The sequence below is a fragment of the Oncorhynchus mykiss genome, chromosome 10 (assembly GCF_013265735.2).
Source record: "Oncorhynchus mykiss isolate Arlee chromosome 10, USDA_OmykA_1.1, whole genome shotgun sequence".
In the NCBI taxonomy this organism is placed as follows: Eukaryota; Metazoa; Chordata; class Actinopteri; order Salmoniformes; family Salmonidae; genus Oncorhynchus; species Oncorhynchus mykiss.
Genome location: NC_048574.1, coordinates 3,842,388 through 3,913,676, shown reverse-complemented (window position 1 = coordinate 3,913,676; position 71,289 = coordinate 3,842,388). Strand labels below are relative to the sequence as shown.

Below are 71,289 nucleotides of genomic sequence, written 5' to 3'. Positions count from 1 at the left end.
ACAGGTGTGCTCGTCAGGAAGTGCAGGACCCAGTTGCAGAGGGTAGTGTCCAGACCCAGGGCTCTGAACTTGGTGACGAGCTTGGAGGGGAAACAATAGTGTTGAATGCTGAACTGTAGTCAATGAACAGCATTCTCACATAGGTGTTCCTCTTGTCCAGATGTGTTGCGGCCGTGTGAATAGCGATGGAAACGGCATCTTCCGTGGATCGGTTGGAACGGTAGGCTAGCGAGTGGGTCCAGTGTGCCTGGCATGCTGGCCTTGATGTGGGCCATGACCAGCCTCTCGAAGCACTTCATGATGACCGGGACAAGTGCGACAGGGCGATAATCATTTTGGCATGTTACCTTGATTTTTTTTTTTGGGGGGGGGGGGGGCACTGGGACGATGGTGATCTCCTCGAAGCACCCCCCAGCTGGTCAGCGCACATTCTGAGGACGCGGCCAGGGATGCCATCTGGGCCAGCGTTTTTGTTTTTTTGTTGAGTAATCACTCTTCTGAGAGTTTTCCTCCAGTTAGTCTCAGAGAGCGACAGCACCTGGACGTCCGGAGCGGCAACCGTCTTTCTGGATGGCTCGGTATCGTCTGCCTCGAAGCGAGCATAGTAGGCATAGCTCATCTGAGAGGAAGGCAACACGCGGCTGGATTTGTTGTCTGTAGTCCTTGCGTAGGACAGGTCTTGAGTTGTCAAAGATCTATTCAAGTTTGAGTTTGTATAGTTTTTTTTTTAATGGATTTGCGTAGCTCATAACCTGCCTTTTTTTGATAATTTGAGAAGAAATGATGGATCGATATTGAATTTTAAAAAGCCTGTTATATTAACTGATGTGCCCTTTTAATATATATATATATATATATATATATATATATATATATATATATATATATAATATAGAGCTCATGGACAATTCAATAAATATAAATAAAGACTTGCTAAAGTGCCAAAATTCAGCGGTTTTGAACCCTGTGTCACTTCTAGGAAGATTTTTTTTTTATCCCACTTAGCCACAACATTTCTCCATGTTTTCACCATCATTTGTAAAGTCCTAGTTATATTGTTGTTTTGACAATAATCTGAAGATTATTATTTATTTTATGTGATTAGTGATTCGTTTACGTCTGTCCCTTAAGGTGAACCAAACTCTCGTTTTAAATATGATGAAACTATTCCTTTTTCATAGTTTTTTTCTTCCAAAAGAAACATTAAACATCTAATAGTACAATCAGTGAGAGTAGTTAACCCCGGTGTCCTGGCTAAATTCCCAAGCTGTCCCTCAAACCATCATGGTCACCTAATCATCCCCAGTTTACAGTTGGCTCATTCATTCCCCCTCCTCTCCCCTGTAACTATTCCCCAGGTCGTTGCTGTAAATGAGAACGTGTTCTCAGTCAACTTACCTGGTAAAATAAACGGATAAATAAAGAAATAAACCAGCAGGTAAGTTGGTTCTACTCTTTTTTCGTGTGTTTTTTTTTTGCCATTTTCTGGTATTTTGTGGTGGAAAACTGAGTGGGTCGAGCTTGAACACGCCAAACCCATTAGACAGTCTAGAAAGGTTTGAACAAGAACACATTTTCTTTGTGAAGCTTCCATTCCCTCCTTGTTGCACACCACACCGCTTCCATTCCCTCCTTGTTGCACACCACACCGCTTCCATTCCCTCCTTGTTGCACACCACACCGCTTCCATTCCCTCCTTGTTGCACACCACACCGCTTCCATTCCCTCCTTGTTGCACACCACACCGCTTCCATTCCCTCCTTGTTGCACACCACACCGCTTCCATTCCCTCCTTGTTGCACACCACACCGCTTCCATTCCCTCTGTCACAAGGGGATTTATGGCTGATTTAAGATACAACTGTGACTTTATTTGGCACTTAATAGACGCTATAGTCATTTTTTTTTATACGGTGGGGCAAAAAAAGTATTTAGTCAGCCACCAATTGTGCAAGTTCTCCCACTTAAAAAGATGAGAGGCCTGTAATTTTCATCATAGGTACACTGATAACAAGTTCAAACAGGTGCCATTAATACAGGTAACGAGTGGAGGACAGAGGAGCCTCTTAAAGAAGAAGTTACAGGTCTGTGAGAGCCAGAAATCTTGCTTATTTGTAGGTGACCTTATTTTCCACCATAATTTGCAAATAAATTAATTAAAAATCCTACAATGTGATTTTCTGGATTTTTTTTTCTCATTTTGTCTGTCATAGTTGGATATTACCTATGATGAAAATTACAGGCATCTCTCATCTTTTTAAGTGGGAGAACTTGCACAATTGGTAGCTGACTAAATACTTCTTTGCCCCACTGTATACGGGGGAAAAAAATCCATCATTCATATCTCTACTCCTGTTTCCATTGATCATCCTTGAGATGTTTCTACAACTTGATTGTAGTCCACCTGTGGTAAATTACATTGTTTGGACATGATTTGGAAAGGCACATGTCTGTCTATATAAAAAGGTCCCACAGTTGACAGTGCATGTCGGAGCAAATACCGAGCCATGAGGTTGAAGGAAGGACAACCATCAACATTTTCTGCAGCTTTGAAGGTCCCCAAGAACACAAACTTCCAGAAGGACAAACATCTCTGCAGCACTCCACCAATCAGGCATTTTATGGTCGAGTGGTCAGACGGAAGCCACTCCTCGGTAAAAGGCACAACAGCCCGCTTGGAGTTTGCCAAGAGGTACCTAAAGGACTCCAACCATGACAAACAAGATTCTCTGGTCTGATGAAACCAACTCTTTGGCCTGAATCAAATCAAATCAAATGTATTTATATAGCCCTTCATACATCAGCTGATATCTCAAAGTGCTTTACAGAAACCCAGCCTAAAACCCCAAACAGCAAGCAATGCAGGTGTAGTCTAGTCTCCCAGTCCCTGCCGCTGAAACACATCCCCACAGCATGATGCTGCCACCACCATGCTCCACTGTAGGGAAGGTGCCAGGTTTCCTCCAGAAGTGACGTTTGGCAATCAGGCCAAATAGTTCAATCAGACCAGAGAAGCTTGTTTCTCATGGTCTGAGAGTCTTTTTGTGCCTTTTGGCAAACCCAAAGCGGGCTGTCATGTGCCTTATACTGAATAGTGGCTTCCGTCTAGCCAACATCCGTAACGAGCGGTTCCAGATTTCCAACATCCGTAATGAGCGGTTCCAGATTTACAACATCCTTAAATAGCGGTTCCAGACTTACAACATCCGTAACGAGCGGTTCCAGACTTACAACATCCGTAACGAGAGGTTCCAGATTTACAACATCCGCAACTAGCGGTTCCAGATTTACAACATCCGTAACTAGCGGTTCCAGATTTACAACATCCGTAACTAGCGGTTCCAGATTTACAACATCCGTAACTAGCGGTTCCAGATTTACAACATCCGTAACGAGCGGTTCCAGATTTACAACATCCGTAACGAGCGGTTCCAGATTTACAACATCCGTAACGAGAGGTTCCAGATTTACAACATCCGTAATGAGAGGTTCCAGATTTACAACATCCGTAATGAGAGGTTCCAGATTTACAACATCCGTAATGAGAGGTTCCAGATTTACAACATCCGTAACGAGCGGTTCCAGATTTACAACATCCGTAACTAGCGGTTCCAGATTTACAACATCCGTAACGAGCGGTTCCAGATTTACAACATCCGTAATGAGAGGTTCCAGATTTACAACATCCGTAACTAGCGGTTCCAGATTTACAACATCCGTAACGAGAGGTTCCAGATTTCCAACATCCATAACGAGAGGTTCCAGACTTACAACATCCGCAACTAGCGGTTCCAGATTTACAACATCCGTAACTAGCGGTTCCAGATTTACAACATCCGTAACTAGCGGTTCCAGATTTACAACATCCGTAACGAGCGGTTCCAGATTTACAACATCCGTAACGAGCGGTTCCAGATTTACAACATCCGTAACGAGAGGTTCCAGATTTACAACATCCGTAACGAGCGGTTCCAGATTTACAACATCCGTAACGAGCGGTTCCAGATTTACAACATCCGTAACTAGCGGTTCCAGATTTACAACATCCGTAACTAGCGGTTCCAGATTTACAACATCCGTAACGAGAGGTTCCAGATTTACAACATCCGTAACTAGCGGTTCCAGATTTACAACATCCGTAATGAGAGGTTCCAGATTTACAACATCCGTAACGAGAGGTTCCAGATTTACAACATCTGTAACGAGAGGTTCCAGATTTACAACATCCGTAACTAGCGGTTCCAGATTTACAACATCCGTAACTAGCGGTTCCAGATTTACAACATCCGTAACTAGCGGTTCCAGATTTACAACATCCGTAACGAGAGGTTCCAGATTTACAACATCCGTAACGAGAGGTTACAGATTTACAACATCCGTAATGAGAGGTTCCAGATTTACAACATCCGTAACGATCGGTTCCAGATTTACAACATCCGTAACGATCGGTTCCAGATTTACAACATCCGTAATGAGAGGTTCCAGATTTACAACATCCGTAACTAGCGGTTCCAGATTTACAACATCCGTAACTAGCGGTTCCAGATTTACAACATCCGTAACTAGCGGTTCCAGATTTACAACATCCGTAACTAGAGGTTCCAGATTTACAACATCCGTAACGAGCGGTTCCAGATTTACAACATCCGTAACTAGCGGTTCCAGATTTACAACATCCGTAACTAGCGGTTCCAGATTTACAACATCCGTAACTAGCGGTTCCAGATTTACAACATCCGTAACGAGCGGTTTCCGTATTAGCAGGGAGGGGTACACGCATCGCCCTCATGCCACAATGTTTGCAAACACAGAAAGGGGCTTATAGGGAATGAAACGCCATACCTGACCCACCATGTGACCTGATGTCAAAAAAATCTCTGGTCATGTGATCGGTTTATACATCTTCTTTGAGGAAAGCTAGAAGGATTCGTATTATTTCCACAATCATCTACTGTCATTGTCTTGCAGAGTTGTTGAATAAGCAGTATGTACGCACGCACACACACAGAGACACACACACACACACACGTATTCACGCTGAACACACACACACGTATTCACGCTGAACACACACACACACACACGTATTCACGCTGAACCCACACTACACTCTGACAGGACTCAGAAGTACCAAAATGACTTTATTACAGTCGATTCTTTGTCCAGTAGCCCTCTTCCAACAAAAACATTAATGACAAAACATTACATTTGTCCCTTAAAACTTTAGTTTCTCAACTTCTTTTATACATTTTTAAATCACTTTATTTTTCTGTAATTTATAGGGTTTTTATTTTATGCAATCTTGCAGACATCTTTTTTTTTTTGCACAATCTATACAGTTTAACACAGGTTACATGGGAATGGGTACTGTAACTCAACCTGGGAAATGAAAACAAATCAAGAGGAATACTGATCAAACAGACTGTACAGAGATGTAATCCTGCCACACCAAGGATGAACCAAATCAGAGTGAATCTCCGATTTAAATCTGACCATTCAAAGTAGATCTCCTCATAATATGGCCAATCGAAATGAGATCAATCAATGTTAGATAAAACCAACCATTTCTCTCAATAAGATAAATAAAAACACCAACAGAAAATAAAAACTATTAAAAAGGAGAAGGTGAAGATGGAAGAGGAGTACAGCACATCCTCCTCAGTTTGGGGGGAGACCTGAAGGTTATTTTCAGAAAGGATGAGTGTGAAAGAGAGAAGACTGAGAATAGTTCACAGGTCAGTGGAGAATCTGAACTGGTGGAGACGACGGAACCCCAGGGGCTCCGACGGAACTCAATGGGCTCCAACGGAACACAATGGACTCCAACGGAACTCAATGGACTCCAACGGAACTCAATGGACTCCAACAGAACTCAATGGACTCCAACGGAACTCAATGGGCTCCGGCGGAACTCAATGGTCTCCGACGGAATTCAATGGGCTCCAAAAGAACTCAATGGGCTCCAACAGAACTCAATGGACTCCAACGGAACTCAATGGGCTCCAACGGAACTCAATAGGATCGATCCAACGGAACTCAATAGAACTGCTCCAGAACCACACCTTTTGTGTGTGTACAAGGTATGTGGTTGATGTTTTCGTATTCATTGTCTTGTTAAATACCATCGTTAGAGACCGTGTCAGTTATCACAGTGGTTTGTGACTTCACAATACAAGCAGTTCATTTGTCTTGACTTTGAATTGCTTTTCTTTGTTTTAAATAATGTTTTTATTCTAAATGTACAATATTAACACATTTTATCCAATACATCCCAGATGAAATCGACGTTAAATCGACTATATATATATATATATATACTTTATATATCATTATTTTGCCACACCTCCCCCACCTTATATATATATATCTATACGCTCTTCACTTCACATATCCACCTTTATATATATATATATACACTTTATTTTAGACATCAATATTCTCCAATATGCTCCTTCACGGGGGGTAGATGGGTCTGTCTGAGGAGGGAATCGGAGGGTGGTCCGGAAGTGGTAGGGGGGCGGTAACGACGGGGGTGAGCTTGAGCTGGGGTGGGGGGGTTACAGGAGCATTGCAGGGGCGACAGCAGCTTCGCCAACCACACCCCCCCCCAAAAAGGACATTCAGCAGTCATAAACCAATACCTACACGGTAATGTAACCATACCACATTATATTTACACAGTTCTATACCTCTCTCTCTCTCTCTCTCCTTTCAACACTCTGTAAACCCTTCACCTGAGGATGCTCTTCCTGTTCCCGGAAACACAATATCATCACTTTACACCCCAGCTTCCTTAAATCACTCTTTAACTTGGCCTGATCCTCCTTTACCAGTTTTAATACACCCAGCTTCTCGTTTCACTCTGTTCATCAGCAACAGCAGACCCATAGGTGGTGGGTGGAAGGGGGGGGGGGGGGGGGGGGCAGGGGCAGGGGACTTGTTGAGGGGTGGAGATGAAAGGAAAAGGAGAGCGAGAGCAAGGAAAGGTAAGTGGGTGAGAGAGATGGTGAAAAGGTAAGAGAGAGAGAGATGGTGAAAAGGTAAGAGAGAGAGAGAGATGGTGAAAAGGTAAGAGAGAGAGAGATGGTGAAAAGGTAAGAGAGAGATGGTGAAAAGTTAAGAGAGAGAGATGGTGAAAAGTTAAGAGTGGGAGAGAGAGAGAGAGGGTGAAAAGGTAAGAGAGAGAGAGATGGTGAAAAGTTAAGAGAGAGAGAGAGAGATGGTGAAAAGTTAAGAATGGGAGAGAGAGAGATGGTGAAAAGTTAAGAGAGAGAGAGAGAGATGGTGAAAAGTTAAGAGAGAGAGAGATGGTGAAAAGTTAAGAATGGGAGAGAGAGAGAGAGAGAGAGAGAGAGAGAGGGTGATTTGGGATCATTTGAGATCCATGATCATAAAGTGTATGTTGTTGATGTGGACATTAAAGAAGTGTGTACAGTAACTGCTAGTCTCTCTGTAAAGTCACATGATCGTGGCAAAGTGCTGTTGCTATGGGATCAAAATGCCCACCCAGACCAGAGACAGACAGGGAAGTGGACCTATGAGAGCAGAGCATCGCACAGACTGACCATCCTATTGGCTATAACTGACACACAGGAGGCTGTGGAAACTGACAGTGAACCCTGAGAAGCCTGTCAGCCTTTTTGGCTGACACCTACAGAGGGCCATGATTTAAACCAAATGTTTAGTGCTGGGTTGGAACAAAAGCCTGCACTGGCCAACATGGATATGATAGAGAAGAGCCTCTTCTCTTTGGCATCTCTAGATGAGTGTGTTTCTATCACCACCACTCAGTTTAGTTCAAGCATAAACTCAATAACACACTTCATCACAGTCTTGTCTGCATCTCAAATTGCACCCTATTAATTCCCCCATTTAGTGCACTACTTTTGACCAAGGGCTCTAATCAAAACTAGTGCACTACTTTTAGTGCACTGCTTTTAGTGCACTACTTTTGACCAAAGGCTCTGATCAAAACTAGTGCACTACTTTTAGTGCACCACTTTTGACCAAGGGCTCTGATCAAAACTAGTGCACTACTTTTAGTGCACTGCTTTTAGTGCACTACTTTTGACCAAAGGCTCTGATCAAAACTAGTGCACTACTTTTGACCAAGGGCTCTGATCAAAACTAGTGCACTACTTTTGACCAAGGGCTCTGATCAAAACTAGTGCACTACTTTTGACCAAGGGCTCTGATCAAAACTAGTGCACTCGTAAAACTACTCTCTATTAAACACGTATTCTGATATCATGTTTGTTCTGTGTCTCCTCTTCCTCGACTGACTTGACAACCCGTCTCCAACGGTCCTCTTCCTATGTCTTTCTGTGTCTCATTCAAAACAAAACCCGTTTCAGGAAAACAAAAATAAAAAATGTGTTTGATCTCACTGTTGGCCACTGTAATAGATATTCAGCCTCGAAACAAATAGTAACCAGGAAGTATCTGTGGTGGTTTATCAATGGTCACTCTCCTGCCGCCATTGTCACAAGGAGTTTATTAGCATCGTGACGTGTGTGACGGCATTTACACTCCCATCAATGACAACTTCCTGATTTACTGCATTTAGACCATCTCAATGGAAATGGATTGGTCGAAACGTAAAGTGCTTTAGACAGGCGTGTTTAAAGTGACTACGAGTGTGTAGGTCTACGGCAAACAACATGACATGAGGAGACTGGCGTGGTTTGACATCATTAGACTATGGCACATCTACATTATAATATGGCTGGGTTACTGTATTCTAACACGGATGGGTTACTGTATTCTAATATGGCTGGGTTACTGTATTCTAATACGGATGGGTTACTGTATTCTAACACGGCTGAGTTACTGTATTCTAATATGGCTGGGTTACTGTATTCTAATATGGCTGGGTTACTGTATTCTAATACGGCTGGGTTACTGTATTCTAACACGGCTGGGTTACTGTATTCTAATATGGCTGGGTTACTGTATTCTAATATGGCTGGGTTACTGTATTCTAACACGGCTGGGTTACTGTATTCTAATATGGCTGGGTTACTGTATTCTAATATGGCTGGGTTACTGTATTCTAATATAGCTGGGTTACTGTATTCCAACACGGCTGGGTTACTGTATTCCAACACGTCTGGGTTACTGTATTCTAACACGGCTGGGTTACTGTATTCTAACACGGCTGGGTTACTGTATTCCAGAACGGCTGGGTTACTGTATTCCAACACGGCTGGGTTACTGTCTTCCACTGTCTCCTGTCCTGTCAGTCTATACTATCAGTATTGAAGAGAAGATGACAGTGTTGATGAGAAACAGGGAGGAAGAGAGAGAGAAATAGAATGGGGAGGAAGGGATATCGGTTTCCCCTTTGACCCCCAACCTAGGGTGCTGTTTTCAATGTGCATGCTAGCCGTGTGCGTGCCCACGTTTGTAAGTTTGTGGAAGACCAGCATCCCTGTGTGATTATGGTTTGGTCAGGTGCATTTTAATTTTTATTGAACCTTTATTTAACTAGGCAAGTCAGTTAAGAACAAATTATTATTTACAATGACGGCCTACCGGGGAACAGTGGGTTAACTGCCTGTTCAGGGGGAGAACGACAGATTTGTACCATGTCAGCTCTGGGATTCGATCAATCAACCTTTATGGATACTAGTCCAACACTCTAACCACTAGGCTACCTAACCCCCCTACACTCTAACCACTAGGCTACCTAACCCCCCTACACTCTAATCACTAGGCTACCTACCGTCCCTACACTCTAACCACTAGGCTACCTAACCCCCCTACACTCTAATCACTAGGCTACCTGCCCCCCCTACACTCTAACCACTAGACTACCTACCGCCCCTACACTCTAATCACCAGGCTACCTGCCCCCCCTACACTCTAACCACTAGGCTACCTAACCCCCCTACACTCTAACCACTAGGCTACCTGCCCCCCCCTATACTTTAACCACTAGACTACCTAACCACCCTACACTCTAACCACTAGGCTACCTGCCGCCCCTACACTCTAACCACTAGGCTACCTAACCCCGCTACACTCTAACCACTAGGCTACCTAACCCCCCTACACTCTAACCACTAGGCTACCTAACCCCCCTACACTCTAACCACTAGGCTACCTGCCCCCCCCTACACTCTAACCACTAGGCTACCTGCCCCCCCCTACACTCTAACCACTAGGCTACCTGCCGCCCCTACACTCTAACCACTAGGCTACCTGCCGCCCCTACACTCTAACCACTAGACTACCTGCCGCCCCTACACTCTAACCACTAGGCTACCTGCCGCCCCTACACTCTAACCACTAGACTACCTGCCGCCCCTACACTCTAACCACTAGGCTACCTGCCCCCCCTACACTCTAACCACTAGGCTACCTGCCGCCCCTACACTCTAACCACTAGGCTACCTGCCGCCTCTACACTCTAACCACTAGACTACCTGCCACCCCTACACTCTAACCACTAGACTACCTACCGCCCCTACACTCTAACCACTAGGCTACCTGCCGCCCCTACACTCTAACCACTAGGCTACCTGCCGCCCCTACACTCTAACCACTAGACTACCTACCGCCCCTACACTCTAACCACTAGGCTACCTGCCGCCCCTACACTCTAACCACTAGGCTACCTGCCGCCCCTACACTCTAACCACTAGGCTACCTGCCGCCCCTACACTCTAACCACTAGGCTACCTGCCGCCCCTACACTCTAACCACTAGGCTACCTGCCGCCCCTACACTCTAACCACTAGGCTACCTGCCGCCCCAAATCACAAGTGTGTTTAGTTCAGTGTGTGTTAAGATGGTTGGTACACCAGCTGTGTGTGTTTCAAGGCTAACGACAAGTGTGTTCATCGTGTGTGTGTGTGTCTTCAGTGTGTGACTTCAGTGTGTGTGTGTGTCTCCAGTGTGTGTGTCTTCAGTCTGCGTGTGTGTCTTCAGTGTGTGTGACTTCAGTCTGTGTGTGTGTGTCTAGGTGTATGACAGGTGTGAGCCGTTGGAGATATGGGAGGTGATGCTGGCGCTCCTGCTCATGCCCTGTTCGCTCCGCCCACCTCCCGACGTCGACGCCCTCCTCATAACCTGGGGGCTGTTCCTGACCCCCCCCACTCCCACCCCACTCCCCCTCTGACTCCCCCCTCCAGAGGGCTGATGCAGGCTCCAGGGAGGGGGTCCCCCAGCCAGCACAGGGTGACCCCACGGCTGCTGGGTGCTGGACCCCCCCTGGTGATGGCTTTGTTGAGACGCTCCAGACCCCCCCGGGCTGCCGTGTGTGTCCGAGCCCTGCACGTTGGACAGCACCATGTTGCTGAAGCCTAGTCTCATGGACTCTGAGTCGAAGGCCTCCATCTCCCTGGCCTGGCGCTCCAACAGAGACCTGATACGCTCCACACGCTCGTTCTGCAGAGACAGCATCTCCTCCTCAATCTGGAGGGAGACACACACCGAGAGAGATGGGGGGGGGGGGGGGGGGGGGGGGGGACGACAGTCAGATACACACACGAACACACACACACTGCGATGCCAACACCCCGCCTCCCCCCCCATTCCCTACCTTGTGTTCCAGTAGAGCCCTGCGGAGCGACACCCTCTGCTCCAGATCCTTCCTCTCTCTGTCGTGCTGGGCGTCTGTCTGCATCTTGATCTTACTCTGGTAGGCGTTCAGCAGCTCCAACTCCTGATGCAGCTGCTGCCTCAGCACCTGACACTCACCCTCTTGGGCTTCGTCCAAACGCAGCTGCAGAGAGAGGGAGGGGTGGGGAGGGAGGGAGGCAGGGGTGGGGAGGGAGGGAGGGCGGGATGGGGAGGGAGGGAGGCAGGGGTTGGGTGGGAGGGGTGGGGAGGGAAGCAGGGGTGGGGAGGGAAGCAGGGGTGGGGAGGGAGGGAGGGAGAGAGGGGTGGGGAAGGAGGGGGGGAGAGAGGGGTGGGGAGGGAGGCAGGGGTGGGGAGGGAGGGAGGGCGGGTGGGGAGGGAGGGAGGGCGGGAGGGGTGGGGAGGGAGGGAGGGGTTGGGAGGGAGGGCAGGGCAGGGGTGGGGAGGGAGGGGTGGGGAGGGAGGGAGGGAGAGAGGGGTGGGGAAGGAGGGAGGGAGGCAGGGAGAGAGGGGTGGGGAGGGAGGGGGGGGGGAGAGGGGTGGGGACGGAGGGGGGAGGGGGGGGGGGGGGGTTTGAGCCTGTTTTGCCAGTGTGTGGTATCAGATTGTGTAGACTAGAGTGTGTGTGTGTGGTATCAGATTGTGTAGACTAGAGTGTGTGTGTGGTATCAGTTTGTGTCGACTAGTGTGTGTGTGTGTGTGTGTGTGGTAGCATGTCGTGTAGACTAGAGTGTATGTGTGTGTGGTATCAGATTGTGTAGACTAGCGTGTGTGTGTGTGTGTGGTATCAGATTGTGTAGACTAGAGCATGTGTGTGTGTGTGTGTGTGTGGTATCAGATTGTGTAGACTAGAGCGTGTGTATGTGGTATCAGATTGTATAGACTACTATGTTTGTGTGTGTGTTGTAGCATGTTGTGTAGACTAGAGCGTGTGTGTGTGTGGTATCAGATTGTGTAGACTAGAGCGTGTGTGTGTGGTATCAGATTGTATAGACTACTATGTTTGTGTGTGTGTTGTAGCATGTTGTGTAGACTAGAGCGTGTGTGTGTGTGGTATCAGATTGTGTAGACTAGAGTGTGTGTGTGTGGTATCAGATTGTGTATACTAGTGTGTGTGTGTGGTATCAGTTTGTGTCGACTAGTGTGTGTGTGTGTGTGTGTGTGTGGTAGCATGTCGTGTAGACTAGAGTGTATGTGTGTGTGGTATCAGATTGTGTAGACTAGAGTGTGTGTGTGTGGTATCAGATTGTGTATACTAGTGTGTGTGTGTGGTATCAGATTGTGTAGACTAGCGTGTGTGTGTGTGTGTGTGGTATCAGATTGTGTAGACTAGAGCATGTGTGTGTGTGTGTGTGTGTGTGGTAGCATATTGTGTAGAGTAGAGTGTGTGTGTGTGTGGTATCAGATTGTATAGACTACTATGTTTGTGTGTGTGTTGTAGCATGTTGTGTAGACTAGAGCGTGTGTGTGTGTGGTATCAGATTGTGTAGACTAGAGTGTGTGTGTGTGGTATCAGATTGTGTATACTAGTGTGTGTGTGTGGTATCAGTTTGTGTCGACTAGTGTGTGTGTGTGTGTGTGTGTGTGTGGTAGCATGTCGTGTAGACTAGAGTGTATGTGTGTGTGGTATCAGATTGTGTAGACTAGCGTGTGTGTGTGTGTGTGTGGTATCAGATTGTGTACACTAGAGCATGTGTGTGTGTGTGTGTGTGTGGTAGCATATTGTGTAGAGTAGAGTGTGTGTGTGTGTGGTATCAGATTGTGTAGACTACTATGTTTGTGTGTGTGTTGTAGCATGTTGTGTAGACTAGAGCGTGTGTGTGTGTGCTATCAGATTGTGTAGACTACGGCGTGTGTATGTGGTATCAGATTGTATAGACTACTATGTTTGTGTGTGTGTTGTAGCATGTTGTGTAGACTAGAGCGTGTGTGTGTGTGCTATCAGATTGTGTAGACTAGAGCGTGTGTGTGTGGTATCAGATTGTATAGACTACTATGTTTGTGTGTGTGTTGTAGCATGTTGTGTAGACTAGAGCGTGTGTGTGTGTGCTATCAGATTGTGTAGACTAGAGCGTGTGTGTGTGGTATCAGATTGTATAGACTACTATGTTTGTGTGTGTGTTGTAGCATGTTGTGTAGACTAGAGCGTGTGTGTGTGTGCTATCAGATTGTGTAGACTAGAGCGTGTGTGTGTGTGTGCTATCAGATTGTGTAGACTAGAGCGTGTGTGTGTGTGTGCTATCAGATTGTGTAGACTAGAGCGTGTGTGTGTGATACTCACAGCCTGTGTGGACAACATGTGGTTGTTAGAGTGGTCGTACTGCTCGGCCAGAATGGCCAGTTTCCTGGTCTGCTCCTCCTTCAGCCTCTTGAGCACCGCCTTGTGGTCGGCCTTGGGAGTGCTCTCCAACAGGTGGTTCCTCAGGGCCTTGAACTGCCGTGTCTGGATCTGACACGCCTCCTGGAACTGCTTCTTAATCTGCATCTCTTTGGACTGGGGGGGGGGGGGGGGGGTAAAGTACAGTACAGTAGGTGGGTGTTGAAAATGGTACAACAAAAATGGATCATGGAACGTTGCTTTGAATGGGATTCCCTCATTCTCTCTCCCTCTCTCTCTCTCTGTCTCTCTGTCGCTCTCTCTGTCTCTCTCTCTGTCTCTCTCTCTCCACTCTCTCTCTCTCTCTCTCTCTCTCTCTCTCTGTCTCTCTGTCTCTCTCTCTACTCTCTCTCTCCACTCTCTCTCTCTCTCTCTCTCTCTGTGTCTCTCTGTCTCTCTCTCTCTCTCTCTCTACTCTCTCTGTCTCTCCACTCTCTCTGTCTCTCTGTCTCTCTCTCTACTCTCTCTCTCCACTCTCTCTCTCTCTGTGTCTCTGTGTCTCTCTGTCTCTCTCTCTCTCTCTACTCTCTCTGTCTCTCTCTCTGTCTCTCTCTCTGACTCTCTCTCTCCACTCTCTCTGTCTCTCTCTCCACTCTCTCTCTCCACTCTCTCTCTCCACTCTCTCTCTCTCTCTCTCTCTCTCTCTTTCTTACCTTTTCACCATCTCTCTCTCTTACCTTTTCACCATCTCTCTCTCTTACCTTTTCACCATCTCTCTCTCTCTCATATTTACCTTTAAACTCTTGGGTTGCTGTCGAACCTCCATGACGTGTTTGCGTCTCAGTTCTCTCTCCCTCCTCTTGTTGTACTCCAGCTGATTGGTCAGTTCCGTCTGGTGCTGCGTCCTGATAAGCTCCGCCCTCATCTTCTGGATGGTTCCCAGATGTCTGAACTCCAGCTCCTGCATCGACTCGTGATGTCTGAGCAGCATGGCATGCTCCAAGTCCTTCTGGGTCTGACGCTTATTCAACTCCTGACACACACACAGAGAGAGAGAGAGAGAGAGAGAGAGACAGAGAGAGAGAGAGAGAGAGAGAGAGAGAGAGAGAGAGAGGAGAGAGGTGGAGAGAGAGAGAGTGGAGAGGAGGGAGAGAGAGAGAAAGAGAGAGTGGAGAGGAGGGAGGGAGGGAGGGAGGGAGGGAGGGAGGGAGGGAGGGAGGGAGGGAGGGAGGGAGGGAAGAGAACTCCATGTGTTGAGCGATAACCTTTCACGGCGTTTGTAGTGAATATGGTGTGTTGTGTGTGTGTTGTGTACCTCTCGTGTCAGATCCTGCTCCACGTTGTGCCTGGCGATGAGTATCCTGCGTTTGAAACGTCGACACTCCAGCTCCAGGTACTGCCTCTGTCTCCTCAACAGGTTGGCTTCCTCCTCAGCCTGACAAATCACACATCAAACCAAAACCCTCATTTCATGTGTGTCTCAGTTGGTAGCATGGCGCTTGCCTTGCCAAAGGTTGTGGGTTTGATTTGACCTCTGTCATTGCCAAACAAAAGGTATATAACAAAGTATTGAGATAAACTTTTGTTATTGACCAAATACTTATTTTCCACCATCATTTGCAAATAAATTCATTAAAAATCCTACAATGTGATTTTCTGGATTTTTTTTCTCATTTTGTCTGTCATATTTGAAGTGTACCTATGATGAAAATTACAGGCCTCTCTCATCTTTTTAAGTGGGAGAACTTGCACAATTGGTGGCTGACTAAATACTTTTTTTGCCCCACTGTAATTCACGTTGATGTTAATTGATAATTCACGTTGATGTTAATTGATTATTCACGTTGATATTAATTGATTATTCACGTTGATGTTAATTGATAATTCACGTTGATATTAATTGATTATTCACGTTGATGTTAATTGATAATTCACGTTGATATTAATTGATTATTCACGTTGATATTAATTGATTATTCACGTTGATATTAATTGATTATTCACGTTGATGTTAATTGATAATTCACGTTGATGTTAATTGATTATTCACGTTGATGTTAATTGATAATTCACGTTGATATTAATTGATTATTCACGTTGATATTAATTGATTATTCACGTTGATGTTAATTGATAATTCACGTTGATATTAATTGATTATTCACGTTGATGTTAATTGATAATTCACGTTGATATTAATTGATTATTCACGTTGATATTAATTGATTATTCACGTTGATATTAATTGATTATTCACGTTGATGTTAATTGATAATTCACGTTGATATTAATTGATAATTCACGTTGATGTTAATTGATTATTCACGTTGATATTAATTGATTATTCACGTTGATGTTAATTGATAATTCACGTTGATGTTAATTGATTATTCACGTTGATATTAATTGATTATTCACGTTGATATTAATTGATTATTCACGTTGATATTAATTGATAATTCACGTTGATGTTAATTGATAATTCACGTTGATGTTAATTGATTATTCACGTTGATGTTAATTGATAATTCACGTTGATATTAATTGATTATTCACGTTGATATTAATTGATAATTCACGTTGATGTTAATTGATTATTCACGTTGATATTAATTGATAATTCACGTTGATGTTAATTGATTATTCACGTTGATATTAATTGATAATTCACGTTGATGTTAATTGATTATTCACGTTGATATTAATTGATTATTCACGTTGATATTAATTGATAATTCACGTTGATGTTAATTGATAATTCACGTTGATGTTAATTGATAATTCACGTTGATTTAACGTGTAATGTACCTGGAAGTGCTGGAAGTTCTCCTTCTGCTTGGACAGCCACTCCTGCTTCTCCTTCTTAGGCGTCGACTGGTTCTCACTCAACTCCTACAGGACAGAGAGGAGAGAGAGAGTGTGTGTGTGTGTGTGTGTGCGTGCGTATATGTGTGTGTGTGCACCTCTCGTACCAGGTGCTGTTCCACGTTGTGTGTGTAAATAAGTGTGTGTTCAAACCAGGGACCCTCTGAACATACCTGAAAGCAGTGGTAAAGGAATAGTTTAATGTCTAGGGACAGGGCATGTCTAGGGACAGGGCATGTCTAGGGGAAGGGCATGTCTAGGGACAGGGCATGTCTAGGGACAGGGCATGTCTAGGGACAGGGCATGTCTAGGGGCAGGGCATGTCTAGGGGCAGGGCATGTCTAGGGGCAGGGCATGTCTAGGGACAGGGCATGTCTAGGGACAGGGCATGTCTAGGGGCAGGGCATGTCTAGGGGCAGGGCATGTCTAGGGACAGGGCATGTCTAGGGACAGGGCATGTCTAGGGACAGGGCATGTCTAGGGACAGGGCATGTCTAGGGGCAGGGCATGTCTAGGGATAGGGCATGTCTAGGGACAGGGCATGTCTAGGGACAGTGCATGTCTAGGGACAGGGCACGTCTAGGGACAGGGCACGTCTAGGGACAGGGCACGTCTAGGGACAGGGCACGTCTAGGGGCAGGGCACGTCTAGGGGCAGGGCACGTCTAGGGGCAGGGCACGTCTAGGGACAGGGCACGTCTAGGGACAGGGCACGTCTAGGGACAGGGCATGTCTAGGGACAGGGCATGTCTAGGGACAGGTCATGTCTAGGGACAGGGCATGTCTAGGGACAGGGCATGTCTAGGGGCAGGGCATGTCTAGGGACAGTGCATGTCTAGGGACAGGGCATGTCTAGGGGCAGGGCATGTCTAGGGGCAGGGCATGTCTAGGGGCAGGGCATGTCTAGGGGCAGGGCATGTCTAGGGACAGGGCATGTCTAGGGGCAGGGCATGTCTAGGGGCAGTGCATGTCTAGGGACAGTGCATGTCTAGGGACAGTGCATGTCTAGGGACAGGGCATGTCTAGGGACAGGGCATGTCTAGGGACAGGGCGTGTCTAGGGGCAGTGCATGTCTATGGACAGGGCATGTCTAGGGGCAGGGCATGTCTAGGGGCAGGATTGCTGTCATACCTTGTCCTTAAGACTGCTTACAGGGTAGTAAAACCAATGTAATTTTGGTCAACTATCCCTTTTAGGCTGAATTGAACTATAAACTACTCAAAATCAATCAGGCGTGAGGTCAGACTGCTCCTCAGGTACGACGGAGTCTAGATGGTAACTAGTAGCAATAAGTTGCCATCTACCAAACCATTCTGTTCTGCAACATGCTAGCTAGCATATGGTACGACGGAGTCTAGATGGAAACTAGTAGCAATAAGTTGCCATCTACCAAACCATTCTGTTCTGCAACATGCTAGCTAGCATATGGTACGACGGAGTCTAGATGGTATCTAGTAGCAATAAGTTGCCATCTACCAAACCATTCTGTTTTGCAACATGCTAGCTAGCATATGGTACGACAGAGTCTAGATGGTAACTAGTAGCAATAAGTTGCCATCTACCAAACCATTCTGTTTTGCAACATGCTAGCTAGCATATGGTACGACGGAGTCTAGATGGTAACTAGTAGCAATAAGTTGCCATCTACCAAACCATTCTGTTCTGCAACATGCTAGCTAGCATATGGTACGACGGAGTCTAGATGGTAACTAGTAGCAATAAGTTGCCATCTACCAAACCATTCTGTTCTGCAACATGCTAGCTAGCATATGGTACAAAACAAATGCCGCATTGGCTACTAAAAACATTGTAAGACACGGTAGGAAAAAAAAAGAGGTTAAACATAATTTCTACTCAGAGACTATCAAGTGCCAGCCTTGAATACCAGCGCTCCCATTCAATCGCAAAGTTCCTGAAGATTCTCTGACTTCCAATGGTCGAGGTCATTCGGACGGGATTTGGAAGGATGGTCACAATATAAAAATGGACCATTACCTTTCGCTCTGGAAGCAGTGGCCCTTGCAGAGCAGAGAAAGGGGAATAACTACTTCTAGGTCTACAGCGAGTGATGCTACTAGTTTAGCGCGCTACCTAGCTAGCCGTTCCATATCACTAACCGCTACCTAGCTAGCCGTTCCATATCACTAACCGCTACCTAGCTAGCCGTTCCATATCACTAACCGCTACCTAGCCAACCGTTCCATATCACTAACGGCTACGTAGCCAGTCGTTCCATATCACTAACGGCTACGTAGCCAGTCGTTCCATATCGCTAACGGCTACCTAGCCAACCGTTCCATATCGCTAACCGCTACCTAGCCAACCGTTCCATATCGCTAACCGCTACCTAGCCAACCGTTCCATATCGCTAACCGCTACCTAGCCAGTCATTCCTATCGCTAACGGCTACCTAGCTAACCGTTCCATATCGCTGACGGCTACCTAGCCGCTAACGGGTACCTCCTCGTCTCCGCAGCAACAGGGCAGAGCCCAACTGAGTGATCCGGGTCAACGTCATCAATGTAACAGTTTTGCTTCCATCCCTGTTCCTGTCCCTCTCACAGATGTCTCAAGTGTTGAGGGAGTGTGCAATTGGCACTCTGACTGCAGGAATGTCCACCGGAGCGGTTGCCAGAGAATGTAATGTTCATTTCTCTACCATTAGCCGTCTCCGTCGTTTTAGGTAATTTGGGAATACGTCCAACTGGCCTCACAACCGCAGACCAAGTGAATGGCGTCGTGTGGGCGAGCAGTTTGCTGAGTTCAACATGGTGGCGGTGGGGTTAGGGTATGGGCAGGCATGAGGCTACAGACAACGAACACAATTACATTTTATCGATGGCAATTTGAGATACTGTGACGAGATCCTGAGGCCCATGTTGCGTTTATATTTTTGGTCAGTATATATAAGTGTACCTCTTTGAGCTGCTCTGTGTGTGTGTGTATGTGTGTATGTATATATCAGAGTGTGTGCATACCTCTTTGAGCTGCTCTGTGTGTGTGTGTGTGTGTGTGTATATAAGAGTGTGTGTATATATAAGAGTGTATGTGTGTGTGTGTGTGTGTGTGTGTGTGTGTGTGTGTGTGTGTGTGTGTGTGTGTGCATACCTCTTTGAGCTGCTCTGTGTGTGTGTGTGTGTATATATCAGAGTGTGTGCATACCTCTTTGAGCTGCTCTCTGTGTGTGTGTGTGTGTGTGTGTGTGTGTGTGTGTGTGTGTGTGTGTGTGTGTGTGTGTGTGTGTGTGTGTGTATATATCAGAGTGTGTGCATACCTCTTTGAGCTGCTCTGTGTGTGTATGTATATATCAGAGTGTGTGCATACCTCTTTGAGCTGCTCTGTGTGTGTGTGTGTGTATATATCAGAGTGTGTGCGTACCTCTTTGAGCCTCTCCTTGCGTAGTTTGTACTCTCGTTTCTGAGACTCCAGGAAGCTGCTGAGTTCTTTCTTCTGCTGGACCTGAATGTGCTGCTGGAACTTCTTCTCATCGTTGTTAAAGGTCTTCGCCTGCTTGCGCACACACACACAGATGCACACGCACACACCACGCACCCGCACACACGAAAGAGAAAAAAACGCATGAGCTGGAGTTGCAGTGTATTTCGTTCTCACTGTCTGTGTGGAGTGTATAACAGAGGTGACTCGTTCTCTGTCCTCTGTGTGGAGAGTGCATAACAGAGGTGACTCGTTCTCTGTCCTCTGTGTGGAGAGTGCATAACAGAGGTGACTCATTCTGTCCTCTGTGTGGAGAGTGCATAACAGAGGTGACTCGTTCTCTGTCCTCTGTGTGGAGAGTGCATAACAGAGGTGACTCATTCTGTCCTCTGTGTGGAGAGTGCATAACAGAGGTGACTCGTTCTCTGTCCTCTGTGTGGAGAGTGCATAACAGAGGTGACTCGTTCTCTGTCCTCTGTGTGGAGAGTGCATAACAGAGGTGACTCATTCTCTGTCCTCTGTGTGGAGAGTGCATAAAAGAGGTGACTCGTTCTGTCCTCTGTGTGGAGAGTGTATAACAGAGGTGACTCGTTCTCTGTCCTCTGTGTGGAGAGTGTATAACAGAGGTGACTCGTTCTCTGTCCTCTGTGTGGAGAGTGTATAACAGAGGTGACTCGTTCTCTGTCCTCTGTGTGGAGAGTGCATAACAGAGGTGACTCATTCTGTCCTCTGTGTGGAGAGTGCATAACAGAGGTGACTCGTTCTCTGTCCTCTGTGTGGAGAGTGCATAACAGAGGTGACTCGTTCTCTGTCCTCTGTGTGGAGAGTGCATAACAGAGGTGACTCATTCTCTGTCCTCTGTGTGGAGAGTGCATAAAAGAGGTGACTCGTTCTGTCCTCTGTGTGGAGTGTATAACAGAGGTGACTCGTTCTCTGTCCTCTGTGTGGAGAGTGCATAACAGAGGTGACTCGTTCTCTGTCCTCTGTGTGGAGAGTGCATAACAGAGGTGACTCGTTCTCTGTCCTCTGTGTGGAGAGTGCATAACAGAGGTGACTCGTTCTCTGTCCTCTGTGTGGAGAGTGCATAACAGAGGTGACTCGTTCTCTGTCCTCTGTGAGGAGAGTGTATAACAGAGGTGACTCCAGGGCCACATAAGGATTTAGAAATTCAATCCATCAGCATCTCACTGTCACTACAGACCCTGGTTCAGCGGTCTAAGACACTGCATCTCAGTGTCACTACAGACCCTGGTTCAGCGGTCTAAGACACTGCATCTCACTGTCACTACAGACCCTGGTTCAGCGGTCTAAGACACTGCATCTCACTGTCACTACAGACCCTGGTTCAGTGGTCTAAGACACTGCATCTCACTGTCACTACAGACCCTGGTTCAGTGGTCTAAGACACTGCATCTCACTGTCACTACAGACCCTGGTTCAGCGGTCTAGGACACTGCATCTCACTGACACTACAGACCCTGGTTCAGCGGTCTAAGACACTGCATCTCACTGTCACTACAGACCCTGGTTCGGCGGTCTAAGACACTGCATCTCACTGTCACTACAGACCCTGGTTCAGCGGTCTAAGGCACTGCATCTCAGTGTCACTACAGACCCTGGTTCAGTGGTCTAAGACACTGCATCTCACTGTCACTACAGACCCTGGTTCAGCGGTCTAAGGCACTGCATCTCAGTGTCACTACAGACCCTGGTTCAGTGGTCTAAGACACTGCATCTCACTGTCACTACAGACCCTGGTTCAGCGTTCTAAGGCACTGCATCTCAGTGTCACTACAGACCCTGGTTCGATTCCAGGCTGTATCACAGCGGTCTAAGACACTGCATCTCACTGTCACTACAGACCCTTGTTCAGCGGTCTAAGACACTGCATCTCACTGTCACTACAGACCCTGGTTTAGCGGTTTATGGCACCGCATCTCAGTGTCACTACAGACCCCGGTTTGATTCCAGGCTGTATCACAGCGGTCTAAGGCACTGCATCTCAGTGTCACTACAGACCCCGGTTTGATTCCAGGCTGTATCACAGCGGTCTAAGGCACTGCATCTCAGTGTCACTACAGACCCCGGTTTGATTCCAGGCTGTATCACAGCGGTCTAAGGCACTGCATCTCACTGTTTCGAGGACAAAATTACATGTATTGAAGTATTTATCATGTACATGTATTGAAGTATTTATCATGTACATGTAGTGAAGTATTTATCATGTACATGAATTGAAGTATTTATCATGTACATGTATTGAAGTATTTATCATGTACATGTATTGAAGTATTTATCATGTACATGAATTGAAGTATTTATCATGTACATGAATTGAAGTATTTATCATGTACATGAATTGAAGTATTTATCATGTACATGAATTGAAGTATTTATCATGTACATGTATTGAAGTATTTATCATGTACATGTATTGAAGTATTTATCATGTACATGAATTGAAGTATTTATCATGTACATGAATTGAAGTATTTATCATGTACATGTATTGAAGTATTTATCATGTACATGTATTGAAGTATTTATCATGTACATGTATTGAAGTATTTATCATGTACATGAATTGAAGTATTTATCATGTACATGTAGTGAAGTATTTATCATGTACATGTAGTGAAGTATTTATCTGTTTGCAGTGGGGAAGATAACATAAGTACTCTCTAAAGAAAACTACATATTTTTATGTTCAATTCACAAAATATAATTTGAAACATTAAGGAGTCATAAAACGTACTTGTCAAAACCTAACGTAGACATTATTAAATGCATTTCAATAGCTCCCAAAATATATATATATTTTGTTTTACAATAGTGTACAAAAATGGCTGTGCTACGGCTTTAAAACAGCATCCCGTCAGTCATCTAGGGTTTATATACATGAATTATATACATCATTGGTGTGTACCTCTGTCTCTGTGTGTGTGTGTGTCTCTGTGTGTGTGTGTGTCTCTGTGTGTGTGTGTGTGTGTGTGTCTCTTATCTCCGTACATCTTTCTCCATAGCGGCCTGATGTCTCTTGACCAGTTTCTCCATCTCCTGGGCGAAGATGTTCCTCTGGCTCTCCAGCTCTTTGTCCAGACGGAGCCGATGCTCGTCCATCTCAGCCTTCAGCTTGTTCTCCAGACCCATCAGATGCTTCTGGTGCTGCCGCCTCATCCTCTTATAGCCAGACATCTGCTCCCTCAGCTCACTGTCCTGCTCGTGCTCCTGCATCTCACGAGTCACCTGGGGAGGGGGGAGAGTGAGCGAAAGAGAGAGAGAAGGTTATGTTAAACTTACTGTTGTTGTGTCAAAGGTGTCAAGTGGTTTTTCTAATTTAGAGAAGGAGTTTCCAAATGGAGAGATAAAAAAACAGAAAGAGAGAGAGACGACTCACTAACGAGGAAGAGTGTGTGTGTGTTCTCACCAGTGAGGCAGAGTGTGTGTGTGATCTCACCAGTGAGGCAGAGTGTGTGTGTGTGTGTGTGTTCTCACCAGTGAGGCAGAGTGTGTGTGTGTTCTCACCAGTGAGGCAGAGTGTGTGTGTGTTCTCACCAGTGAGGCAGAGTGTGTGTGTGTTCTCACCAGTGAGGCAGAGTGTGTGTGTGGTCTCACCAGTGAGGCAGAGTGTGTGTGTGGTCTCACCAGTGAGGCAGTGCGTATGGTAGCAAAGTGTTCTCTGTTGCGTTCTCTGTAGTGTTTCCTGGGGGGTTGGGCATCAGGAGGCTCAGTGGGACGGTCCCGCACCTCTGGGTCTTCATGGTAACCCTCCTCTTCCTCCTGGCCAAGAAAATAATCATCAACATCTTCACATATCATACAATACAATTTTAAAGTGACAAGTAGACATTGGTCTGAAGCCGAAAAATAAGGGAACTTCACGTCTACTTCACCCATGCTCTACCAAGGTTACCAAGGTTACCCATCACCATGCTCTACCAAGGTTACCAAGGTTACCCATCACCATGCTCTACCAAGGTTACCCATCACCATGCTCTACCAAGGTTACCAAGGTTACCCATCACCATGCTCTACCAAGGTTACCAAGGTTACCCATCACCATGCTCTACCAAGGTTACCAAGGTTACCCATCATCATGCTCTACCAAGGTTACCAAGGTTACCCATCACCATGCTCTACCAAGGTTACCAAGGTTACCCATCACCATGCTCTACCAAGGTTACCCATCACCATGCTCTACCAAGGTTACCCATCACCATGCTCTACCAAGGTTACCCATCACCATGCTCTACCAAGGTTACCCATCACCATGCTCTACCAAGGTTACCCATCACACAGCTTTGACCTACTAGTATGTTGGTCAAAATGTACAGAAAACAAATGTGTAGGCAGGTTACATAGGATTCAAACCTTCTCAAACCTTCTCAAACAATTAACTTCTTGAGAAAAATATATAATTCATAACATATTTTTGGGGGTCAGTACCTAAGATAGAGTCTGTCTGTATTCTTGATTTCATGGTCCTGTTTTATCGCTGTGCTGATCCCTAGACAGTTCATTACCTCTGTCAAATTGTTTATATTTGACAGCTAGTACTATAATAAAAGACTAGACAGGATTCCCCAACTGACGGCCCACGGGCTGAATTTGGCCTGCGGGTGGTTTTATTTGGCCCCCCCAAGATTTCAGAGCAAAATATTTATTTTAAAGATATACAGTGCATTGGGAACGAATTCAGTTCCCTTGACTTCTTCCACATTTCGTTACAGCCGGATTCTAGAATGGACTGTTCTGCCTGTGATTATTATTATTTGACCCTGCTGGTCATCTATGAACGTTTGAACATCTTGGCCATGTTCTGTTATAATCTCCACCCGGCACAGCCAGAAGAGGACTGGCCACCCCTCATAGTCTGGTTCCTCTCTAGGTTTCTTCCTAGGTTTTGGCCTTTCTAGGGAGTTTTTCCTAGCCACATTGGTTGCTGTTTGGGGTTTTAGGCTGGGTTTCTGTACAGCACTTTGAGATATCAGCTGATGTACGAAGGGCTATATAAATAAATTGGATTTGATTTGATTTTGACGATATAGGTTTGTTTTCCTCATCAATCTAAACACAATACCCAATAACGACAAAGAAAAAACAGGTTTTTAGAATTTTTAGCAAATTTAATACGAAGAAGAAGGAAAAAAGGAAATATCAGGTAAGTATTGAGACCCAAGCTACAAGCTTGGCACACCCGTATTTGGGGAGTTTCTCCCCCATTCTTCTCTGCAGATCCTCTCAAGCCCTGTCAGGTTGGAGCTTCACTGCACAGCTATTTTGAGGTCTCTCCAGAGATGTTCGATCGGGTTCAAGTCCGGGCTCTGGCTGGGCCACTCAAGGACATTCAGAGATGTGTCCCGAAGCAACTCCATCGTTGTCTTGGCTGTGTGGTTAGGGTCGTTGTCCTGTTGGAAGGTGAACCGTCGCCCCAGTCTGAGGTCCTGAGCGCACTGGAGCAGGTTTTCATCAAGGATCTCTCTGTACTTTCCTCTGTTCATCTTTGCCTCTATTCTGACTAGTCTCCCAGTCCCTGCCGCTGAAAAACATCCCCACAGCATGATGCTGCCACCACCATGCTTCAACATAGGGATGGTGCCTGGCTTCCTCCAGACGTGACACTTGACATTCAGGCCAAAGGGTTCAAATCTTGGTTTCATCAGACCAGAGAATGTTGTTTCTCATGGCCTGAGGTGCCTTTTGGCAAACTCCAAGCGGGCTGTCATGTGCCTTTTACTGAGGAGTGGCTTCCGTCTGGCCACGAAACCATAAAGGCCTGATTGGTGGAGTGGAAGGGTATTGGTGGTTCCAAACTTCTTCCACTTAAGAATGATAGAGGCCACTGTGTTCTTGGGGACCTTCAATGCTGCAGACATTTTTCGGGAACACTTCCCCAGATCTGAGCCTCGACACAATCCGGTCTCTGAGCTCTACGGAAAACTCCTTCGACCTCATGGCTTGGTTTTTGCTCTGACATGCACTGTCAACTGTGGGACCTTTATATAGACAGGTGTGTGCCTTTCCAAATCATGTCCAATCAATTGAATTTACCACAGTTCGACTCCAAGTTGTAGAAACATCAAGGATGATCAATGAAAACAGGATGCACCTGAGTTCAATTTCGAGCCTCATAGCAAAAAGTCTGAATACTTATGTAAATAAGGTATCTGTTGTTTATTTTTAATACATTTGCAAAAAAAATTACGTTTTTTATTTTTTTCGTTTTGTCATTATGGTGTATTATGATGTCATTATGGGGTATTGTGATGTCATTATGGGGTATTGTGATGTCATTATGGGGTATTGTGATGTCCTTATGGGGTATTGTGATGTCATTATGGGGTATTGTGTGTAGATTGATGAGGTAAAACATGTATTTAATCCATTTTTAGAATAAAGCTGTAATGTAACAAAACGCGGGGTCAGAATACCTTCCAAATGCCCTGTATATACACTACTGTTGGCCGATTAATTAGGGCCGATTTCAAAAGCATAGCGGTGTGTGTGTGTGTGTATAGCGGTGTGTGTGTGTGTGTATAGCGGTGTGTGTGTGTGTGTGTATATATAGCGGTGTGTGTGTGTGTGTGTACATAGCGGTGTGTGTGTATATAGCGGTGTGTGTGTGTGTATAGAGGTGTGTGTGTGTATAGCGGTGTGTGTATATAGCGGTGTGTGTGTATATAGCGGTGTGTGTGTGTGTGTGTGTGTATATAGCGGTGTGTGTGTGTGTATATAGCGGTGTGTGTGTGTGTATATAGCGGTGTATGTGTGTGTATAGCGGTGTGTGTGTGTATAGCGGTGTGTGTGTGTATATAGCGGTGTGTGTGTGTATAGCGGTGTGTGTGTGTGTATATAGAGGTGTGTGTGTGTGTGTGTATAGCGGTGTGTGTGTGTGTGTATATAGCGGTGTGTGTGTGTATAGCGGTGTGTGTGTGTATAGTAGACCCACTGGTTTGAGGTGTATGACAGAGCTGTTGGACATGACCGTGTGGTCTCCCTCCATCAGGTCCAGCTCACTGCGGTCGTCCTGTGTTGCTTCATTCAGACTGTTGACTGAGCTGCTCTGGGAGCTGATAGACATACTGGGGATGGACTGGTTACTGCCCACACTGTTCACTGTGTCTGTACGACCTGCACCGTGCTCCACCTCCTAGACACGGAGAGAGAGACACACAGAGAGAGACAGAGACACATACACACGGAGAGAGATACACACAGAGAGAGATAGAGAGAGAGAGAGAAAGAGACAGAGACACACACACACGGAGAGAGAGAGACACAGAGAGAGAGAGAGAGAGAGAGAGAGAGAGAGAGAGAGAGAGAGAGATAGAGACAGAGACAGAGAGACACACGGACACACACAGAGACACGGAGAGAGACAAAATACGGAGAGAGACAAGAGACATAGGCAGATAGACAGAGATTGGTCAGGTAGTGTGATCAGCGTCATGACGCTGCCTCCACTCTGGTTAGAACTGACGGTATGGAGACTACAAATCACAACTGGAACAAGACCCCCCCCCCCACACACACACCCTCCCTCCCTGAACACACAGACCTCGTCTCCGTCCTGTGTCTCAGCCTGTGGTTCGTTGTGAGCTTCTTGAAACAGGATCTTCTTCATCTTACGGTACTGTAGGTTGTCCAGCTCTCTGACCGCCTCTTTGGTCCTCAGGATCAGATCCATCAGAACGGAGTCTGGACGCTCCCGCTGGACAAACACGTGCTACGGAGGGGGGGGGGGGGGGAGAAAGAAAGAAAGAAAGAGAGAGAGAGAGAGAGAGAGAGAGAGAGAGAGAGAGAGAAGGAAGGAAGGAAGGAAGAAAGGTGTTTAAGGAGAGGGTAGGTTATCTTGTTTAAGTCGACAGTTATTTTTGAAAGTGTTCTCACGTTCAGTAGATGGTCAGAGTGGGGTCTATCCTGGGGGATTTTCTGAAGGCAGGAATCAACAAAGTTTCTAAAGTAATCCGTCCTGCGAAGAGAGAAGCAGGAAACGAGGGAGGAGGAAAAAGAGGGGGGATCAGGAAACGAGGGAGGAGGAAAAAGAGGGGGAGAGAGGGGGGGATCAGGAAACGAGGGAGGAGGAAAAAGAGGGGGAGAGAGGGGGGATCAGGAAACGAGGGAGGAGGAAAAAGAGGGGAAGAGAGGGGGGGATCAGGAAACGAGGGAGGAGGAAAAAGAGGGGGAGAGAGGGGGGGATCAGGAAACGAGGGAGGAGGGGAGAGAGGGGGGGGATCAGGAAACGAGGGAGGAGGAAAAAGAGGGGGAGAGATGGGGGATCAGGAAACGAGGGAGGAGGAAAAAGAGGGGAAGAGAGGGGGGATCAGGAAACGAGGGAGGAGGAAAAAGAGGGGGAGAGAGGGGGGGATCAGGAAACGAGGGAGGAGGAAAAAGAGGGGGAGAGAGGGGGGATCAGGAAACGAGGGCGGAGGAAAAAGAGGGGGAGAGGGAGGGGATCAGGAAACGAGGGAGGAGGGAAGAGAGGGGGGATCAGGAAACGAGGGAGGAGGAAAAGAGGGGGAGAGAGGGGGGGATCAGGAAACGAGGGAGGAGGAAAAAGAGGGGAAGAGAGGGGGGATCAGGAAATGAGGGAGGAGGAAAAAGAGGGGATGAGAGGGGGGATCAGGAAACGAGGGAGGAGGAAAAAGAGGGGGAGAGAGAGATCAGGAGACGAGGGAGGAGGGAAAGAGGTGGAAAGAGGGGGAGAGATGGGATCAGGAAATGAGGGAGGAGGGAAAGGGGTGGAAAGAGGGGGAGAGAGGAGTGATCAGGAAACGGGGAGAGGTGGGAATCAGGAAACGAGGGAGGAGGAAAAGGGGTGGAAAGAGGGGGAGAGAGGGGGGATCAGGAAACGAGGGAGGAGGGAGAGAGGAGGAGACAGAGAGGGATCGGGAAACGAGGGAGGAGAGAGAGAGGAGGAGACAGAGAGATCAGGGGCAAGACAATTAAAGTAACAGTAAAATCCACCTATGATAGAAATGACAACGCTATCTACTTATGAAAAGATATTGGGCTGTGTGTGTGTGTGTGTGTGTGTGTGTGTGTGTGTGTGTGTCTGTAACACTCACCAGTCTCTGGACTGCAGTGTAGGGCTCTCATTCTGCGCTATGTGGTACAAGGCACTCATGGCGTTCATATTAAACAGAGGAGGCTTCCTCTCCGCTGTACACCAGGAAACACACACACACCAGGAAACACACACACACCAGGAAACACACACACACCAGGAAACACACACACACACCAGGAAACACACACACACACCAGGAAACACACACACACACCAGGAAACACACACACACACCAGGAAACACACACACACACCAGGAAACACACACACACCAGGAAACACACACACACACCAGGAAACACACACACACCAGGAAACACACACACACCAGGAAACACACACACACACCAGGAAACACACACACACCAGGAAACACACACACACACCAGGAAACACACACACACACCAGGAAACACACACACACACCAGGAAACACACACACACCAGGAAAGACACACACACCAGGAAACACACACACACACCAGGAAACACACACACACCAGGAAACACACACACACACCAGGAAACACACACACACACCAGGAAACACACACACACACCAGGAAACACACACACACCAGGAAACACACACACACCAGGAAACACACACACACACCAGGAAACACACACACACCAGGAAACACACACACACCAGGAAACACACACCAGGAAACACACACACACACACCAGGAAACACACACACACACACACCAGGAAACACACACACCAGGAAACACACACACACCAGGAAACACACACACACCAGGAAACACACACACAAACACACACACACACCAGGAAACACACACACACCAGGAAACACACACACACCAGGAAACACACACACACCAGGAAACACACACACACACCAGGAAACACACACACACACCAGGAAACACACACACACACCAGGAAACACACACACACACCAGGAAACACACACACACACCAGGAAACACACACACACACCAGGAAACACACACACACACCAGGAAACACACACACACACCAGGAAACACACACACACACCAGGAAACACACACACACCAGGAAACACACACACACCAGGAAACACACACACACCAGGAAACACACACACACACCAGGAAACACACACACACACCAGGAAACACACACACACACACCAGGAAACACACACACACACACCAGGAAACACACACACACACCAGGAAACACACACACACCAGGAAACACACACACACCAGGAAACACACACACACCAGGAAACACACACACACCAGGAAACACACACACACCAGGAAACACACACACACCAGGAAACACACACACACCAGGAAACACACACACACCAGGAAACACACACACACAAGGAAACACACACACACCAGGAAACACACACACACAAGGAAACACACACACACAAGGAAACACACACACACCAGGAAACACACACACACACCAGGAAACACACACACACCAGGAAACACACACACACAAGGAAACACACACACACAAGGAAACACACACACACCAGGAAACACACACACACCAGGAAACACACACACACCAGGAAACACACACACACAAGGAAACACACACACACCAGGAAACACACACACACCAGGAAACACACACACACCAGGAAACACACACACACCAGGAAACACACACACACGAGGAAACACACACACACGAGGAAACACACACACACGAGGAAACACACACACACCAGGAAACACACACACACCAGGAAACACACACACACAAGGAAACACACACACACAAGGAAACACACACACACCAGGAAACACACACACACCAGGAAACACACACACACCAGGAAACACACACACACAAGGAAACACACACACACCAGGAAACACACACACACCAGGAAACACACACACACAAGGAAACACACACACACCAGGAAACACACACACACCAGGAAACACACACACACCAGGGTTTCCGTTAGGACAACGTAACCGGGAAGATTTGAATGTACCAGACATCTATATGCATTCAGGTCCAAGAGTAGAAAAAGCCAGAAGGAAATCTACTGGAAATCAAATACTGAGAAGTGCATAAAAAAAAGGCTTGATTTCCTTGCGTCTGAATCGGACGCAGTCTGAATCGGGCCCTATTGGCATAGCCTACTCAGTCTGAATCGGGCCCCATTTTCATAGCCTACTCAGTCTGAATCGGGCCCTATTGGCATAGCCTACTCAGTCTGAATCGGGCCCTATTGGCATAGCCTACTCAGTCTGAATCGGGCCCTATTGGCATAGCCTACTCAGTCTGAATCGGGCCCTATTGGCATAGCCTACTCAGTCTGAATCGGGCCCTATTGGCATAGCCTACTCAGTCTGAATCGGGCCCCATTGGCATAGCCTACGCAGTCTGAATCGGGCCCCGTTGGCATAGCCTACTCAGGCTGAATCGGGCCCTATCGGCATAGCCTACTCAGTCTGAATCGGGTCCTATCGGCATAGCCTACTCAGTCTGAATCTGGCCCTATCGGCATAGCCTACTCAGTCTGAATCGGGCCCTATCGGCATAGCCTACTCAGTCTGAATCGGGCCCTATTGGCATAGCCTACTCAGTCTGAATCGGGCCCTATTGGCATAGCCTACTCAGTCTGAATCGGGCCCTATTGGCATAGCCTACTCAGTCTGAATCGGGCCCTATTGGCATAGCCTACTCAGTCTGAATCGGGCCCTATTGGCATAGCCTACTCAGTCTGAATCGGGCCCTATTGGCATAGCCTACTCAGTCTGAATCGGGCCCCATTGGCATAGCCTACTCAGTCTGAATCGGGCCCTATTGGCATAGCCTACTCAGTCTGAATCGGGCCCCATTGGCATAGCCTACTCAGTTTTCTCCAACTTTCGTTTTACTTCAATGAAAAAGGCCAACGGTAACGTAGGCCACGGATTCTCTCTCCTCACAGTAAGGCAGCGTGCAAGGAGTGAGAGAATGGTGGAGTGAGAGAATGGTGGGTGAGAGAATGGTGGAGTGAGAGAATGGTGGGTGGAGTGAGAGAATGGTGGGTGGAGTGAGAGAATGGTGGGTGGAGTGAGAGAATGGTGGGTGGAGTGAGAGAATGGTGGGTGGAGTGAGAGAATGGTGGGTGGAGTGAGAGAATGGTGGAGTGAGAGAATGGTGGAGTGAGAGAATGGTGGAGTGAGAGAATGGTGGAGTGAGAGAATGGTGGAGTGAGAGAATGGTGGAGTGAGAGAAGGGTGGAGTGAGAGAATGGTGGAGTGAGAGAATGGTGGAGTGAGAGAATGGTGGAGAGAGAGAATGGTGGAGTGAGAGAATGGTGGAGTGAGAGAAGGGTGGAGTGAGAAAATGGTAGAGTGAGAGAATGGTGGAGTGAGAGAAGGGTGGTGAGAGAATGGTAGAGTGAGATAATGGTGGGTGGAGTGAGAGAATGGTGGTGGAGTGAGAGAATGGTGGGTGGAGTGAGAGAATGGTGGGTGGAGTGAGAAAATGGTGGGTGGAGTGGGAGAATGGTAGAGTGAGAGAATGGTGGGTGGAGTGAGAGAATGGTAGAGTGAGAGAATGGTGAAGTGAGAGAATGGTGGAGTGAAAGAATGGTGCTGAAAATTGGGGTGTATGACAGGCAGCCTAATCAGCCATTTTTTCCCTCCCAGACAATTTGGCCGGCTACAATTTTATTTAAAAAAAATATACAAAAAATAAATAAAAAATAAAGAAATGTAATTTTTTAAAAAATACATTTACCCTAAAAAAAACAACGTATTTTTCATTTATTTATTTTTAGCAAAAAGCTGACAATTGCTGGTTAACGGAAATCCTAATACACACAGTATGTTACACATATAAACGATGGAAAACCACCCACACCCTTTACCTAGCTCGACACAGGTGATCCCAAGGGACCAGACATCCACCTTTCCGTCATACTGGCCCTCGTCCATGGCCAAGATCACCTCTGGGGCCATCCTGCAGAGAATGGGGCGAGGTGGGGGGATCAATTACAATCATTGAACATTTTGCATAATGTATAGAATTAAAAAAACTGTCATGTGGTCAAAGCTTGCCGCCTGGTAGACCCCCGTGACTGTCTGTCTCTGCTGTCCCTCACCAATATGGCGTCCCCACGAAGGAGTTGGCTGGGGAAGCGATGGAGGCGGAGCCAAAGTCAGCAAGCTTGACCTGACCTGGCTCCGTCAGTAGGATGTTACCTGCTTTGATGTCTCTGGGAGGGAGGGGGAGAGAGAGAGACAGAGAGCGAGGTGGGAGGGAGGGAGGGAGGGAGGGGGAGAGAGAGAGATGGGAGGGAGGGAGGGAGGGAGGGGGAGAGAGAGAGATGGGAGGGAGGGAGGGAGGGAGGCAGGGAGGGAGAGAGAGAGAGAACCACTGGGTTAGTAGGTGTGATATAATCACCATGCTTCAAACTGTCAGGTAAACCCTCACCTGTGAATCATGTTGTGGGAGTGAAGGTAGGCCAAACCCTGCAAAGCACCATGGGTAATGGCAGCGATCTCCATTTCCTGAAGAGGCTTTTTATGAACTAAATCGGTGAGAGAATATTTCAGAAAACATTTGCTAAGGATTAAACAGGTTGAGCGTAACGGAATCCAAACACACAATCTAAGTTGACTTGACGCAGTAGAATACATGTCAAACAGAACAGCTGTTGTTTTTAAAAAAAAATTCTTACCTTCTAGAACATCAGAGGCTGAACCCAGACAGTACTCCATCACTAACTGGACACAGAGAGAACACGGAACACAGAACACACGGAACACACAGAACACAGAACACACGGAACACACAGAACACATTATGACAACAGAACATTAAGAGAAAGGGGCTAAGAAAGTGTGTGTGTGTGTTATCGTGTGTGTTCTAGGTAGTAGTCCTCCAAAGTCCAGTGTGTGTATGTGTGTCTTACCCATGCTGTGTGTTCTCGTAGGTAGCAGCCCTTGTACTCTATACTGTTGGGATGTTGAATCCTCTGGAGAAACTTCACCTCTTTTATGATGTCCTGCCATTTCTGTGTGTGAGAGAGAGAGAGAATTAACATGTTTTATTCAACATTTATTAAAACAATTAAATAAAAATGTCCAATAATAATATATTGTATAATTCAATATGAACATACACATTATACATATAAAAATGCAAAAAACACAGTCATGGGAAGCACAAATAAATCATCACAAATCACCCAGAACAGAACAGTTTACATTCCTCCCCAAATCAATTACTTAAATTGCCTGATCGACACCACAACATCAAGATGAAATCGATGTTTTATTTTGTTCCAGCAATGCGGTGCATTCAAACTAAAAGCTGATGTAGAGGTCCTGGATGGCAGGCAGCTTGGCCCCAGTGATGTACTGGTCCATACGCACTACCCTATGAAGTGCCTTGCGGTTGGAGGCCGAGCAGTTGCCGTACCAGGAAGTGATGCAACCGTTCAGGATGCTCTCGATGTTGCAGCTGTAGAACCTTTTGAGGATCTCAGGACCCATGCCAAATCTTTTTAGTTTCCTGAGGGGGAATAGGCTTTGTCGTGCCCACTTGACGATTGTCTTGGTGTGTTTGGACCAATCTAGTTTGTTGTTGATGTGGACACCTAGGAATTTGAAGCTCTCAACCTGCTCCACTACAGCCCTGTCGATGAGAATGGGGACGTGCTCGGTGCTCCTTTTCCTGTAGTCCACAATCATCTCCTTAGTCTTGGTTATGTTGAGGGATTGTTTGTTATTCTGGCACCACCCGGCCAGGTTTCTGACCTCCTCCCTATAGGCTGTCTTGTCGTTGATCAGGCCTACCACTGTTGTGTCAACAGCAAACTTAATGATGGTGTTGGAGTCGTGCCTGGCCATACAGTCGTGGGTGAACAGAGAGTACAGGAGAGGACTGAGCACGCACCCCTGGGGAGCTCCAGTGTTGAGGATCAGTGTGGCAGATGTGTTGCTACCTACCCTCACCACCTGGGGGCGGCCTGACAGGAAGTCCAGGATCCAGTTGCAGACGGAGGTATTTAGTCTCAGGTTCCTTAGCTTGGTGATGAGCTTTGAGGGTACTATGGTGTTGAACGCTGAGCTGTAGTCAATGAACAGCATTCTCACGTAGGTGTTCCTTTTGTCCAGGTGGGAAAGGGCAGTGTGGAGTGCAATAGAGATTGTATCATCTGTGGATCTGTTTGGGCGGTATGCAAATTGGAGTGGGTCTAGGGGTTTCTGGGATAGTAGTGTTGATGTGAGCCATGACCAGCCTTTCAAAGCACTTCATGGCTACGGACGTGAGTGCTACGGGTCGGTAGTCATTTAGGCAGGTTGCCTTTGTGTGCTTGGGCACAGGGACTATGGTGGTCTGCTTGAAACATGTTGGTATTACAGACTGAAAATGTCAGTGAAGACACCTGCCAGTTGGTCAGCACATGCCCGGAGCAGAGCACCTGGTAATCTGTCTGGCCCCGCAGCCTTGTGTATGTTGACCTGTTTAAAGGTCTTACTCAGGTCGGCTACGGAGAGCGTGATCACACAGTCGTCCGGAACAGCTGATGCTCTCATGCATGCCTCAGTTTTGCTTGCCTCGAAGCGAGCATAGAAGTGATTTAGCTCATCTGGTAGGCTCATGTCACTGGGCAGCTCGCGGCTGGGCTTCCCTTTGTAGTCTGTAATAGTTTGCAAGCCCTGCCACATCCGACATGATTCAATCTTAGTCCTGTATTGATGCTTTGCTTGTTTGATGGTTCATCTGAGGGCATAGCGGGATTTCTTATAGGCATCCGGATTTGTGTCCCGCTCCTTGAAAGCCGCAGCTCTACCCTTTAGCTCGATGCGGATGTTGCCTGTAATCCATGGCTTCTGGTTGAGATATGTACGTACAGTCACTGTGGGGACCACTTCCTCAATGCACTTATTGATAAAGCCACTGATGTGGTGTACTCCTCAATGTCACCGGAAGAATCCCGGAACATATTCCAGTCTGTGATAGCAGAACAGTCCTGTAGTTTAGCATCTGCTTCATCTGACCACTTTTTTTTATAGACCGAGTAACTGGTGCTTCCTGCTTTCATTTTAGCTTTTAAGCAGGAATCAGGAGGATAGAGTTGTGGTCGGATTTAACAAATGGAGGGAGAGGGAGAGCTTTGTACGCGTCTCTGTGTGTGGAGTACAGGTGATCTAGAATGTTTTCCCTCTGGTTGCACATTTAACATGTTGATAGAAATGTGGTAAAACAGATTTAAGTTTCCCTGCATTAAAGTCTCCGGCCACTAGGATCGCTGCCTCTGAGTGGTTTCCTGTTTGCTTATTTCCTTATACAGCTGACTGAGTTAGTGTAGCATCCATCTGTGGTGGTAAATAAACAGCCACGAAAAGTATAGCTGAGAACTCTCTAGGCAAGTAGTGTGGCCTGCAGTTTATCACAATATACTCTACTTCAGGCGAGCAAAATCTAGAGACTTCCTCAAATTTCGTGCACCAGCTTCCTCTTGCAAATAATTGGGATGTCTGCCCTATGGGGTGTTTGGAGAATATCGTGTGAGTCCTGCTTGCTGCTGTTGTTGAAGAACAAATCTTTGTCTAATCCGAGGTGAGTGATCGCTGTCCTGATATCCAGAAGCTCTTTTCTTCCGTAAGATACGGTTTTAGAAACATTATGTACAAAATAATTTACAAATATCGCAACAACAAAAACACATAATATCACAATTGGTTAGAAAGGCGTAAAACGGCGGACATATCCCCTGCCGCCATTTTGTCTATATGTTTAAAAAAATATATCAAATCAATATCAATCCAAATGCCCCATAATGACATCACAATACCCCATAATGACATCACAATACCCCATAATGACATCACAATACCCCAATAATAAGTATTTATATTCATGTACATAAAGTTACAACTAAAGTGGTTGCTGTAATATGACCAAACCTGATTGGTTAACATTCAAAATACATTTCTCCGAATTTTTTTTTTTTTAAAGGCAGAAATTGTACATTTACAAAGGATTCAATAATCTTAGCTAGACAAGGAAGCCTTGAAAATGGGGTGATAATTATTGAGAAAGAAAGAAAATAAAGAGAGAAAAGAGGGGAAAAGGAGAGAGAAAAGAGGGGAGAAGGAGAGAGAAAAGAGGGGAGAAGGAGAGAGAAAAGAGGGGAGAAGGAGAGAGAAAAGAGAGGAGAAGGAGAGAGAAAAGAGGGGAGAAGGAGAGATAAAAGAGAGGAGAAGGAGAGAGAAAAGAGAGGAGAAGGAGAGAGAAAAGAGCAGAGAAGGAGAGAGAAAAGAGCAGAGAAGGAGAGAGAAAAGAGCGGAGAAGGAGAGAGAAAAGAGAGGAGAAGGAGAGAGAAAAGAGAGGAGAAGGAGAGAGAAAAGAGAGGAGAAGGAGAGAGAAAAGAGAGGAGAAGGAGAGAGAAAAGAGAGGAGAAGGAGAGAGAAAAGAGCAGAGAAGGAGAGAGAAAAGAGCAGAGAAGGAGAGAGAAAAGAGCGGAGAAGGAGAGAGAAAAGAGAGGAGAAGGAGAGAGAAAAGAGAGGAGAAGGAGAGAGAAAAGAGAGGAGAAGGAGAGAGAAAAGAGAGGAGAAGGAGAGAGAAAAGAGAGGAGAAGGAGAGAGAAAAGAGGGGAAAAGGAGAGAGAAAATAGGGGAGAAGGAGAGAGAAAAGAGGGGAGAAGGAGAGAGAAGAGGGGAGAAGGAGAGAGAAGAGGGGAGAGAGCGAGCAGAGAGCGAGCAAAAGAGGTGGAGGAGGAGACAGATGGTATTAAAAAATAAACTATAAAAGACGCAGACTGCTTTGCATTTACTTCAGCGGAGACATTGGTTCTTTAAATCAACCAACATACCTGGGTAAATAAGAGTGCAAAGTAAACACCTAGCCCACCCTGAAAGAACACAACCTAAAGACAACATTGTAGATCTTCTTCAAAAAAATGTATGATCTCATGTGTGGCATGTTCCTGTCTGCCTTCGGTCTCCTGGTGGGCGACTCTCATCGTACACAGATTAGGTCTTAATCCGAGTATAGCTACTCTGTCATTAGGAGCAGAAGCAAGGCGAGAGTGAGAGTGTGTGAGAGAGCCGTGGGGTGACCTTGGAGCGTGAGACGATGTGTGTGTGTGTGTGTTCAGCTCACACATTTGTATCGGAGTGTGTGTGCTTTAACATAATCATTTCTCAAGTGTACTGAGACTTCTGTTTCTGTTGTCCCCTATCAAATAAAGGTAATAAATATAGTACATAACGTGTCTGTCTCACCTCGTTGGACTGCTTTCCACTATAAGACATCTTCTTGATGGCCACCACCTCTGTAGATCGTACATCCCGCGCCTTAGACACAGAGAACACAGGCGGGACAAGAGGCCTGTTACAGGTGGGAAGGAGGACTATTACAGGAAGCCTATTACAGGAGGACATTACAGGAGGACGGGAGGACTATTACAGGAGGACAATTACAGGTGGGACAGGAGGACTATTACAGGTGGACTATTACAGGAGGTCTATTACAGGAGGACTGTTACAGGAGGACTATTACACGAGGGCTATTACAGGAGGTCTATTACAGGCAGACTATTACAGGAGGACTATTACAGGTGGACCATTACAGGAGGACATGACAGGCGGGACAGGAGGACTATTACAGGTGGATTATTACAGGAGGTCTATTACACGAGGACTGTTACAGGAGGACTATTACAGGAGGACTATTACAGGAGGACTATTACAGGTGGACTATTACAGGAGGACTATTACAGGTGGGATAGGAGGACTATTACAGGTGGGACAGGAGGCCTATTACATAAAGATTATTACAGGACTATTACAGGTGGGACAGGAGGACTATTACAGGAGGACTATTACAGGAGGAATATTACAGGAGGACAATTACAGGCAGACTATTACAGGAGGACTATTACAGGAGGACTATTACAGGTGGGATAGGAGGACTATTACATGAAGAGTATTACAGGAATATTACAGGCGGGACAGGAGGACTATTACAGGTGGGACAGGAGGACTATTACAGGAGGACTATTACAGGAGGACATTTACAGGTGGACTATTACAGGAGGACGGACTATTACAGGACTATTACAGGAGGACTATTACAGGAGCGCCAGGAGGACTATTACACGAGGACTATTACAGGAGGACTATTGCAGGTGGGACAGGAGGACTATTACAGGAGGACTATTGCAGGTGGGACAGGAGGACTATTACAGGAGGACTATTGCAGGAGAGTGCCCTCTTTTACCAAGGGCAGCTAGAGATAGACTTGAGCCTGCCCTGTTGTATCAATAAAGATGACGGAGTGTGTGGGTGTAGAGAAGTGTGTGTGTGTGTGTGTGTGTGTGTGTGTGTGTACATACAAAGTAGACGGCTCCGAAGCTGCCATGTCCTATCTCTCGGAGGTCAGAGAACAGTTTCTCTGGGTCTTCCTTGAAGAACAGCTCGGCTACCTCCGGGTCCTTTAGGCTGCCCGCCCGCACAGAGGAGGGCATGCTGGGTAATGTAGTCTGCTGTCTCCCGGCAGGACGGGGGGCAGGACCAGGGGACTATCTGGGCGTTGGAGCGCGGCTGCGTCTACGCCAGAGCAGTCGACGACTCATCTGCTGGAGTGGAGGGGCCGGAGCATGGGCACCTGGAGGGAGAGAGAGAGGGGGAGACAGAGAGGGGAGGGAGACAGAGAGGGGAGGGAGACAGAGATGGGAGGGAGACAGAGATGGGAGGGAGACAGAGAGGGGAGGGAGACAGAGAGGGAGACAGAGAGGGAGACAGAGAGGGGAGGGAGACAGAGACGGACGGAGACAGAGAGAGAGACTATATATCATGTCCTTTGTCAGACAACAATGGGCTCACTCTGCTTACTTAATAGGTTTTCATGAATGGGGCGGCAGGTAGTCTAGTGGTTAGAGTGTAGGGGGGGGGGGGGGGGGGCGGCAGGTAGCCTAGTGGTTAGAGTGTAGGGGGGGGGGGGGGGGGGGGGGGGGGCGGCAGGTAGCCTAGTGGTTAGAGTGTAGGGGCGGCAGGTAGCCTAGTGGTTAGAGTGTAGGGGCGGCAGGTAGCCTATTGGTTAGAGTGTAGGGGCGGCAGGTAGCCTAGTGGTTAGAGTGTAGGGGCGGCAGGTAGCCTAGTGGTTAGAGTGTAGGGGGGGCAGGTAGCCTAGTGGTTAGAGTGTAGGGGCGGCAGGTAGCCTAGTGGTTAGAGTGTAGGGGGGGCAGGTAGCCTAGTGGTTAGAGTGTAGGGGCGGCAGGTAGCCTAGTGGTTAGAGTGTAGGGGCGGCAGGTAGCCTAGTGGTTAGAGTGTAGGGGGGGCAGGTAGCCTAGTGGTTAGAGTGTAGGGGCGGCAGGTAGCCTAGTGGTTAGAGTGTAGGGGGGGCAGGCAGCCTAGTGGTTAGAGTGTAGGGGGGGCAGGTAGCTTAGTGGTTAGAGTGTAGGGGGGGCAGGTAGCCTAGTGGTTAGAGTGTAGGGGGGGCAGGCAGCCTAGTGGTTAGAGTGTAGGGGGGGCAGGTAGCTTAGTGGTTAGAGTGTAGGGGGGGCAGGTAGCTTAGTGGTTAGAGTGTAGGGGGGGCAGGCAGCCTAGTGGTTAGAGTGTAGGGGGGGCAGGTAGCTTAGTGGTTAGAGTGTTGGGCCAAATTAAAGTAGTATGTAAATTGTTGTGTTATTTGTTCACTCAGGTTCCCTTGATCTAATATTAGTTTTTGGTTGAAGATCAGATAATATTCTGTAACAAAAGTCCCCAACAAATTGAAAGGGGGCAATTTTTTCACGGCACTGTAGCTAAATACCAATACAAACAAAATGGCTTCCTACGTCGTTGTTATGCAGCTGGCTAGCTCAGTCTTCAGGGCCCTAGGTACATGTTGTTGCTGACATCAGTGCTGTTTATCCTCCTGTCACTAGAGTGACAGCTGGCTAGCTCAGTCTTCAGGGCCCTAGGTACATGTTGTTGCTGACATCAGTGCTGTTTATCCTCCTGTCACTAGAGTGACAGCTGGCTAGCTCAGTCTTCAGGGCCCTAGGTACATGTTGTTGCTGACATCAGTGCTGTTTATCCTCCTGTCACTAGAGTGACAGCTGGCTAGCTCAGTCTTCAGGGCCCTAGGTACATGTTGTTGCTGACATCAGTGCTGTTTATCCTCCTTTCACTAGAGTGACAGTTGGTCCATTAAACAAATATCATCTTTCTGGTGATCGGACATAAATGTTCTTTCCTCAAAAATGTAAGAATTCAGCTTTGAATATTCTTTTGTAGGGCTTTTAAAAAAAAAAAGTTTTTAACTTGGGTGAAAGAAAATGTAAATGTCTTCCTGGTACGGGACCTCCTGTGTGTGTGTGTGGGGGGGGGGGGGGGGGGGGGGGGGGGGCAGCAGGGTCATTTGGTGGAATTATCGCAAAAAGACACACCTTGCCCAGGTGGCCAGATCAAGGCAGCTCAGGACTCAGGACCACACTTCTATTCACTCGGAAGTAAAAACACGACACAAGAAGAGAGTGTTCTAGCATCATCAGAGTGAGACACCTCGACAGAAACATTATGTTGTGTTGGGGAGCTAAATAAAGGACTGCAGCAGAAACACTGAAACACTGAAACACTGAAAGACTGAAAGACTGAAACACTGAAACACTGAAAGACTGAAACACGGAAAGACTGAAACACTGAAAGACTGAAACACTGAAACACTGAAAGACTGAAACACTGGAAGACTGAAACACTGAACGACTGGAAGACTGAAAGACTGAAACACTGGAAGACTGAAACACTGGAACACTGGAAGACTGAAAGACTGAAACACTGAAAGACTGAAACACTGGAACACTGGAAGACTGAAACACTGGAACACTGAACGACTGGAAGACTGAAAGACTGAAAGACTGAAAGACTGAAACACTGGAAGACTGAAAGACTGAAACACTGGAAGACTGAAACACTGAAAGACTGAAACACTGAAAGACTGAAACACTGAAAGACTGAAAGACTGAATTTAGAACCCTAATATTGCACAAATGAATGTCATTAAAAAAATTACAGGCTTTTGTATATACATTTAGATTTTAGTCTTTACAGGGTTAAATAGGTGTTTATAGAGTACAACATGTGCCTCAAAAGTAGCTACAATTTATATAGGCCCAATATTGCTATCTATATATACAGTGGGGCAAAAAAGTATTTAGTCAGCCACCAATTGTGCAAGTTCTCCCACTTAAAAAGATGAGAGGCCTGTAATTTTCATCATAGGTACACTTCAACTATGACAGACAAAATGAGAAGAAAAAAATCCAGAAAATCACATTGTAGGATTTTTAATGAATTTATTTGCTCTTAAACGCTAGTAAAACCAAATGCATGCTCTTCAACCGTTTCCCGCCCGACTAGCATCACCACCCTGGACGGTCCCGACCTAGAATATGTGGACATCTATAAATACCTAAATGTCTGTCTTGACTGTAAACTCTCAATCCAGAGTCATATTAAACATCTCCAATCCAAAATCAAATCTAGAATCGGCTTTCTATTTCGCAACAAAGCTTATTTCACTCACGCCGCCAAACATACCCTCGTAAAACTGACTATCCTATCGATCCTCGACTTCGGCGATGTTATCTACAAAATAGCTTCCAATACTCTACTCAGCAAACTGGATGCAGTCTATCACAGTGCCCTCCATTTTGTTACCAAATCACCTTATACCACCCACCACTGCGACCTGTATGCTCTAGTCGGCTGGCCCTCGCTACATATTCGTCGCCAGACCAACTGGCTCCAGGTCATCTATAAGTCTATGCTAGGTAAAGCTCCGCCTTATCTCAGTTCACTGGTCACGATGGCAACATCCACCCGTAGCACACGTTCCAGCAGGTATATCTCACTGATCATCCCCAAAGCCAACCCCTCATTTGGCCGCCTTTCCTTCCAGTTCTCTGCTGCCAGAGACTGGAACGAATTGCAAAAATCGCTGAAGTTGGAGACTTTTATTTCCCTCACCAACTTTAAACATCTGCTATCTGAGCAGCTAACCGATCGCTGCAGCTGTACATAGTCCATCTGTAAATAGCCCATCCAATCAACCTACCTCATCCCCATAATGTTTTTATTTACTTTTCTGCTCTTTTGCACACAAGTATCTCTACTTGCACATCATCATCTGCTCATTTATCACAGTGTTAATCTGCTAAATTTTAATTATTCGCTCCTATGGCCTATTTATTGCCTTACCTCCTCATGCCATTTGCACACACTGTATATAGACTTTCTTTTTTCTACTGTGTCATTGACTTGCTTATTGTGTTATTGGCTTGTTAATGGTTTACTCCATGTGTAACTCTGTGTTGTTGTCTGTTCACACTGCTTTGCTTTATCTTGGCCAGGTCACAGTTGTAAATGAGAACTTGTTCTCAACTAGCCTACCTGGTTAAATAAATAAAAATGTACAACATTAACAATGTCTACACTGCATTTCTGATCAATTTTATGTTATTTTAACGGTGGGGGGGGGGGGGGGGGCTGGGGTGGACCGGCCCTGGCTGGGAGAGAGAGGGAGGCTGTATGAGTCCAATAGACTATAGTACAGTCACAGTGCCAACAGTGACCAGGTCTTAGGCGGGGAACGGGGGATTTTAAAAAAAAAAATTTATAGCCCTGCAGCACATCTGGCTCACGGGAAGAAAAAAAACAAGCTACGTGGAAATCAAGTAATTGAACCGATATCAGTCAATTAGTTAATTAGTCGGCCCCCTCCACGACAACGCGCAGGAGGACCTCTAGAGAGAAATCTTGTTAATCCACTTGAGAAATCAGGTCAAGACCTATGTTATACACAATGGATTATGGTCATTGTAGTTCATTACCACGTTATTCCGTTCCCAGTGTGTGGGGGGGGGGGGGGGGGGCAGTTATTAAACAACTAATTGACTGATGTAGGTTGAATTAGTTCAACGGCCCAACGCGCCGTTTCAAATCATTCAATAGATCATAAGCCATTTAGAAGACGCTTTTATCCAAAGCGAAGTACAGTCATGCGCTCGTATATTTTATGTATGGACGGTCCCGAGAATCAAACCCACTATCCTTGCATTGTTTAACAATGTGTTTGTTTACAAAACATTTAAAATAGCTACAACCCATGTAGCTAAACTCTCACTAGTCTAGTGATGGACGATTCAATCATTCATTGCAGGCGAGGCCTTCTTAGTTTGTTGATAACTAGCTAATACCACCGGCTGTGATATAGCCTACTGTACTGTACATTCAGACTCCTAGAAAGCTAAGTGCTTAAATACAATGTTGTTTATCAAACGCAATAATATAGTGCATCGTCATTCCCAACACTCCACGTGGGTGTGCAGCAGGAAGGACATAAAATGGGGAGTCGTTGCCAACTTGTCATTATCTAACAAATGAAAAAACATAATGGCCAAAACAATCTCCAAGTACATTCTGTCACCATTTGAGTAGGCAACGCTGGCGAACAGGCACAGTCAGGGCCAAGAGAGAAGAGCTTGTCGAGTCAGAATGTTACGCAATGTCAACACACAGAAAATGAGGAATGCGACTCGCAAACCAGCCAGCATGAATTACAAGCGTCCAAAAGGAAGCCATACCCGAATAACTAGAACCGATTTTGTCAAGTTGCTTACAACATTTCACTTTAGTAGTGAAACCGGGGTGTATTCATTACACCGATTCTGCAACAAATAAACATTTTACTCCCAACAGAATCTCTCGTTTTCGGGTTTGGACAAATTCGGCTAGGTCCTTCCTCCTTTCGTTGTTTGTTTCCTTAAACAGTAAAGTGTTTCCGTTGCAGGACGTAATGAATACACACACACCTGCAGTGTCCCATGCTTGTGCCGTGATATTGATCATTGTTGCAGTGGAAACTCCCCCAGCTAGTAGCTTTGGGGGGTCGGGTGGGGCGGGGGGAGTTGCACAGTGAGAAAAACAACAAGGGAGTGTCGAAGAAAAAGACTACATAGAAAATGATTAGCTGGCTAGCATCACTGAGGATAGCTTGATACTAGCCCATAATGGACTAAAAAACAACACTACATAATGAACGTTAATCCTTATAGTCCCAATGAACCTTGTTCTGTTTAAGAGGATGAATTGGCTCTCACAGCCAAATACTCCCCATCTAAACGTTGAATCAATTCTCAATGGTGGTAAAGTTGTAGACCCATTAAAGTCCTCTTCTTATCACATCAACTAATATTTCACAAAATTATAAATATACACTTACTGTAACTTACACTGTTTAACACAGGCTACTGTGGACAGGATCCCCCCCAGTGACAACACATTTGTGGGGGTTTCACCCCCCCAGTGACAACACATTTGTGGGGGTTTCACCCCCCCAGTGACAACACATTTGTGGGGGTTTTACCACCCCAGTGACAACACATTTGTGGGGGTTTTACCCCCCCAGTGACAACACATTTGTGGGGGTTTTACCCCCCCCCCCAGTGACAACACATTTGTGGGGGTTTTACCCCCCCCCCCCAGTGACAACACATTTGTGGGGGTTTACCCCCCCAGTGACAACACATTTGTGGGGGTTTATCCCCCCAGTGACAACACATTTGTGGGGGTTTATCCCCCCAGTGACAACACATTTGTGGGGGTTTACCCCCCCAGTGACAACACATTTGTGGGGGGGTTTGTTCTTCCGTTTTACACACACACAGGTGTGTTAATACGCAGATACCTGTAGCTAAAAGGTGAGTATCTACATGTTTTGTCTGCATTTTGTAAAAATATGTCTTGTCAGTTAACTAACATTAGTTGCCACTTTTTAAAAAAAATGTTAAAAATGTTTACACGTTAAAATAAGACAATTCGCTTCAAGCTTAACCGCTAAGCTACAGTCGGTTAGCCACATTAGCTAACTACATACTTTAGTTATCAATCCTCAAATGTAACAGTAAAAAGGAAAGATTATCATTTCCCCCGACATCTAGTTAACTTCACTTAGTTAACCATCATCCACATTACAGGCGTCCTAGTTGACTATCGTATCGTTTTCAATGATACATTAGCTAAATAGGCTAACCATAATAGCTAATAAATACTAATAATAATAGCTGCTAACCAGATAAACATTTTCTCACCACACTACTAAAGATTTTGGCTTGAATCTACAACCCGACACTTACCGATCAGAGTCCAGGTTCAGGTAGAACCGGAGAGAAAACGACAGATTGGTGCTTTTTTTCCTCCAGGTTGTACGATACCGACTCCTTGTGTGTTGTCCACCGTAAAAAATAAAATAAAAATTGTGTTAACGTGTGTACAGAATAACAGGTCATTCGAGGTCTTGAAAAAAAATACATATACTAAAGATTTCTTGGTATAAAAAAAACAAAAACAGTCAGATAATGAAAGTTCTCTATTCCCTCCTAGTCAGTTTCCAAAGATGGCGGCTGTGAGACTTCACCCTCCTCCTGACAATCACGGGGCAAAATATGTCACAAAAAATAAAAACTCAGTTAAAACTGAAAGGTGACAGTCAGTCCTTAGTTCCAACCCGTATGATTAGTGTGCCATTTTGGCCACAAGATTTTCCCTTGAATGGCCTTGTCGCTGTTTCCCACCGGGTGGGTGCTGAAGTTACTGTCCGCTATCCACCCACCCCCTCCGGAACCATCTAATCAACCTCCGAAATCTGGGGCCCCACCGGTAGGACGGAGGAGGTGTGGTAGAGAGGGAACTCATAGTTGGTTATAATGACAGCATAGGCGTATTTTGCAGCTGGTGGATGGGGCGGGACATGCCCCTCGTCGCCCCCCCCCCCCCCCCCCCCCCCCCCCCCCCCCCCGAAAAAAAGCATATGAACAAGTCATAATCAATTGCAAAATGTGTAGAATTGTAGGAAATTAGCTTGAACTTTGCCGCGCCCCCCCCCCCCCCCCCCCCAAAAAAAAAAAAATCCAACTCCTACTTACTTAAACAGAAATGGGGATTGTGGCTTTGGTGGGTCATCGATGTGTCATCTGGTCATGCACACCTTGACCAATGTAGCTAGTTTGTTAGCTAAGCTAGCTACTTGTAGCTAACCAGTAACTCCTCCAGTATGTATTTGACACCATTTCACAGGATTCTTTTTTTTTTTTGGGGGGGGGGGGGGCTCGGTAAGAAATGGCACTTCTGTAGCCAAATATCTTATTCAGCCATTTTGTTTTGTTTTTAATCATTACATGACCTGGTACTATGGTGGATTGATCAGTTATACAGTTTAAATCTGTTATTTTTGCATTTTTCCCCTAAACTCAACCTTTACAGTAACAGTCCAGTTTTCTAGATTTCTATGAAATATGGTCTATAATTAATTACAATATGAGTGAAATAGTTTTAAATCCCCAAAATTGTAAATTAAGTATGTTGAAAGCAGCTTTTCTGTGTTGGAATGGTGTGGGCGTATACCGGTCATTAAAAATATTCATGGGAGTAGACCGCTGATTGGCCCGGCTCCACTTCCTCAGGAGGATAACGTCATCCTTTATGAGGAAGTGGAAAGCATTTTTTAAACTGTTTGTTTGAGATACAAGTTTTAGTGTCCCCCCCCCCCCCAACCCTTCTTACTATAAATTTCTTTCAACCAATCATACGTTACTTGTGTCAGTGCCAAGCATGTTGAGTGCCCTTCCCTATAAGCAGGGTGAAAGTCTGTTGTTAATTTGTTTTCTGTAAAATTACTATTTTTTTGATCAAACACACATTTTTTTTTCTCCCCGAAAGTTTACTAAGCACTTGTAACAGGCTGATTGTTCGGCTGTGTGAACCATTAATTGGTGCTCTGCTATTCCTGGGTAGCGGAATGACCTTTGACTCCCTCCTTGCCTGAGAGCACACAACGTCTTCTAGGCTTAAATTGAAAATGTAACAAAATGGAGTCGCAATGTATTCCGCTACTACCAACCTCAGCAATTTACCATCCAGGTTGTCGGTACCAGGTGGTTTGTCCTTATTTATAGATAACAACAATGTTACTGTTTGTGTCCCCTTTTTCTGTATTGCACCTACATGAGGTCAGGGTGTGTGTGTGTGTGTGTGTGTGTGTGTCCTAAGTCCTCAGTTTTGCTGAGCTCCTTAGCTGATTACGATCTAAGTCTAACCCTTGCCACAAATAGCCCAAATAACTCACACACACCCATAGTCCTAACTATGGCGTATGATGTGTATGATGCACTACTGCAATTACAGCATTGGGTCCCTTTGTCCAAGACTGACTAAACCGTTTTACTTCTTTTGTATTCAGTTTGCCGTTCACAATGCATCTCTTCTTTGTCGTGCCGTATTAGAGGTTCAGACAGTCTCTCTATCTCACACGCACAGACACACAAACACATTGCATGACACAGCTTCACTTACCTAGGTGCTGGCCTGTTGAGGTCTGGTCACCTGACCTCCAGATCTCATATCAGTTTCAATGTGGGGCACCCCAATATTTCATATAAAGTTTAGTCAATAGAATGTATTTTCAAAGGGAACCCCTTGAAGTGTCATCCAATGTGAGATTTCTACTCTAAATAAAACATCAGTGAGAGAGAGGCAGAGAGAGAGAGAGAGAGAGAGAGAGAGAGAGAGAGAGAGAGAGAGAGAGAGAGAGAGAGAGAGAGAGAGAGAGAGAGAGAGAGAGAGAGAGAGAGAGAGAGAGAGAGAGAGAGAGAGAGAGAGAGAGAGAGAGAGAGAGAGAGAGACAGAGAGAGAGAGAGAGAGAGAGTGTGAGAGAGAGAGAGAGAGAGAGAGAGAGGCAGAGAGAGAGAGAGAGAGAGAGAGATTCTGATTCCCAAATGGCACTCTAGTCGCTACATACTGCACTACTTTGAATCCCCATGGTCAAAAGTATAGGAAACAGAGTGCCATTTAGGACAAGACCATTCATACTCAGTGGGTTCAGGTGCTGAATATATGTCTTGTCCCCTATTTATAGTCCGGGGCCTCCATGGCATGCAGTGTGTTTGTTGACTCTATTTATATAACTCACTGTGTAGTCCTTTACTCATCACCCCCCAGTCACTGTGTAGTCCTTTACTCATCACCCCCCAGTCACTGTGTAGTCCTGTATTCAACGCCCCCCAGTCACTGTGTAGTCCTTTAGTCATCACCCCCAGTCACTGTGTAGTCCTTTAGTCATCACCCCCCAGTCACTGTGTAGTCCTTTACTCAACTCCCCCCAGTCACTGTGTAGTCCTTTACTCAACTTCCCCCAGTCACTGTGTAGTCCTTTACTCATCACCCCCCAGTCACTGTGTAGTCCTTTACTCAACTCCCCCCAGTCACTGTATTCAACTCCCCCCAGTCACTGTGTAGTCCTTTACTCAACTCCCCCCAGTCACTGTGTAGTCCTTTACTCATCACTCCCCAGTCACCTCTCTCTGTGTTCTTAAAGGCCCAATGTAGCTGTTTTTTATCTCCATATCAAATCATTTCTGGATAACAATTAAGTACCTCAGAATGGTCAAAAAAAATAGCTTCATAGCAATTTCTCAAGCAACGTGAGCTGTTGCAAAAGCAGCAGCTACTCTTCCTGGGGTTTCACACAAAACATGACACATGACATAACACACAAAAACCTAGAGAGGAACCAGGCTCTGATGGGTGGCCAGTCCTCTTCTGGCTGTGCCGGGTGGAGATTATAACAAAACATGGCCAAGATGTTCAAACGTTCATAGATGACCAGCAGGGTCAGATAATAATAATCACAGTGGTTGTAGAGGGTGCAACAGGTCAACACCTCAGGAGTAAATGTCAGTTGGCTTTTCATAGCCGGTCATTTAGAGTTAGAGACAGCAGGTGCGGTAGAGAGAGAAAGTAGAAAACAGCAGGTCCGGGACAAGGTAGCACGTCCTGTGAACATGTCAGGGTTCCATAGCCGCAGGCAGAACAGTTGAAACTGGAGCAGCAGCATGACCAGGTGGACTGGGGACAGCAAGGAGTCATCAGGCCAGGTAGTCCTGAGGGATGGTCCTGAGAGGGAGAGCGAGAGAATTAGAGGGAGCTTCCTTAAATTCACAAAGGACACCGGATAAGACAGGAGAAATACTCCAGATATAACAGACTGACCCTAGCCACCCGACACATAAACTACTGCAGCATAAATACTGGAGGCTGAGACAGGAGGGGTAGGGAGACACTGTGGCCCCTTCCGACAATATCCCCGAACAGGGCCAACCAGGCAGGATATAACCCCACCCACTTTGCCAAAGCACAGCCCCCATACCACTAGAAGGATATCTTCAACCACCAACCTACTACCCTGAGACAAGGCCGAGTATAGCCCACGAAGATCCCCCCCACTGCACGAACCCGAGGGGGGCGCCAAACCTGGGCAAGAAGATCACGTCAGTGACTCAACCCACTCAAGTGACGCACCCCTCCTAGGAACGGAAAGAGCACCAGTAAGAGCACCAGTGACTCAGCCCCCGTAATAGGGTTAGAGGCAGAGAATCCTGGTGGAGAGAGGGAAACAGGTCATGCAGGGACAGCAAGGGTGGTTCATCGCGCCAGTGCCTTTCCATTCACCTTCATGCCCCTAAATCATGTCCAATCAAATACATTTATCAAAAGTGGACTCCAATCCAGTTGTAGAAACATCTCAAGGATGATCAATGGAAACAGGATGCATTTGCAAAAAAATCTACAAACCTGTTTCTGCTTTGTCATTATGGGGTATTAACCCGGACGCTTATAAGAAATCCCTCAGACAAACCAAGCAAAGCTTCAATACAGGACTAAGATTGAATCCTGCTACACCGGCTCTGACACTCGTCGGATGTGGCAGGGCATGAAAACTATTACGGACTACAAAGGAAATCCAGTGTGCTGCCCAGTGATGCGAGCCTACCAGACAAGTTAAATGCCTCTTATGGTCGCTTCTAGGCAAGCAACGCTGAAGCATGCATGAGAGCACCAGCTGTTCAAGACGACTGTGTGATCACGCTCTCCGTAGCCAATGTGAGCAACATTCACAAAGCCACAAAGCCCAGGACGTGTACGCAAAGCATGCGCGGACGAACTGGCAAGCGTCTTCACAGACATTTTCAAACTTTCCCTGACCGAATCTGTAATACCTACATGTTTCAAACAGACCACCATAGTCCCTGTGCCCAAGGAAGCGAAGGTAACCTGCCTAAATGATTACTGCCCCGTAGCACTCACGTTGGTAGCCATGAAGTGCTTTGAAAGGCTGGTCATGGATCACATCAACACCATCATGCCAGAAACCCGAGACCCACTCCAATTCGCATTCCGCCCTAACAGATCCACAGATATATCTATTACACTCCACACTGCCCTTTCACACCTGGACAAAAGGAACACCTATGTGAGAATGCTGCTCATTGACTACAGCTAAGTGTTCAACACCATAGTGCCCACAAAGCTCATAACTAAACTAAGGACCCTAGGACTAAACATCTCCCTCTGCAACTGGATCCTGGACTTCCTGACGGGCCACCCCCAGGTGGTAAGGGTAGGCAACAACAACACATCTGCCACGCTGATCCTCAACACTGGGACCCCTCAGGGGTGCGTGCTTAGTCCCCTCATGTAGTCCCTGTTCGCCCACGACTGCGTGGCCAAGCATGACTCCAATTCCATCATTACGTTTGCTGACAACACAACAGTGGTAGGTGTGATCGCAGACAATGATGAGAGCCTATATAGGAAGGAGGTCAGAGACCTGGCAGTGTGGTGCCAGGACAACAACCTCTCCCTCAATGTGAAAAAGACAAAGGAGCTGATCGTGGACTACAGGAAAAGGAGGGCCAAACAGGCCCCCCATTAACATCGACAGGGCTGAAGTGGAGCAGGTCTAGAGTTTCAAGTTCCTTGGTGGCCACATCACCAACAAACTATCATGGTCTAAACACACCAAGACAGTCATGAAGAGGGCACAACAACACATTTTCTGCCTCAGGAGACTAAAAATATTTGGCATGGGTCCTCAGATCCTAAAACAGTTCTACAGCTACACCATCGAGAGCATCCTGACCGGTTGCATCACCGCCTGGAATGGCAATTGCTCGGCATCTGACCGAAAGACTCGACAGAGGGTAGTGAGTACGGCCCAGTACATCACTGTGGCCAAACTTCCTGACATCCAGGACCTCTATACCAGGCGGTGTCAGAGGAAGACCCAAATAATTTTCATAGACTCCAGTAACCCAAGTCATAGACTGTTCTCTCTGCTACCGCACTGCAAGCGGTACCGGAGCGCCAAGTCTTGGACCAAAAGGCTCCTTAACAGCTTCTACCCCCCGAGCCATTAGGCTGCTGAACAATTATTCAACTGGCCACCCAAACTATTTCGTTTTTTGGGTTTTTATTGCGGCTGTCAGACTCAAATACAGCTGCAGGAAAAGCGTACAGTTTGGAAAGAAAATACTGATCTGTCTGTAGAACCAAAGGAAACTATTTTTATCAACAGCTCCCAATTTTGCGAACAGGAGCACTGTTTTTCAAAGTAGCTCATCTCGAGACAGGCTATTTCCACGATGAGCGTATCGGCCATCACCATGAGTGGTAGCCTATGGCTTCAACTTCATCATTAGGTGAGTCACTGTGCCACTGGAAATGTTATTTTGTATCCTATGATATGTATACTGTATATTGCCTCCTAAAATATTATACAATCCGTGTGTCGCTTCATTGGCCTGGGCTAATGTGTGTTTCAATTCAAGACTAGATTGAACTCAGTTTGTCAGTCAGATTAGGCACTCATTTCAGTCATATGTGTGTTATTAAAAAAGATTCAGCTAATGTCCTCTGTCATGTAAACTACATATTTTTTTTTAAGGCTTTTTGTTTTTCAGATCCAGCAACAACAACAACAACAAAATCCCATGTGTGGATATCCTAGAAACGCCTCTGCTCATCTGTAGCCTATATCACATGGCACGTGTTATTATGGCTTTATTGCAAAGGGTCTTTTTCTTCGACAGTACATTTACAATGGGCATCTTGGTGCAGGGATTTGTTTACCGCAAAAATGATGGTGTGCCAGGAAACCAAAAGCCCCGGGCCCTACATTTTCTTAATCCGGCCCTGCTGATGGGAACCCGTGATGTCATTGGCCTCCCCCCATAGAATTAGGAATTTAATAGGATCTCTATGCTCACTCCTTTGCCTGAAGAACAATAGAGGAGCAATAGTGCTATGTCTAGTGCTATGTCTAGTGCTATGTCTAGTGCTATGTCTAGTGTTATGTCTAGTGCTATGTCTAGTGTTATGTCTAGTGCTATGTCTAGTGCTATGTCTAGTGCAATGTCTAGTGCTATGTCTAGTGCTATGTCTAGTGTTATGTCTAGTGCTATGTCTAGTGCTATGTCTAGTGCTATGTCTAGTGTTATGTCTAGTGCTATGTCTAGTGTTATGTCTAGTGCTATGTCTAGTGCTATGTCTAGTGCTATGTCTAGTGCTATGTCTAGTGCTATGTCTAGTGCAATGTCTAGTGCTATGTCTAGTGCTATGTCTTATGTTATGTTTAGTGCTATGTCTAGTGCTATGTCTAGTGCTATGTCTAGTGCTATGTCTAGTGCTATGTCTTGTGCTATGTCTTGTGCTATGTCTAGTGTTATGTCTAGTGCTATGTCTAGTGCTATGTCTAGTGCTATGTCTAGTGCTATGTCTAGTGTTATGTCTAGTGCTATGTCTAGTGCAATGTCTAGTGCGATGTCTAGTGCTATGTCTAGTGCTATGTCTTGTGCTATGTCTTGTGCCATGTCTAGTGTTATGTCTAGTGCTATGTCTAGTGCTATGTCTAGTGCTATGTCTTATGTTATGTCTAGTGCTATGTCTAGTGCTATGTCTAGTGCTATGTCTAGTGTTATGTCTAGTGCTATGTCTAGTGCTATGTCTTGTGCTATGTCTTGTGCTATGTCTAGTGTTATGTCTAGTGCTATGTCTTGTGCTATATCTTGTGCTATGTCTAGTGTTATGTCTAGTGCTATGTCTAGTGCTATGTCTAGTGCTATGTCTTATGTTATGTCTAGTGCTATGTCTAGTGTTATGTCTAGTGCTATGTCTAGTGCTATGTCTTGTGCTATGTCTTGTGCTATGTCTAGTGTTATGTCTAGTGCTATGTCTAGTGCTATGTCTAGTGCTATGTCTAGTGCTATGTCTAGTGCTATGTCTTGTGCTATGTCTTGTGCCATGTCTAGTGTTATGTCTAGTGCTATGTCTTATGTTATGTCTAGTGCTATGTCTTGTGCTATGTCTTGTGCTATGTCTAGTGCTATGTCTAGTGCTATGTCTAGTGCTATGTCTAGTGCTATGTCTAGTGCTATGTCTTGTGCTATGTCTAGCGCTATGTCTAGTGTTATGTCTAGTGCTATGTCTAGTGCTATGTCTTGTGCTATGTCTTGTGCTATGTCTAGTGTTATGTCTAGTGCTATGTCTTGTGCTATATCTTGTGCTATGTCTAGTGTTATGTCTAGTGCTATGTCTAGTGCTATGTCTAGTGCTATGTCTTATGTTATGTCTAGTGCTATGTCTAGTGTTATGTCTAGTGCTATGTCTAGTGCTATGTCTTGTGCTATGTCTTGTGCTATGTCTAGTGTTATGTCTAGTGCTATGTCTAGTGCTATGTCTAGTGCTATGTCTAGTGCTATGTCTAGTGCTATGTCTTGTGCTATGTCTTGTGCCATGTCTAGTGTTATGTCTAGTGCTATGTCTTATGTTATGTCTAGTGCTATGTCTTGTGCTATGTCTTGTGCTATGTCTAGTGCTATGTCTAGTGCTATGTCTAGTGCTATGTCTAGTGCTATGTCTTGTGCTATGTCTAGCGCTATGTCTAGTGTTATGTCTAGTGCTATGTCTAGTGCTATGTCTAGTGCTATGTCTAGTGCTATGTCTTGTGCTATGTCTAGCGCTATGTCTAGTGTTATGTCTAGTGCTATGTTTAGTGCTATGTCTAGTGCTATGTCTAGTGTTATGTCTAGTGCTATGTCTTGTGCTATGTCTTGTGCTATGTCTAGTGCTATGTCTAGTGCTATGTCTAGTGCTATGTCTTGTGCTATGTCTTATGTTATGTCTTGTGCTATGTCTAGTGTTATGTCTAGTGCTATGTCTTATGTTATGTCTTGTGCTATGTCTTATGTTATGTCTAGTGCTATGTCTAGTGCTATGTCTAGTGCTATGTCTTGTGCTATGTCTTATGTTATGTCTAGTGCTATGTCTAGTGCTATGTCATGACTTACCTGGACCACCTATTGAGACCTTTTTGTTTAAGTAAATCTGGTGTTAAAGGAGACTGGAGTGCCACTTTAAAGGGTGTCTATTCACTCATCTACGAGGTTTGGGTGGGTAGAGGTAGAAGGCTCATTATAATACTATAGCGTCCTTAGGAGGACATCACCTAACCACCTGGTCAAGAGGTTTGGTCCTCTTGGTGTAAGGTGTTGGAGTGACCAAGTCAGAGACTCAGGTTTGAGTCATACCATATAGACATAGCATAATCAATTTTTTAAGGAGGGGAGACAAGTATATTTGGCTTTGAAGATTCTCTTCAAACTTATTGGGATTTGGGACAGAGAAAGTGTGTTTTCTGAGAAGAGGCGTGATGTGTTGATGGTAGGGAACGGGTTAAGGATGGGCATTCCACAACAGGCTGCAGGCCAGGCAGCCAATCAGCATGCATGACATATCTTCCAAAGCCCTGATTGGCTGGTGGGTGGCCCCGTTGTCCTGACGATGGGAATCAGGTCCTGTCTGTGTGGTCTGTATCCAGGTGCTGGGGAAGTATGCTGCTGGAAGAGAGAGGGAGGAAGAGAAACACTGAACAACCGGTTCTCTCTCTATCTCTCTCTCTCTATGTCTCTCTCTCTCTCTATGTCTCTCTCTCTCTCTCTGTCTCTCTCTATGTCTATGTCTCTCTCTCTCTCTATGTCTCTCTCTCTCTATGTCTCTCTCTCTCTATGTCTCTCTTTCTCTCTATGTCTCTCTCTATGTCTCTCTCTCTCTCTATGTCTCTCTCTCTCTCTATGTCTCTCTCTCTCTCTGTCTCTATGTCTCTCTCTATGTCTCTATCTATCTATCTATCTATCTATCTATCTATCTATCTATCTATCTATCTATCTATCTATCTATCTATCTATCTATCTATCTATCTATCTATCTTATCTATTTATCTATCTCTCTATGTACCAGGCTCTGTGTGATTTCCCTCCATAACCGCCTATGAGTAGAATCTCATGACCTCTACAGCGGGTGGTCCCTAAAACACATCCCGTCTACATCATGACCTCTACAGCGGGTGGTCCCTACAAACACATCCCGTCTACATCATCACCTCTACAGCGGGTGGTCCCTAAAAACACATCCCGTCTACATCATGACCTCTACAGCGGGTGGTCCCTAAAAACACATCCCGACTACATCATGACGTTTACAACGGCTGAATGATCGGCAGTCTGATCCACAAGCCTTAACTACAACAGTTTAGCCCTATTCTGTTAATGTCAGAGATAATAGAAATTTAATTTACCCTCCACCTGAACTTCCTGACGGGACCCCAGGTGGTGAAGGTAGGCGATAACACCTCCGCCACACTGATCCTCAACACCGGGGCCCCACAAGGGTGTGTGCTCAGCCCCCTTCCTGTAACTCCCAGTTCATCCACATCCCCAACTCAATCATCAAGTTCGCTGACGACACAACAGTGGTAGGCCTGATTACCAACAACGATGAGACGGCCTACGGGGAGGAGGTGAGGGCCCTGGCGGAGCCGTGCCAGGAAAATAACCTCTCCCTCCATGTCAACAAAATGAAGGAGCTGATCGTGGACTACAGAAGACAACAGAGAGAGCACGCCCCCATCCACAGCGACGGAGCCGGCTGCGGAGAGGGTCAAAAGCTTCAAGTTCCTCTGCGTGCACGTCACTGAGGACCAGTGACGTGTATTAATGGAAACCAAGGGAAGGCAATCTTCCCAAAACAATGTACAGAGAAAAAAAGAAAAATAATATATATTTCGTCTCTCTGTGGTTTCATAATTTTATTTCAGTTCGCAAGAGGCTGGATGTATCTCACCGGAAAAAGCATCCGAGCGAGCGGAACAGCGCCCCCTCTGTCTGTGTATGTCTAGCCCATCTATCTGATTCTGTCTGTCTAGCCCATCTATCTGATTCTGTCTGTCTAGCCCATCTATCTGATTCTGTATGTGTAGCCCATCTATCTGATTCTGTATGTCTAGCCCATCTATCTGATTCTGTGTGTGTATCTGTATGCCTAGCCCATCTATCTGATTCTGTCTGTGTATGTTTAGCCCATCTATCTGATTCTGTCTGTGTATGTCTAGCCCATCTATCTGATTCTGTATGTGTATGTCTAGCCCATCTATCTGATTCTGTCTGTGTATGCCTAGCCCATCTATCTGATTCTGTATGTGTATGTGTAGCCCATCTATCTGATTCTGTCTGTGTATGCCTAGCCCATCTATCTGATTCTGTCTGTGTATGTCTAGCCCATCTATCTGATTCTGTCTGTATGTCTAGCCCATCTATCTGATTCTGTATGTGTATGTCTAGCCCATCTATCTGATTCTGTCTGTGTATGTCTAGCCCATCTATCTGATTCTGTCTGTGTATGTCTAGCCCATCTATCTGATTCTGTCTGTGTAGCCCATCTATCTGATTCTGTCTGTGTATGTCTAGCCCATCTATCTGATTCTGTATGTGTATGTCTAGCCCATCTATCTGATTCTGTCTGTGTATGTCTAGCCCATCTATCTGATTCTGTCTGTGTATGTCTAGCCCATCTATCTGATTCTGTCTGTCTAGCCCATCTATCTGATTATGTCTGTGTATGTCTAGCCCATCTATCTGATTCTGTCTGTGTATGTCTAGCCCATCTATCTGATTCTGTCTGTGTATGCCTAGCCCATCTATCTGATTCTGTCTGGTCCAAAAGAGTATGATATTGTTGCAGCACACATTGCATTGAATACAAAGGAAGGCAGTGAGAATTTTGGCCTCCCTTGATAAAAAAACAAAACAATAGCCAATCAGCATTGAACTAAACTGAGCAAGTTCAACTGTGATTGGTCTTGGCACACACCAACAAAAACGTGTAAAGGGAAGTCCGTGTGAATTTGGCTTCGCACCCATCACCCATCATGTAGCACTATTCACATCACATCAAAAGTAATTAACAGGAAGAGAAAAAAAATGCAAATTGTTGCATCTCGTTGTCTTGTTGTCCTCCGGTGGATAGCTAGGTAAAAATTGTAATTTTCCTCATTTAGCCATGGATGGAGATGGGGATTTGAACTTGTGGTTTCACTTAATTCTCCACACTGGCTAATGATTATAACGGGGATTGTGATCCAACCATTCATTCATACATTGTTGTGCCCCTTGGCCAGAGAGGATGGAAGTTCAATATGTAGCGAGACGTAGAAGGCTAATGTTAACTAGCTTAACTTTGCCCATGAATGGAAGTTAGGCTAGCGAGCAGGCATTTTAGCCAGGTATCCAGGGACAACAAAAACTAAAAGCAGGTACTGTATGAGTCACAGATTGTTTCCTCAACAATGAAAGAGAGGACGGTGGCATTAGGGTGAGTCGACGTGTTTTCTGTACTTGCAAACACACACGCACACACGCACACTGAAATCACCATGGACAGCCACATCATATTTATCTTAGATACCAAAACTAAATTGTTTTGGTATCTTTTAGTTGTCACTGTATTACACTAAGTATAGGTGATTTGATTATGAAATGGTGCTGGAATAGTGGAGGCAGCTCGTGTTTTCTTTGTGCCTTGAGGTAACTAACTGTGCGTTTCTAAATCAACAGTCATTTTGAAAATGTCTGAAACATGAACTTGCTTGACCATGCTGTAGGTAACTGTTTGTTACATGCAATATGCTTTGTGGACTTCACCAGACAGATGTTGCTCTCTGGGTTTGTGATGAAACAAAAAGGTGTGGTTGAATTTATTCCGCCACTGTGTCTTCTTATTGTCTCGGCCTTTAGGCCCTATATATATATATATATATATATATATATATCGTGTCGTGTTAAATGACATGGCAAATGAATAGAATTGCAAGAAAAGTAGCTTTAAATCTGCAAAATGTGCAGTATTGCAGGAAATAAGATGGGTGGAAATGGAGTCAATGGAATGGTACCAAACGCATCACACACATGGAAACAACGTGTTTTCACTCTGTTCCATTGATTCCATTCCAGACGTTACAATGAGCCCGTCCTCCTATAGCTCCCCCCACCAGCCTCCTCTGGTAGTGCACTATATAGGGAATAATAGGGCAGCCCCAGTCTTTTGGCCCCCAGCATTCCCTACCCTCCCTCCCAGCATTCCCTGTCCTCCCTCCCAGCATCCCCTGTCCTCCCTCCCAGCATTCCCTGTCCTCCCTCCCAGCATCCCCTGTCCTCCCTCCCAGCATCCCCTGTCCTCCCTCCCAGCATTCCCTACCCTTCCTCCCAGCATTCCCTACCCTTCCTCCCAGCATCCCCTGCCCTTCCTCCCAGCATTCCCTGCCCTTCCTCCCAGCATTCCCTACCCTTCCTCCCAGCATTCCCTACCCTCCCTCCCAGCATTCCCTACCCTTCCTCCCAGCATTCCCTACCCTCCCTCCCAGCATTCCCTGCCCTTCCTCCCAGCATTCCCTACCCTTCCTCCCAGCATCCCCTGTCCTTCCCCCCAGCATCCCCTGCCATTCCTCCCAGCATCATCTGTCCTCCCTTCCAGCATCCCCTGCCCTTCCTCTCAGTATTCCCTGTCCTTCTTCCCAGCATTCCCAGCCCTCCAGCTCTGGGCTTCTCCCTCCCTGAGGACGCTACCAATGACTCGCTCTGGGACGGCTCTCCCTCCTGCTCTCTGCTCTCTCTAAACTGCTCTGCTCTCTCTCTCTCTCTCTCTCTCTCTCTCTCTCTCTCTCTCTCTCTGTATGGTACTTTGCTGCTTCTTCTAGACATGACTGTATTTACACCAGTGGCCACAGGAGGGGCTCATTGCTCAACGCAAAAAAAGAGTACAACAACTCCTATCACTGTTGATATGCAACACGTACAGATGTGGATGTTTTTTGTCCCAAACTGCAGAGCTAAGACTTTTACATTTTTATTTTATAACTTGCTTCTTCCGGGAAATGTGTACAGATCCTATGCTGAAAATGAGGTGTTGGATGGAGGTTGATTGGCACGACAATGGGCTTCAGGATCTTGTCACGGTATCCTTGTGCATTCAAATTGCCGTCAATAAAATGCAATTGTGTTGGTTGTCCGTAGGTTATGCCTGCCCTTACCATAACCCCACCGCCACCATGGGACACCCTGTTCACAACGTTGACATCAGCAAGCCGCTCACCCACACGACGCCATACATGAGGTCTGCGGTTGGGAGGCTGGTTGGACGTACTGCCAAAATCTCTAAAATGACATCGGAAGTGGCTTATGGTAGAGAAAGGAACATTCTGGCAACAGCTCTCGTGGACATTCCTGCAGTCAGCACACCAATTGCAATCACACTCCCTCAAAACTTGAGACATCTGTGGCATTGTGTTGTGTAGAAAAACTATACATTTTAGAGTGGCTTTTTATTGTCCCCAGCACAAGGTGCACCTGTGTAATGATCATACTGTTTAATCAGCTCCTTGATATGCCACAACTGTCAGGTGGATGGATTATCTTGGTGAAGGAGAAATGCTCACTAACAAATTTGTGCACAACATTTGAGAGACTTTTTTTTTGTGTGCGTATGGAACATTTCTGGGATCTTTTATTTCAGCTCATGAAACATGGGACCAACACTTTCCATGTTGCGTTTATATTTTTTGTTCATTGTACATCAAGCTGCCTCAAGCTACAGAAACAGGAAATAGACTCCTAAACTCAGCAAAAAAAAGAAACGTCCTCTCACTGTCAACTGCGTTTTCAGCAATCTTGACATCTGTAAATATTTGTATGAACATAACAATATTCAACAACTGAGACATAAACTGAACAAGTTTCACAGACATGTGACTAACAGAAATGGAATAATGTGTCCCTGAACAAAGTGGGGGTCAAAATCAAAAGTAACAGTCAGTATCTGGTGTGGCCACCAGCTGCATTAAGTACTGCAGTGCATCTCCTCCTCATGGACTGCACCATATTTGACAGTTATTGCTGTGAGATGTTACACCACTCTTCCACCAAGGCACCTGCAAGTTCCCAGACATTTATGGGGGGGAATGGTCCTAGCCCTCACCCTCCGATCCAACAGGTCCCAGGGTGTTCTATGGGATTGAGATCCGGGCTCTTCGCTGGCCAAAGCAGAACACTGACATTCCGTTCTTGCAGGAAATCACGCACAGAAGGAGCAGTATGGCTGGTGGCATTGTCATGCTGGGGAGGGGGGGGGGGGGGTCAGGTCAGGATGAGCCTGCAGGAAGGGGGGAGGATGTCTTCCCTGTAACGCACAGCGCTGAGATTGCCTGCAATGACAACAAGCTCAGTCCGATGATGCTGTGACACTTCGCCCCAGACCATGACGGACCCTCCAACTCCAAATCGATCCCGCTCCAGAGTACAGGCCTCGGTGTAACACTCATTCCTTTGACGATAAACACGAATCCGACCATCACCCCTGGTGAGACAAAACCGCGACTCGTCAGTGAAGAGCACTTTTTGCCAGTCCTGTTAGTGTCTTAACGACCGTTCCACAGGTGCATGTTCATTAATTGTTTATGGCTCATTGAACAATTATGGGAAACAGTCTTTAAACCTTTTACAATGAAGATTTGTGAAGTTATTTTTGGATTTTTACTAAATATCTTTGAAAGACAGGGTCCTGAAAAAAGGGACGTTTCTTTTTTTTGTTGCTCAGTATATGTGAAGTTCCGGCTCTCACAAGCCAAGGCTACTTACTTAACCAGTGACCTTGGTGTGAAGAGTTCAGAGTTGAGTATGCAAACCCCTTATTCTATTGTCTGTCACACCTCCACTCTAAGAAAACAGCCTACCTAAATCAAATCCAAATTTAGACCTATGACCATAATACCATCACACCAACAGCACATGTTCATTTCATGTTGTCCTGTGAAAAGTGAATTGATGGGAACATGTGCACTTCATTAACCAAGTTTATGTCTGTTTGTCAGATTCAATTGATATACAATAAATCGGTATAGAAAATCGATGAACATAGTGGTGAGTTTGTTCTAACAGGAGGGAATCAGCAACTAAAACAACTAGAAGTTTCCTTTGGTTCAACTTTTGGTTCAATCTATCTAAAACACAACATTATAACTGGAAGTGTAACGTTCAAACCATTACCGCAAAATAATAATGTCCCGCAATTATAACAATTATAGATCTTTCAGAGGAATCGACGACAAAAATGACCAGAAACACCTAAACCCTGAACTACTGGCCCCATCTACTGGCCCATCTACTGGCCTAATCTACTGGCCCATCTACTGGCCCATCTACTGGCCTAATCTACTGGCCCATCTACTGGCCTAATCTACTCGGCCAAACTACTTGGCGCAGCTACTGGCCCAAACTACATGGGCCAGCTACTGGCCTAATCTACTGGGCCCGCATTCTACTGGCCCAAACAACTGGTCAAAAGTCTTCTGGCCCAAAATAGTACATTGTATTCCTCAGAAAATTATAGAAAACAATACACAGTTTCATTTCATCACAAATCTACACTTCATATTGGTTATACTCCACAATGACAGGCTGTTTTACTCATATCACTGTAATTAATCTAGAAGCAATGTTGAATTAGCTTATTGTTATAATGTACTCTGTTACATGCTTTGTAAATGCATAGTAAACAACATTCACCACGACCTGTTATTACACAAGTGGAATGAGGAACGATCCCTGTTAACTACAGTCACAGTGCTACTACAGAGGGTTACACAGCAACTTCGTGTAACATGTTTCCCCTTATTAAAATACTTCATATTATACATACACACATACACACACACACACACACACACACACACACACACACACTGCTCAAAAAAATAAAGGGAACACTAAAATAACACATCCTAGATCTGAATGAATGAAATATTCTTATTAAATCATTTTTTCTTTACATAGTTGACAACAAAATCACACAAAAATGATCAATGGAAATCAAATTTATCAACCCATGGAGGTCTGGATTTGGAGTCACACTCAATATTAATGTGGAAAACCACACTACAGGCTGATCCAACTTTGATGTAATGTCCTTAAAACAAGTCAAAATGAGGCTCAGTAGTGTGTGTGGCCTCCACTGGCCTGTATGACCTCCCTCCCATGCCTGGGCATGCTCCTGATGAGGTGGCGGATGGTCTCCTGAGGGATCTCCTCCAGGACCTGGACTAAAGCATCCGCCAACTCCTGGACAGTTTGTGGTGCAACGTGACGTTGGTGGATGGAGCGAGACATGATGCCCCAGATGTGCTCAATTGGATTCAGGTCTGGGGAACGGGTGGGCCAGTCCATAGCATCAATGCCTTCCTCTTGCAGGAACTGCTGACACACTCCAGCCACATGAGGTCTAGCATTGTCTTGCATTAGGAGGAACCCAGGGCCAACCGCACCAGCATATGGTCTCACAAGGGGACTGAGGATCTCATCTCGGTACCTAATGGCAGTCAGGCTACCTCTGGCGAGCACATGGAGGGCTGTGCGGCCCCCCAAAGAAATGCCACCCCACACCATGACTGACCCACCGCCAAACCGGTCATGCTGGAGGATGTTGCAGGCAGCAGAACGTTCTCCACGGCGTCTCCAGACTCTGTCACGTGCTCAGTGTGAAACTGCTTTCATCTGTGAAGAGCACAGGGCACCAGTGGCGAATTTGCCAATCTTGGTGTTCTCTGGCAAATGCCAAACGGACGTCGGGCCCTCATACCAACCTCATGGAGTCTGTTTCTGACCGTTTGAGCAGACACATGCACATTTGTGGCCTGCTGGAGGTCATTTTGCAGGGCTCTGGCAGTGCTCCTCCTGCTCCTCCTTGCACAAAGGCGGAGGTAGTGGTCCTGCTGCTGGGTTGTTGCCCTCCTGCATGTCTCCTGTTGTACTGGCCTGTCTCCTGGTAGCGCCTCCATGCTCTGGACACTATGCTGACACACAGCAAACCTTCTTGCCACAGCTCGCATTGATGTGCCATCCTGGATGAGCTGCACTACCTGAGCCACTTGTGTGGGTTGTAGACTCCGTCTCATGCTACCACTAGAGTGAAAGCACCGCCAGCATTCAAAAGTGACCAAAACATCAGCCAGGAAGCATAGGAACTGAGAAGTGGTCACCACCTGCCGAACCACTCCTTTATTGGGGGTGTCTTGCTAATTGCCTATAATTTCCACTAATTTCCGTCTATTCCGTTTGCACAACAGCTTGTGAAATTTATTGTCAATCAGTGTTGCTTCCTAAGTGGACAGTTTGATTTCACAGAAGTGTGATTGACTTGGAGTTACATTGTGTTGTTTAAGTGTTCCCTTAATTTTTTTGAGCAGTGTATATGAGTAATATATGTATATAAATATGTGTAAATATATATACATATATATTAAAATACTTCATATTATATATACAGTGGGGCAAAAAAGTATTTAGTTAGCCACCAATTGTGCAAGTTCTCCCACTTAAAAAGATGAGAGAGGCCTGTAATTTTCAACATAGGTACACTTCAAATATGACAGACAAAATTAGAAAAAAAATCCAGAAAATCACATTATAGGATTTTTAATGAATTTATTTGCAAATTATGGTGGAAAATAAGTATTTAACCACAACAGTAATTTCATCAGGTTGGTGGATCCAGCCAGTTACCCAGTGGAGGTGTGTATGTAACAGAGGTAGTTCAGTGAACTAGGCTCTCAAAGAATGACTTAGCTGACGTTACACATCCAAAGTGAATGCCTAGCGTTTTAGCTTATTGGGCTTCAGGAACTCCCGCCCCTCACATACCGTCAACCAATCATAACAATGCGGAGGGCTCCGCATTGACACAACATTTAAGAGGTACATTCATTTGGCTTGAACCTTAATCCTTTTCCTATCCTCATTCTAATTCACCTAACCTGCCATGTAAACAAACCATTGGTATTGCCACACCGTATCCAAATGGAATGCAATCAACTTTCAGCAAGTGCAAAACACACATACACGGGCGCCCGGTTGAAATGAATCGAACCCCCCTCGTTGGTGACCCATTGAAATGAATCGAACCCCCCTCATTGGTGACCCATTGAAATGAATTGAACCCCCCTCGTTGGTGACCCATTGAAATGAATTGAACCCCCCTCGTTGGTGACCCATTGAAATGAATTGAACCCCCCTCGTTGGTGACCCATTGAAATGAATTGAACCCCCCTCGTTAGTGACCCATTGAAATGAATCGAACCCCCCTCGTTGGTGACCCATTGAAATGAATCGAACCCCCCTCGTTGGTGACCCATTGAAATGAATCGAACCCCCCTCGTTGGTGACCCATTGAAATGAATCGAACCCCCCTCGTTGGTGACCCATTGAAATGAATCGAACCCCCCTCGTTGGTGACCCATTGAAATGAATCGAACCCCCCTCGTTGGTGACCCATTGAAATGAATCGAACCCCCCTCGTTGGTGACCCATTGAAATGAATCGAACCCCCCTCGTTGGTGACCCATTGAAATGAATCGAACCCCCCTCGTTGGTGACCCATTGAAATGAATCGAACCCCCCTCGTTGGTGACCCATTGAAATGAATCGAACCCCCCTCGTTGGTGACCCATTGAAATGAATCGAACCCCCCTCGTTGGTGACCCATTGAAATGAATCGAACCCCCCTCGTTGGTGACCCATTGAAATGAATCGAACCCCCCTCGTTGGTGACCCATTGAAATGAATCGAACCCCCCTCGTTGGTGACCCATTGAAATGAATCGAACCCCCCTCGTTGGTGACCCATTGAAATGAATCGAACCCCCCTCGTTGGTGACCCATTGAAATGAATCGAACCCCCCTCGTTGGTGACCCATTGAAATGAATCGAACCCCCCTCGTTGGTGACCCATTGAAATGAATCGAACCCCCCTCATTGGTGACCCATTGAAATGAATCGAACCCCCCTCGTTAGTGACCCATTGAAATGAATCGAACCCCCCTCGTTGGTGACCCATTGAAATGAATCGAACCCCCCTCATTGGTGACCCATTGAAATGAATCGAACCCCCCTCGTTAGTGACCCATTGAAATGAATCGAACCCCCCTCATTGGTGACCCATTGAAATGAATCGAACCCCCCTCGTTAGTGACCCATTGAAATGAATCGAACCCCCCTCGTTGGTGACCCATTGAAATGAATCGAACCCCCCTCATTGGTGACCCATTGAAATGAATCGAACCCCCCTCGTTAGTGACCCATTGAAATGAATCGAACCCCCCTCGTTGGTGACCCATTGAAATGAATCGAACCCCCCTCGTTAGTGACCCATTGAAATGAATCGAACCCCCCTCGTTGGTGACCCATTGAAATGAATCGAACCCCCCTCGTTAGTGACCCATTGAAATGAATCGAACCCCCCTCGTTGGTGACCCATTGAAATGAATCGAACCCCCCTCGTTAGTGACCCATTGAAATGAATCGAACCCCCCTCGTTGGTGACCCATTGAAATGAATCGAACCCCCCTCGTTGGTGACCCATTGAAATGAATCGAACCCCCCTCGTTAGTGACCCATTGAAATGAATCGAACCCCCCTCGTTGGTGACCCATTGAAATGAATCGAACCCCCCTCGTTGGTGACCCATTGAAATGAATCGAACCCCCCTCGTTGGTGACCCATTGAAATGAATCGAACCCCCCTCGTTGGTGACCCATTTGAAATTCAAGCCGAAACACTATTCCCAGAGGTGCTTCTGCTAAAACTAATGCAATGTTCACGTGGTTAGTCGGTCTCTGGAAATGTCCTACCTGTTGACTGGTGGTAGTTCTACACATGCCGCGTTCCAACCAGTTAGCAAGTCCAGAATGTTAGTTTCATAATTCTGCGTGTGAATGTGGCATGACGAAAGCAGCCGTAAGGCTAAAGCGGTGAATAAAATCAACATCGTCACTCGCAATCGGACTCGCTGCGTACTTCCTTGTTGTGATCAAACATGGTCATTAAAATGCATCACAACAATTTTTTTTTAATCTCTCCCACGTCACCCTATTCTGGCTGCAATCCCCAAAGACCTCCAAATAATTTTTATTTCACCTTTATTTTGACAGTGAGTCAATGCACATCAAAATACAATATACACATTAAACTAAACATTAAACACAACAATAAATGAAAAGCAAAACACAATCGTAAAAAAAAAGAAGACATTCTTCAGTTAAAAAAGGTGGTCTGAAATGCCCTAGTGGGACACTTAAAAAAGAATAAAAAATAAAACACATTAGCTAATTCAGCTGCTAGAATACATGTTAAGAGTAGTTACCGGCGTGTACCTCCATGAATGTGAGCTGTAGACAGTTCCGTTAATCCTATTTTTTTTTAAAAGCAAAAGAGAGAAAGAATGGGTTCGGGGGAGACCGTACATCTCTACCTTTTATAGACTTTATCTACGCCAACAAAGGTGGAGAAACCATAGACCTACATAATAACTCACTACTGGACCTGTACAGACTGTAGACCTACATAATAACTCCCTTTGTGTTACGAGTACTCACTCATGGACCTGTACAGACTGTAGACCTACATAATAACTCCCTTTGTGTTACGAGTACTCACTCATGGACCTGTACAGACTGTAGACCTACATAATAACTCCCTTTGTGTTACGAGTACTCACTCATGGACCTGTACAGACTGTAGACCTACATAATAACTCCCTTTGTGTTACGAGTACTCACTCCTGGACCTGTACAGACCTACTACTCACTCATGGACCTGTACAGACCTACTACTCACTCCTGGACCTGTACAGACCGTAGACCTACATAATAACGCCTTGTCACAAAGCAACTTGATGACACAGGGGTTTGTTGATTCTGATTCGCCACGAGACTTTAGCATCACACTCCTTGATGAAAACAAAATAACACTAGAGCCACTGGTGACACTGTGGAGTAAGTCTCCGGTGTAAAAATATTTAAGTGCCTTTGAACAGGGGTATGGTAGTAGGTTTGTCTCAAGAACTGCAACGCTGCTGGGTTCACACTCAACAGTTTCCCATGTGTATCAAGAATGGTCCACCACCCAAAAGGACATCTTGACAACTGTGGGAAGCATTGAAGTCAACATGGGCAAGCATCCCTGTGGGACGATTTCGACACCTTGTAGAGTCCATGCACTGACGAATTGAGGCTCGTTCTGAGGGGGGGGGGGGGGGGGGGGGTGCAACTCAATGAGGAAGGTGTTCTTAATGTTTTGTACACTCAGTGTAGGCTATAGACAATGTTCTCTAAGTTCAGTCATTCCTTTCAACCATGATATATTGTGCCCTTACCGGTATCTATTAGAATGGACCTTTCATCCTCGGGACTGACACATTTTATACTGTTATGTGTTCTCTCTCTCTCTCTCTAGTGAATATTCTTCATGTGTGATTTAAGGGAACTGATCTGACTAAAGCATTTGTTACAATCATTGCAGCGAAATGGTTTCTCTCCGGTGTGAACACGCGTGTGGCGTGTCAGATCGCCCGACGTTACAAAGCCCTTTTCACACACAGGGCACTTATATGGTCTCTCACCTGTGTGACTTTTCATATGTTGTGTCAGACCTCCCTTCCAAGTGAATTGTTTGCTACAAACGTTACATAGATAAGGTTTCACACCGGTGTGAATTCGCTGGTGGCATTTCAGAAGACTTAATGTTGTACAGCATATTCCACATACGGGACACTTAAAAGGTTTCTCCCCTGTGTGAGACATCATATGACGAGACAGGCTTCTGCTATAAACAAACATTTTGCTGCAGACGTGGCACTGATGCGATTTCTCCCCTGTGTGATTCTTCATGTGTTCTATTAGGGTTCCCTTCCAAGTGAAGCATTTGCTACAAACCGTGCACAGAAAAGGTTTCTCTCCTGTGTGAATTCTCTGATGGATTTTTAGCGAAGAGGCCCACCTGAAGCCTTTTCCACATACAGGACATTTATGCACCTCTCTCTCTCTGTGAGTCTTCATATGCACCCTCAGGTAACTCATTGTTCTGAAACTTTTGCCACAGTCGCTGCAGAGATACGACGTTTCCTCAGATTGCTTTTCTTTTGCAGTTTTTCCACAGTGATTCTGCTGGTGACGTTTTAGAACACTTGAAGATGAGAAACTTTTCCCACATACCGGACACTTAACTGATTTCTCCCCTGTGTGAGTCCTCATGTGTTCCGTCAGGTGTCCACTCAGAGAGAAGCTTTTGCTGCAAACGTTGCACTGATGCTGTTTCTCTCCGGCGTGGAGTCGCTGGTGGAGTTTGAAATAAGCCGATGACGTGAAGCACTTTCCACATACAGGACATTTATGCAGCTCTCTCTCTCTGTGCGTTTTCATATGCACTCTCAGGCAACTGACGGTTCGGAAGCTTTTGCCACAGTCGCTGCAGAGATACGACTCCCTCTCGGATTGATTCTCTTCTGGTTTCCCTCCGCAGTGATCCAGTTGGTCGCGTTTTAGAACACTTGATGATGATGCGAGGCCTTTTTCATATACAAGGTGCTTAGATGATTTCTTCCCTGTGTGCGTATTCAAGTGTTCCGTCAAGCTTCCCTTCCACATGACGCTTTTGTCACAAACTTCATGACGACCAGGGTCCTCTTCGATTTCACAGTGTTTTTTTAGAGCAGACGATGATACAAAGCGTTTTTCACATTCAGAGCACTTATAAAGTTTCTCCCCTGTGTGAGTCATCATATGCCTGACCAGATGCCCCTTGCGGTAGAAGCATTTGTCGCATTCTTTGCACTTGTGCGATTTCTCCGATGTGTGATATATCTGGTGTATTTTTAAAAGACTTGCACTTGCGAAGCTTTTAATGCACACGGGACACTTAAATGATTTCTCTCCTGTGTGAGTGCTCTGATGTACTTTGTAATTGGGTAAGGATTTAATAAAGTCTGTACTGCACACAGAAGACTGATTGAGTTTCTCACTATGAAGCATCTGGTGTTCCTTTAGACTGCTTTTACTGCACACAGGACAGCTGTATGTTTTTGCACCTGGGTGAGTAGTCCTCATATGCTTGTTGACGTAGCACTTGCATCTGACTGATCTGCCACCTTTTTGGCACTTAAATGATTTCTCCCCTGTGTGAATTGTCTGATGATATTTTAAAGAAGCTGTGCTATGAAAGGATTTACAGCACACAGGACATTGGTGTGGTCTATCTTTCTCCCCAGTGTGAACTTTCTGGTGTAGTTGTAGAACGTTTAATGACTTAAATCTTCGAAAACAAAAAGGACAGCGGTGTGATTTCTCCCCTGTGTGAATTCTCCAATGTACTTTTAAAGGGCCCGGTGTCTTAAAGCATTTACTGCACACACGACACCTGCATGGTCTCCTGTTTGTGTGAGACTTTAAAGGTGCTTTCAGCTCACTGGTTGTCTTGGCCTCAGTGCAGACTTGAGAGATTTGTTTTTTCTTTTCCCGTGTTCTCTTTGACCTTGACGGTAGTTCTTCACTCTCGTCTTCATCAATACTTACAATGATTTCACTCAGAGCTGCAGAACAGCGTGGATTTACTGTAGAGAGGGGATGAAAGTGACTGGATAGTTGTGATGCTCTGTAGTCCTCGTCATCCAATGCTGATTGGGTCTGTTCAGTTGTGTTGGAGGGTAGAGAGTCCGTCTTGCTGTCCTGGTCACAGTCACTTTCCACACAGGGAGGAATAAATATCAATTGTACAACCTCTGTGGTAGCAGACCTAAGTCTTTGAAGCTGCTCTTCCTCCTGACTGGTCCTGAGTTCCTTCTGTTCCTCTGTAATCTGTGTGGGCTCTGGGTCCTCCTGCCCCGGACTAGGGCTCCACTCCTGCTCACAATGCTGCTGCTTAGGGGAAACCTCCTCTTCGGGGAGATTTAGCTGCTGGGGATCTGGAGAGAGAGGAAAGGAAATAAG

General features: G+C 45.9%; 3 protein-coding genes across 7 annotated transcripts in view; all 3 read right to left on the bottom strand.

Annotated features, from left to right (window-relative positions):
• Positions 1–10,778: 10,778 nt before the first annotated feature.
• LOC110492874 (serine/threonine-protein kinase TAO1) lies at positions 10,779–46,914 on the bottom strand. 2 transcript variants are annotated; one of them, XM_036989503.1, is made up of 21 exons: positions 46,398–46,914; positions 39,615–39,886; positions 38,503–38,574; positions 34,179–34,280; positions 33,945–33,990; positions 33,698–33,794; positions 33,366–33,479; positions 33,132–33,223; positions 29,267–29,360; positions 28,089–28,170; positions 27,757–27,924; positions 27,148–27,348; positions 23,844–23,978; positions 23,208–23,444; positions 20,142–20,270; positions 16,708–16,791; positions 15,215–15,334; positions 14,693–14,932; positions 13,864–14,076; positions 11,545–11,727; positions 10,779–11,417 (listed from the first exon to the last, which is right to left on the bottom strand). In XM_036989503.1, the coding sequence occupies exons 2-21, from the start codon at positions 39,744–39,746 to the stop codon at positions 10,962–10,964; spliced, it is 2,997 nt and encodes a 998-aa protein (XP_036845398.1). In that variant the 5' UTR covers positions 39,747–39,886; positions 46,398–46,914; the 3' UTR covers positions 10,779–10,961. The 2 variants fall into 2 exon arrangements, with proteins under 2 accessions (XP_036845398.1, XP_036845399.1); XM_036989504.1 differs by lacking the exon at positions 46,398–46,914 and adding an exon at positions 41,652–41,892.
• Positions 46,915–65,323: 18,409 nt separating this feature from the next.
• On the bottom strand, positions 65,324–68,443 carry LOC118966687. 4 transcript variants are annotated; one of them, XM_036989501.1, is made up of 2 exons: positions 67,911–68,443; positions 65,324–67,849 (listed from the first exon to the last, which is right to left on the bottom strand). In XM_036989501.1, exon 2 carries the CDS (start codon positions 66,387–66,389, stop codon positions 65,349–65,351), a length of 1,041 nt encoding a protein of 346 aa, XP_036845396.1. In that variant the 5' UTR covers positions 66,390–67,849; positions 67,911–68,443; the 3' UTR covers positions 65,324–65,348. The 4 variants fall into 4 exon arrangements, with proteins under 4 accessions (XP_036845396.1, XP_036845395.1, XP_036845394.1 ...); XM_036989500.1 differs by having other exon boundaries at positions 67,972–68,443; XM_036989499.1 differs by having other exon boundaries at positions 65,324–68,032; positions 68,123–68,443.
• Positions 68,444–68,531: 88 nt separating this feature from the next.
• The window catches only part of LOC110491263 (zinc finger protein 271), a 12,100-nt gene continuing 9,342 nt past the window's right edge, over positions 68,532–71,289 (bottom strand). The window contains exon 2 of the mRNA XM_021564605.2: positions 68,532–71,264. Within this exon, the coding sequence (XP_021420280.2) occupies positions 68,758–71,264 (2,507 nt within the window). The 3' untranslated portion in view covers positions 68,532–68,757. The remainder of the gene's footprint in view (positions 71,265–71,289) is intronic.

Bases quoted from the DNA above. Each gene is read 5' to 3' on its own strand.
- LOC118966687 (XM_036989501.1), bottom strand. From the start codon at position 66,389: ATGAGGGGGGTTCGATTCATTTCAATGGGTCACCAACGAGGGGGGTTC.
- LOC110492874 (XM_036989503.1), bottom strand. From the start codon at position 39,746: ATGCCCTCCTCTGTGCGGGCGGGCAGCCTAAAGGACCCGGAGGTAGCC. The intron at 33,480-33,697 runs GTGAGGGTTTAC...CCTCCCTCCCAG, and splicing joins TCCCACAACATGATTCACAG to AGACATCAAAGCAGGTAACA. The intron at 23,979-27,147 runs GTGGGTCTACTA...TTTCTTGGCCAG, and splicing joins CTGTCATACACCTCAAACCA to GAGGAAGAGGAGGGTTACCA.